The sequence below is a fragment of the Populus nigra genome, chromosome 6 (assembly GCF_951802175.1).
Source record: "Populus nigra chromosome 6, ddPopNigr1.1, whole genome shotgun sequence".
NCBI classification, from domain to species: domain Eukaryota; kingdom Viridiplantae; phylum Streptophyta; class Magnoliopsida; order Malpighiales; family Salicaceae; genus Populus; species Populus nigra.
Genome location: NC_084857.1, coordinates 15,363,437 through 15,435,525, shown reverse-complemented (window position 1 = coordinate 15,435,525; position 72,089 = coordinate 15,363,437). Strand labels below are relative to the sequence as shown.

The following is a 72,089-nucleotide window of genomic DNA, read 5'->3' as shown; positions in this document are numbered from 1 at the left end:
TCTGATGTTATAGCAACACTTTCCTTTTAAAGTCAGTATAACTATTAATGAAACAGTATGTTTGTTAATGAAAGAGTTACACTTTAAATTAAACTAAATAACTACTATTCAGTTTTACCTCAACAGTCACAAATATCATAATTAATTATGAAAATTAATTCAATGATGAATTAATCTCACTAACATATTAAGTTCAAAGTGCCTAAGTGCCAAGTGTCATCTTTTGATATTATAAATATCCATAAAATAGCATTAGGAAGCCCACTAAGAGAATCCTTCCACCATAACTTAATTTACTATGTATTAGAAGCCCACACTTATAATTATTAAGAATGAGTGTTTCTTTTCAATATGAGATAAACATCTTTTCTTTCTTTATCCATTCATAAACTACACCAACAATTCTCCACTAGTTTGTAATTATTGTTTTTTCACTTGATAAAATTATGCTTACAATAAGGTATTTTGCAATTTAAACCTTCATTTAGTGTTAGAACTTGAATCCTACTAAAGTTATTGGTGTCCACAGATTAAACCAAAACTTTTGTTGAAGAATAAAAAATACTACACACATAATACTATCCAAACTCTTAAAGAGGTTTACAACTGTTTAACATTATTATGACCATATGCTGAAATTTTATTTTCATGAATATTTACAAGAAAAAACCCTAACTCTTGTTAAAAGCAATACCACTTCTATATTCATATATGTGAAATTATACATGTCTTTATTACATTAAACATGAACTTTAAATTTCATTAAGACCCTACATTCATCCTTTTTTACGTAAAAAAACACACTGAATACTATCATAATAAGGTCTAAAATTAATTATCAGTGTCCAACAAAAACTAAATTGTAACTTGTTATTACCCATTAAACTTAGAGATAAGTTTCTTGCTGATCTGAAGTTAGGTTCCTATTACCGGTATCTTTAATAATAAGTTTCAACCTCATTCCATTAGTTGTTTTTTGTACTATGTCTCTAGATAGTCGTTTTGTGAGCAGATCCACTAAATTATTCATAAACTTTACATAGACAATGGTGATTACCCTATTTGTAATGAACTCTCGAATATATTCATGTCAAATGCTTATATGTCTTGACTTACCATTGTAAATATTACTATAAGCTCAAGACATAGTTGCTTCACTATTGCAGTATAAAAAAAATAACTAACATAGGTTTTGGCCACAACTTAATATCAGACAACATATTTTTTAGCAATTCTACTTTTTTATCTATAGTAGCCATAGCAATAAATTTTGATTCTATGGTAGAATAAGAGATGCACGTTTGTTTCTTAGATGCCCAAGATATTACACCTCCTCCAAGTGAGAAAATACATCCTAATGTGGATTTATTATCACTTGAACTAGTCATCCAACTTGCATCACTATATCCTTCCATCACAGCTGGAAAATCAGAATAAAACAAGCCCAAATTGGTTGTTCTTTTTAGGTAACCAAAGACTCTTGCAATAGCCTTCCAATTATCTGTATTCAGCTTGCTTGTATATCTTGATAACTTGTATATAACAAAAGCTATATCTGGTCTTGTACAATGCATATAATACATAAAACTTCCAATGACACTAGCATATTCTAGTTGTTCTACCGCTTTATCACAATAATTATTTAACTTTATGTTATAGTCAAATAAGATATTAGCTTCCTTTATATTGAGATGCTTAAACTTATCAAGCATTTTTTTAATATAATGTGACTGATTAAATGCATAACCACTATTATGTTTCTTTACTTTGATACCTAAAATTATATATATTTCACCAAGATCTTTCATTTTAAATTTAGAAGTGAGATACCTTTGCTAAATATTAACATGTCATCTACGTAAAAACAATCAATCACACCAAAATCTTTTGTAAATTTGGAATACATACACTTATTAGCATCATTATGATGAAAACCATTCAACAAAATTACTTTATCAAACTTTTCATGTCATTGTTTCGGAGCTTGTTTTAAACCATATAAAGACTTTACCAATTTATAGAGTTTTTCTTCATTTCCAGGAAGTATAAAACCCTTAGGTTGCTCCATATACACTTTCTCCTTTAAATCTCCATTTAGAAAAGTCATCATTACATCCATTTGATGAACATACAATTTATAAATTGATGCTAACGCAAATAAAATTCTATATGATGTAATTCTTGCCACCAGATAATAAGTGTCAAAATAACCAACACCCTCCTTTTAAGTAAAATCTTTGACAACTAATCTTGCCTTGAAGGTTTGTATAAAACCATCAATATTGTATTTTCTTCTAAAAACCTACTTACATCATATTGGCTTAGAATCTGGAGGTAAATCTACTAAGACCTGTATTGTTAGATAATATTAAATACATTTCATCATTTACCGCTTCTTAAAAAAAAAAGCAACATCCCTAGACGACATAGCTTAATGGAATGTCTTTGGATTATCTTCAATAGTTAAAATCATAGGTAGGGGTGTTCACGCTTCGCTTTAGACTCAAAAAACCAATTGAACCGAGTTATATTAATTTTGTGAAATATTAACCGAACCGAACCGAAATCCAGTTCAAACTGAACTTAAATCTGGTTTTTTTAGCACAAAACCAGGAAACTGAATCCCTTCACAGATCAAACACTAATTTTTCCTTGTTTGGAATTTTATATTTCCTGCTATTACAATCTTGAGCTGACAAACAAGGAACAATGCAATTTAGCTAACCATTCAGAGGATTTTGTAATAGATCCATCTTTGTTGCAATAAACAACAAAAGCTATAAATTCATCTTTGGTCATTAATCATTGTTTCCTGTTGATATGCCTTGGATCCCTGGACAAACACCAAGTACTGGGTCAAAAATTACCTTGTTGTCTTTTCTCTAAAGGAGTCGTCTCCGCAGAAGTAAAGAAGGCTTGTGCAAAAGTAAAGTGAGGAGAAGTCAGGGAGATGAAGAGGTAGGTGTGTGTTTGGCTAGAATCTAGATAATGTGAGACTTTTGAGATGGAGACAAACGCAAAGGCACAACAATTGAAATTTGAAAGGGAAAGGAAGATTGAGATAAATATTCTCAGGCGTCAAAACCGAACCGGACCTATTAGAATTTCTGGTTTTGAAAATCGGTTTTTTATTTCGGTTCAGTTTTTTCGGTTAATTTTTCTTCGATTTTCTTGGTTTTCTAGGTTGATTGATTTTTTAAAACACCCCTAATCATAGCTGTATTTCTATCACTTTCCATAATTAATTACAAAAATTAATTCAATGAATTAATTTTATTGACATATTAAGTGTCAATTAGAAGAGTCCTGGTTAATTTACTACATAATAAAAATTCACACTTATAAACATTAAAAAAAAAGTATTTCTTTTCAATATAAGATAGATTTTTTATTTATTTACAAACTACATCAACAATACTTTGAGATTACTTAAATAATCGTTGAGGCAACGACAAAGGTTTTTGTTCCCTAGCCGTCCCCATCCAAAATTGATCCAAGCATCCATGTATTGGCCTTTGCGCAACATTTCAGAGTTGTAGCAACACTTTCTTTTTAAGGAGAAATTGCTGGATTGATTCTTGAAATGAAAGAGAAGTGGAACTAAATAACACATATATGAAATGAAAAGATACTCTTCATGTTATAAGATTAAATCAACAAATAGCTGCAGCCATCACCAGGTTTTTTCTGCGAATTGATAGAACTTATTTTGAAAAAGGATCAAGAAATTGTGGGACACTGTCAAAAGTTCTTGCCTGGAGAGTCCGTTCGGTCTTCGGTCCAAGCTGCAGGCTAGCAGCAACTTTTGAAACACAGAATTCGAAGTTTGAAACTGGGATATGCGACACATCTGGCACTGTATTCTCCCATTCACACGCACATGATGGATCGCACTCTGTCGATTGTCATCTTTATTCGTTTCTTTTAGAAAAAAGGATTCTGAAGCCTGATCTTCTTTTCTATGATTGGAGCAATGATATAATTTAGGGAAATGATGCCCTGATACGCACTTCTGACAGATTCATGTGGCACAAACGCATAAGTACACTTTGATCCTAAGCTCTTATAATTATGCAAACAAATCCTTTAATTAGAGAAGAAGTCTTACAATTTTCTTAGTAGGTTTTTGCCTATGCAACCTTCAAAGAATTTGAATAGGTTAATTATGAAACTTATCAGTAGACAATTTGAATTATTTATAAAGAAAAATTTAAAATCTAAATATTTTTTTCAAACCATTTCTATGAATTGGATCAATATTTTTGTTAAGAAATTTGTATTATTTTGTAAAAAAAACATAATTTTAGAAGAATTTCAAAATCTAGGACCAATTTTAAGTATTATTTGTGGTAGAAGAACAGGTGTGAGAAAACATTTGGCATGTGGGGACTAAAGTGAAATTATTTATGAGGAATGAAAAGCCTCCATCACATCGGGGGCCTATTTTTCGTAAACGTTGATCATGGAGTGGTTAAAATAAGAAAAAAAACATTTTTTTTTTATTAATAAGGTCTTTTAATAAAAGCTAAAGATAATTAAAATAAATATTTAAAAAAACTTATAATGATTTGAATTACGGATAAAAATATGTTTATTTAATCAAAACTTTATTTTTATTAATGCATTTTTTTTTGACAAAAAAGAATTCCTATAAAAATCATTGTTTTTAAAATAAAAACATAACATGATATGGAAACCAAGTTTTAATAACAAAACAAAAAAAAAATACCATCACTCATGAGAAGAGGTTTTTAAAAAAATCTACATGATAGGTTTATATATAATTATTCATAAAGTAATTATTAATATTATCATAAAGAGTTCTAATCTTATTTATTTGAATATTTTGGTGCAATCAAATGATATTTTTAAATATTATTTTAATAATTATATTTAGAGTGAGTTTTATTTCAAAAAAATAAAAATAAAAGGCTATTAAAAAAACTCTAGGCATACCTAGGCTTAAAAAAAACAAGCCAACACACCTTGCCTAAAAAAAACCACATAGTTTTTTAATGAACAAACAAGGTGGCATACATTGTGTTATTAACTAGATTAACTTTTTGTTATTTTTAGTGACTGAAAAACCAAGGTTAAAGTTTATAAATTTTTAATTCTAATTTTCAATATATTTTCATCCAAAGACACTACAATATATAATAATCTTATTTATAAATCCAAAATATTTTTTTAATCAGACTAAAAACTCTAAATCAATATGAATAAAAAAAACTTTTTGAATTCTAATCTTTTTTTTTTGTCATGGTTAAAGATCAAAACTACATTTATCAAACTCATATCTCCAAGATAAATTCATTAACATAAAAATCAGTTTTTTTTGTGGTTGAAATGTGACCAACCCAAAGTTTTTTCTTTGTTTTTTCTTTTTTGTTAACTTTTTCACCCCTTTCTAAGTTAACAATGATTGAAATACGAGGAAAATAAAGTTTAGGATCGAATCATAAACACTTAATACTACATAAACCAAATAAATGAAAAAAAAAAATATATAGCACAGTGAAATATACAAGCTCCTATAATTTATTTTGTAACTGCAATACTTTATTACCAGTTGATCACTCTATCCTAAGGAACCTGCCTGTCTTTTGTGGAAATCTTTGAGCACATCTAATCAAGCATCAAGCACATCTAGTCAAGCATCATCCAAGAATTGAAAAATTTTAACTTTAAACTCAACATTCATATATTCTATAAATCAACATTCTCTTGGTTCAATATTTTTGTTTAAGAAAGGGTTGGAGCGGGCTCATAAAGGGAGGATACATGGAAAAGTGGCTATCTCCTCGATTTGTTTCAACGTAACAAATTAAAATCCTCTGCAACTTTATAAAATGGGAATGGTCCTTCGAGATCAACCATTCTTTACCTTTCTTCTCTCTAAATATGGGCTTAATAATGTATCTGAAGTATCTCCTTCGGAAGTGATCACATATCTAAAACCAGGGGGCATGGCTGCATTAGTTAAGCCATTATATTTCCCCTTTCTTTCACAATTGTTCCTGCCATGTCAAAAGAAATTTTAAGGAATCGAGGCAATCTGAGGGATTGCTTGCCTTTTGGCTTGCTGGGCTTCGTTCTATTTTATGTTCATCCTCTTTTTTGGTAGATTCTCCTTCTCGTTGCTTGTTGTAATTTCCCTTTGGTGTGGTTCCATGTTAGGCTGTTATGTGTATGGTTTCTCGGTCTGTATGGGTTGCTGTTTTGGGAGCAGTTTATCCTTATATTGGAGCCTTATAATTACTATCTCCTACTCATTTAAAAAAAAACCTTTTAATATAATTATTAAAACAAATATCCATGCAATAATATGTCTACCGTCCAGTTATAAAGAATATATGATTAACATATTGATAACTACAAGGAGCTTCGTACGTATTTAAAGGTTTAGTTGTTTGATTTTTTACCAAAGAGCTAATTGAAGAATATAATTATAAATGTTATAGTGAAAGAGTCCTCGACAATATCATGTTTCTAAATGTGATAAAATTGATTTTTATTTTCCATGCTAAACTTTGAGTTTGATTTTTCTTGCCTTTTCATGCCAATTAGGTCATGAGCACATCTTTGTTGCATCTCTTCCCTTTTTTGCCTTTTGGTTTGGTATAATTAGCATTAATATTGTTAAAATTATGAGTTGACTCATGAAATTATATGATTTTACAAGTTAATATATGTTTATCATGTTAAATCAGTTTAAAAACTTAAAAAGTGAGAAAATCAAATTAAATCATTGAAATTGTGTAAAATCATGATTTTGAACCTGGTTTTACGAGTTTATAAGGAATATATATACTGCACAAAAAAGTCAAAAACCTAGCCTCTCTTTCTCAAAGTCCTCCTAGTGTTCCAAAACAAACCATCATTACAATTTGCCCTTCTTTCATCTTTAGCCCTCTCTCTCTTTTTTTTCACTTACTGACGGGTGACGACATTCTCTTCATTCTTCAAATCTCTACTGACTCATACTCCTAGAAGCAAATCAATCAATTTAGGTGGAAACAAATTATATATGTAAATTGCAACCTACCAGTGAGTGATCTGCAACCTTGAAGTTTTTTTTATATATATATGGAGCTTCTGAATTAATTTTCTTAATTGATCACTACTAGGGAATCTAATTAATTACCGAGGAGCATCAAATTAATTAAGTGATCTTGATTTCTTATAACACGTACGACAGTTTAAAAGTGGTTGACTTGAGATAAAGTTTTGGTATGAAAATGTTGGTCTTAAACCCCCTTACTGTTCTTTCCACTCCGTCTAAAGAAACAAAAAGGGATTTTTTGATTTCCTCAATTTCTTCCCTTGGTCATTTTAATGGCAAACAAACCCCTCTCCTCCTCAAGTGAGAACTTTTTCTCTATTCAGTTCAATTCTGGGTTTTGACTTATAGATGATTTAAGAACAACAATTGAGCTTCCAAAGTAAAACTTTGCTAATAAAGAATAAAAAAATAAATTTGTTAGCAGCAATTGGGAACTTAGGATCTTTGACCCAAGAGCTGGCAGAAGAAATTAAACCATACATTCAAAGAGATGATAGAACTATGGCTTTATAACTTGTAATTAGATTTGTTTAAATGATTTTCTTATGAAAATTTAATCTTCATTTTCACATCAGTATGCTAGTATGGACGATATCATTGATTGCATTCACTAAGTTAAGATGGATATCCATCAGGTTTGATCATCAGGCCCCTTTAAACATTTAAACATAGAAGATATAGTAAATTGTTTTATTTAGTCCCCGTGCTCTTATACATGTTATTCTTGTACATTTGACATGCAAATATATCTTAACAACAAAATCTACTATGTCTGATTTTAGAACTCAAGGTCAATTATTGGAGTCACAATCTGCTAACTTTGGAGATGGAGAAATAGTAGATGCTTTACAAGAACAATAGAGTTCTAAATTTATAAAGAAGTTTGTTGTTCTTGTAAGAGATATGAGTTATAAGAAATTAAAATAGAACAAAATCAAGGAGTCATGAATTTTGAATTTACCAACTGTTTCCATTTTTGAGTAATTTTATCACTACAAGATTTAACAGTTTTACTGACAGACAGATTCTGTCGGTATATACCGACTAAATTACAGACGAAAAAGATTCCGTCGGTAATTATGACAGCAAATTACCGACAAAATTATTCTGTCGGTAATGCTGTTGATATTAAACGAATTTCTAGTAGTGTGTGGTCTATCTAATCAACAAAACCAGCACTTTTGCAACACAATATGTATGCATATTTTACTTTCTTTCTTCTAGATTATATGCACTCCTATCTATTATATAATATTATCATCTTATTGCTTTAGTTTTACAAGTTCTTTATGTATGCTTCTAGATTATATGAATTGTTATGTATAACACAAAAAACTATCTGAAAAATATATCCCCCGTATAGTCTTTTCTCATTTTAGCATACCTATAGTTTTAGCTTAAATGAAAAAAACGTGTCTGGATTTAGATTTTTTTTTTGTTAGGAGCGAAGAAATTATTAACAAACCAGCACTTCTACTCTAAAATCCCAAGCAACTGACAGTAGAAATGATACTCAAATCCACTTGCATTTGTTTAGTATAGAAAAAGCCAAGCTACATGCCAATTTATTTATGTCAATATCTCATTTTGTTATATTTTCTTAGACCTATTCATTCATTTAGTCACATGTATTATGGTAATTTTTTTTAACTAAAATTTAATTAGAATCATATAATGGTTGGATTGATTACAGGATTGATTTGAGTTAATTCTTGAATTATTGAACATATGACATCTAGAAAAAATTCTTCTAGTAATAGGCTTGATGTGGGATGGCAACATGATATAAATATTGATAAAAATTCTAGAAAAGTTCAGTGCAAGTATTGTCAAAAATTTATCAGTACAGGTATTTTTCATTTCAAATATCATTTGGCTTGCACTCGTAAGGATGATAAGTTGTGCCAACAAGTATCAAAAAATGTTAAGTAGATGATTTTGGGTGTTTTGGTGAAAAATCTAGAAGCAACTGAAAAGAAAAGAAAGGCTTATCAATATATTGGAAAAGATGATGAAATAAAAAAAATTAGCTCCAAAGACAAAGGAAAGAGAGCAACTAGTGGGAGTGAAAGTATGTAAACAACCCTGAATCAATTACTAAAAAAGAACATTAGAGAAGAAGCATGTAGACAAATTGCAAGTTTTTTCTACATTATTGCAATTCCATTTAACTATGTAAAAAACCTTGAGTTTCTTAAGGCACTTGAATTAGTTGTAAAGCATGGGTCAAGTTTCAAGCCTCCATCTTACCATGATATTAAAGAGAAGTATTTGAAGCAAGAAATGAATCAAACAATGAACTTGCTTGGGGAGTACAAGCTAGAATGAAAGAAAAAAAAACAGGTTGTTCAATAATGTCTAATTGATGGACAAATAAAAAATGATGTTGTATTTGTAACTTTTTGGTTAATAGTCCTAAAGGGACAATTTTATTTTATTTTTTATCATTGGTGGATACTTATAATATGTCCAAGACTGCTGATAAGATATTTAAGATGTTGTATGCCATTGTTGAGAGGATTGAGGAGGAAAATATTGTGCAAATAATCATCGATAATGCTGCAAATTATAAGGTAGCGGGACAATTATTGATGGAAAAAAAGAGAGAGGTTGTTTTGGACATCATATGTTGCCCATTGTATTGACTTGATATTGAAAGATTTTGAGAAGAAGCTAGAGGTTCATCAAGTAATTATTGTTAAGGGGAAGAGAATCACCTCATATATTTATTCAAGAATTATTTTTATTTCCATGCTAAGGCACTTTATAAAAGGAAATTAGGATTTGATTAGGCACGCTACCACTCGGTTTGTTCTTGTATATTTGACTCTATGATGTTTGAATGATCATAAAATACAGCTGATGACTATATTTACTTCCAAACAGTGGAGGTCATGTAGGTTTTCAGGAATAGAAGAAAGGAAATGAATTCAAAATGGTGTTTTGCACAAAGGTTTTGGTATGATGCCACTATATGTATTAAGACAGTATATTCTCTAATTAAAGCTCTTCGATTAGTTGATTCAAATGAGAAACCAGCTATGAGTTTTATATATAAAGCAATAGACCAAGCAAAAGAGAAGATACAAGTGAACTTTGGTTCTATGAAAAAAAGGTATTTATCTCGTTAATTGTTTATTTCACATGTTGTCCTCTATTAATATGAATGTCTTTAGAGAGATACTTTCAATTGAGATTTTTCTAGATTGTAATGTTATTTTTATTTTTATTTTTTACAGTTATATATCTATATGGAATATTGTTGATGTAAGATAGGAACTTCAACTCCATATAGCTTTACATGCAACAGCTTATTATTTGAGTCCTTATTATCATTATAATCCTAATTTTAAGGTTAATGTCAATATTAAAAATGAATCATATCAATGCTTAGAAAAAATGGTGTCTGATGCAATTGAAATGTGCATAATTGACTTACAACTTGAATCATTTAAGGATGCAAAAGGGTTGTTTGGCATTGAGACTGCCATAACAATAAGAGATCAAAAAAAAAAAACTATAGCTCAATGGTGGGATTCTTATGGAGATGAATGTCCAGAATTACAAAAGTTTGCAATTTGAGTTCTAAGCTTGCCTTGTACTTCATCTGGATATAAGCATAACTTGAGTGCATTTGAAATGGTTAGTTTTTTTATCTTATTATTTGAAATGTTGAAATATTTGATAAGAATCTTATAAATTTGAATTGTTTATTTAGGTTCATACAAAACAAAGAAATTGTTTGCACCAGAAAAAAATGAATGACTTGGTATTTGTAATGTGCAATCTAAAATTAAATGATAACCAACCAAAAGCAAGCTGATGATTTTGGTGTAGTTTTATATAATTTTTCATCTGATGATGATTTGATAACTAATGGAGAAAAATAGGATGATTCATCAAACTTTGATTTGCTTAGTGCCTTAACATCAACATGAAGAAAAAATTGTAAAGAAGATGAAAATGATGAAGAAAAAATTCATAATGATGTTGAAATGGAGAGTTATAGTACTGGGGATGATTTGGAGATTCAAATTGATGACAATCTAGAGAATTCAAGGAGTTTTGAGTTAAATAACATTGACAAAATTTGTGTTGATACTAGTAGTGACACTAACAATTCTCTTGATGGTAATGAAATTGATGAATGTTTGAAGAATAATGAGGAAGATGAAGGCAATGAAGCTAGTTTTAGTTTACATGACACACCAACATATTGTTTGTTTTAAGTTTATTAATTGTTAGTTAATAAAAAATTACTTAAATTATGTATGAATTTTTATTTGAACCATATATTTTAAGATACATGAACTATGTATGAAATTTTATTTGAACCATATATTTTAAGATACTTGAACTATGATTGAAAAAAAAAAGTTTCCTTACTACTTTACGATCCAAGTTTATTTTATAATTTTCATACCATGTCAAAAATATGTATTTTTGCTCAGTTCGTTGTTTTCAACGTTCAATTATCTTTACTTCAATTTTAAGGGACTAAAAAATGCATTAGGCACAACTAAAAAATGCATATGCTCTGTACTCGAGGCAAACTTTTTCTTAAAAAGAAAATTGTTACTACAATAGTGGTTTGCAATTTTTGCTTGGGATTATTTTTAGGTTTTTCTAGCACTTATCTAATATTTTTCCTCAAGTCTTTAATTGCATGGATAAGGATTGCACCTCTAGGGTTAACCCTATGCTCTAGATTGTTAATGTTGAGACTTTTAAAAGCTTTTATCATATATCACTTGTTATGGTTACCTCTTGTCCCATATATGATTTTTAATTTTATTTTAGATCTTTCAAATGTGGTAACTCAATCAGAAAAAAGCATTGAACCAGAAGAACAACCTTGGATTAATTAAGAGCTGAAGAAATATGGAAATATATGCAGAGATCCTATGCAAGATGCAAGTGCAGACATCCTGCACAGATCTTCTGCATATATCACTCTACTGAGAGATCCTCTGTTATAATTATTTATTCCATTTACTTCATGATTTCCATAATTCCTACATCAAATCATGTATATATATAAGTGCTGAAATCCTGCACAGATCTTCTACATATATCACTCTACTAAGAGATCCTCTGTTATAATTATTCATTCCATTTACTTCATGATTTCCATAATTCCTACATCAAATCATGTGTGTGTGTGTGTGTGTAGATACCAGATAAAGTAACAGAGATAAATAGTAAACAGTACGTGGCGTTGTTATACCTGAGAATGATCTTAAAAGATTGAATCACAAGTTTCCAGCCTATATACTGATTTGTAGAACAAGAACAAAGAAAAGAACAATATAAACAGATTTCTGATGCGAATGAACAAGGCAAGACCAACAATGTCAGGATCCTTGATCAAACACAGAGCATACTTAAATGTAGCAAGAATAAAAAGAACAAGAATAGATATAACAAAAAACGTAGATAAGATTTTCTTACTTAAATTTGTAACAAAGTTAAGACAGGAGATATTGGTTACAGAGGAGAATGGAGATGGGTTACAGATTTGAGTTTTTGGGAGAGTAAAATTTTTTAGGGAAAAGATTAGTCTGCCCCTTGAGGGTTTTGAAGTGATCTTTTATAGACGAATTGGCATGGAAGGGGCCAAATTGTCCTGTTGAAAAAGCTCTTCAGCACCCATGTGAACCCATGTGGTATTGTCTGCCTTGATTGGATGGTGACAAAATGAAAATTGTCCATGTTTTTGGTGAAGCTTCCTTTTTTGTTGTTTTTCCACCGACAGTTAATTTGTTGGTTTGGAATAGCAGGTAACATTTGTAGAAAAAGGCCTAAAACAGATGGGCCGAAAGACAAAAAGGACTCAAAACATATGAGTCTAAAAGAAGTGGGCTCCAAACAGATGAGCCTAAAAAAGCCTGAAATACTTTTTTTTTTATCTTCCCGTGATGGATGACAGGATACCAAAACAGTCATCTTCATTATCATTGCCAAGGGAAATGGCAGGAGATGTCGAGCCAGATGAGCTGGATTGGGACAAGACCGTTTATGGGTCTTGGCTTTGTATAAGTCCTTGTACTATTTATAGGTATTCTTCCTCAGTTCTAGCAGAGGCAAGGAGAGCTGCCGTTTGAGCTTTCCGGGCTTTGATTGAGGATGGGGATCAATGATGGGGGATGTTTGATATTTTTGTAACCATTCCGTAACAGCTGATTTTGAACTCTTGGACTCAGCTGCAAAGGAATCCCACCACTTGATTTTGAATTTGCGAACCAGTACTGGATGTCCGTTTTATAGATTATAATCATAGAACCATGAACATACCCACGGAACAAAAAATTTTGTACAGAAGATAAGGAGGGAAGAAAACTTTCTTTCAGAAGGAGCGGGTTAGAAATTATTTTTGAAATGTAGATAACCATTTTCAACTAAAGGATGTTCTTTAAGGTAGTCAACATGGCAACCATAAAAATCCCACCATTGAAGGAACCAGAGGGGGAGATTTGCAGTATTCATGGTACTGTGGATGTAGAAAAGCCAAGAATGGCTATGATTTTGATTTTGTATGAGGAAGGCATTAAATCATACATGTTGGTAATCCCAATATGTGTATATGGTATTGAAGTCTTGGGAGCTTGTTCGGTATTGTAAGGGGAAGGAGAGAGGTTGATGCAGGGGTTGCCCCCAATCTTTAGGGTGGATGACTTTGTGAATAATGCATGTAGAGTATGCTGGTTCAGTGTGATCAGAATGTAGTTTGAAGTGTTTGAATTTGACAGAATCGGTAATTTCAAGGATAGTTGCATAATAAGATTGTGGTTGAGCTAGATTCCAAGGTTTGTAGTGCCATTTTGGAGGGAATATATTGGAAGCAGCAATGGAAGGGTTTTCATGGTAAAATCCTTCTTCCATAGTTAAAATATTTTGGAAAGCATTTTTGAAAATATATTTGGATTTAATTTTTGGAAAACTGGTTTGTTGTAAAGAAAGGAGGGGTTTTGAAGATGAAATGCCTCCTTGGGGTTTTGAAAGTGATTTGGAAATACTACCTGTTTGAGAGACGGAGTCACTGGAGGTTTGTTGGGACACTTTTTGCAATGCCAAGAGTAATTCTAGCGATTTGGATATGGTGTCAACCCAATGTTGTACTGCGTCTGTTTGTACCTGTGGTGGTTTTGTAGTTTCTTCGTCTTCAATAACTGCCTTATACCAAGATTTGATAGGCTTGGCAGCTAGGATGGCTGAAGACATGAGTTTTGTAGAAGGCTTGGGGTTCTCTTGTTTTGTGGGCTGTGTTTAAGGGGCTTTGCCCTTGTCTTTGGTTTTTGCTTTAGGAGGCATCAGGACCTGTTTTGAAGGAATTCTCGGGTTAGGAAATCAGGGATAAAATTTGATTCTCCTTTAATGTAAACAATATCGAAATCAAAAGTACTTAAAATGGCTTGCCATCTGGCAAAGATTTGTTTGGAAGCAAGATTTTGGACATCTTTTTGGAGAACTTCTTTTGCGGATTTGCAGTCAACATGTAAGAGAAATTTTTGATTTAATAAATGACTTTGAAATTTTGTAATACAAAGAACAATTGAAAGGATCTCCTTTTTTATAGTAGAGTAATTTTTCTAGCAGTCATTCCAGTGGGCAGATGTGTACTGGAGTATTTGTTCTTTGTTATCCTGTAACTGTTTAAGAATTCCACCATACCCTAGGTCCGAGGCGTTAGTCTCTACAAGCTTTGGGGCTAAAGGGTTAGCTAAATAGAGAAGAGGAATAGTTTGGACTTGTTTCTTAATCTGTTTGACCAGATCGGTATGGAGGTCAGACCAAGGAATGGGGTTGGTTTTTAACCTGTCATGTAAAGGTTTGGATAGATGACTAATATTGGGATAATAGTCCAAAACATAATTAAGACTGCCTAAAAATCTTTGCAATTGGGTTTTATCAGTGATTTTGTCAGGAAACTTATTTGTAAAAGTTAAAGATCTCTCTATTGATGTGACGGTGCTTTGGGAGATGTAATGACCTAGGAAACGGACACGGGTTTGAAAAAGAAAAATTTTTGTTTTAGAAACAACTAAACCATTTTGTTTGGCAGTATGAAAGAAGGTATGTAGATGCTTGAAATGTTGTTCTATGGAATGTGAAAAAATGAGCACATCATCAATGTAAACAGTGCAGAATTTTGAATGTGCATTGAATGTGTCATTCATGATACGTTGAAATTCGGAGGGTGCATTTTTTAAGCCAAAGGGCATTACATTCCATTCGTATTGGCCAAAAGGAACTGTAAAAGCAGTTTTGTATCTATCTTGGGGATCAATCTGGATTTGCCAAAATCCAAATTTCATGTCAAACTTAGAAAATATGAATGCGGAGTGCAATTTTTGTAACAAATCTTTTTTGTTGGGGATTGGATACCTAATCCATTTTAAAGCAGAGTTTAGAGGTTTATAGTTGATCACCAGTCTTGGTGTGCCTCTTTCGATCTCAGAATTTTTATTGACATAAAAGGCCGCACACGACCAGGGTAATCGAGACTTTTGGATAAGACCTTTAGACTCGAGATCGCGGATTTCAAGTCTGCAATGCTGTTCTAAATCAGCATTCATTTGGATAGGTCTTGCTTTTGTAGGTATGAGTTTTTCTGAAAATGTATCTTCATAAGGAAGATCAACGATGTGTTGCTTTCGTTTCCAGAAAGCATTAGGTAAGTCTGAACATATCTGTTGTTCAATCTTATTTTGGAAATCAATTATTTTCTTTTGTAAATCAGAACTTTGTAATTGTTTGTTGATGCGACAAAAAGAAACATGTTTTTGTAAATCATGTAGATGGGATTGTTTCCCGTGAATCAGTGCATTGATATGGTAGGTATGTATGGAACATGCTTTAATCAAATTTAAATTCCTAGTCTTAGATTTTTCTAAGAATGGGAAAACAAGTTTGGTGTTATTAATTTTGAAAGTAATATAATTATGATGTGCTTGATATGGAGTAATCATGTCAATAAATGGAGTGCCAAGAATGATGGTATGATTGATGTCTTTTGTAACAACAAAAAATGTTTTAAGAGAAATGCCTTTGTTGAAAACGGAGGCTTGGGTTTTTCCTGCAATATGTAGTTTGGAATTATTAGCAGCACAGAGTTTTTCAGAGGTATTTTGTAAGAATCTTTTTAGAACCACGCCTTCTTTGATGCAGTTTAAATCTGCACCTGTGTCGAATAAGGCAATAGTGTCAAGTTGAAAATCTTCTGAGAAAACAAGAGTCAGTCTAATTAAATATTTCTTGGAAGATTTTGGGTTAGTAAGTTTAAGAAATCATCTGGAATATGCTCAATATTTGTAAGTGCATGTGGTAATGCATGAGACTCAATGGTTTGATCTTCTATATCAGACTCAGTATCGGATTGGCTTTCAATTTTGGACAGAAGGTGTTGTAGTATGGCAAAGTCTTTCTGTTGGGCCTGTTTGAGGGTTTGCAATTCGATCTTGAGGGTTTCTCTGGCAGCCAATGCTTACAAAACCCAGACAGGAACCCCAGATAAAGCTATTGCTGAGCTCCTTATTGCTGGTTTCTCTGGCCAGTTAAAAGGATGGTAGGATTATCATCTCACTGAAACCGATCATCTACATATCCTAAACTCCTTCCAAACATATGAGGACCAAACACCCATCCTTGACCCATCCGGAAACACTATCCAAGACGCTGTGTCAACCTTTATTCTCACAATTTCCTTACATTTTGTTGGAGACCCTTCCCATTTAAAAGATAAAAATACTGAACTCCTTTCCAACCTTCGATGCAAAAAACTAAGTGACTTTCAATGGTACAAAAACACCTTCCTTACCCGTGTCATGCTTAGGGAGGATTCAAACCAACCCTTTTGAAAAGAAAAATTTCTTGCAGGACTACCTATTCTATTAGAAGAAAAGGTTAGAAACAAAATCAAAGATACCTTTACAACAAAAACCATCTCATATGACCAGCTCACATATGATGAACTTGTAAGCTTTACTCAAAAAGAAGGTCTGAAGATCTGTCAAGATCTTAAACTCCAGAAGCACCTAAAGTGGGAAATGAAACGTACCAGACAAGAACTTGGTAGTTTTTGTCACCAGTTCGACCTTTCTTCCAAAAAACCCTCTTGCAGTGGAAACTGTTCACAACCCAAAAAATACTCAAGCCAGAAACCTCCTTATAGACGACCAGTACATAAAAACCGACAACAATTCTATTCTAAACCAGATCAACCTTACTACAAAAAGGCAATAGTTAATTACTACTCTATATATAGAGAACATCCTGTACAAAGTAATACAAGTGCTCACGTTTGTATTCTTGACTGTAATTGCAGTAAATCCATATTCTTCATCTACTGCGTTCCCCTGTTCAGTGTTTCTTCTCTACCTCCAGTGACTCCGTCTCTCAAACAGGTAGTATTTCCAAATCACTTTCAAAACCCCAAGAAGGCATTTCATCTTCAAAACCCCTTCTTTCTTTACAACAAACCAGTTTTCCAAAAATCAAATCCAAATATATTTTCAAAAATGCTTTCCAAAATATTTTAACTATGGAAGAAGGATTTTACCATGAAAACCCTTCCATTGCTGCTTCCAAAATATTCTCTCCAAAATGGCACTACAAACCTTGGAATCTAGCTCAACCAGAATCCTATTATGCAACTATCCTTGAAATTACTGATTCTGTCAAATTCAAACACTTCAAACTACATTCTGATCACACTGAACCAGCATACTCTACATGCATTATTCACAAAGTCATCCACTCTAAAGATTGGGGGCAACCCCTGCATCAACCTCTCTCCTTCCCCTTACAATACCGAACAAGCCCCCAAGACTTCAATACCACCTACATATATTGGGATTACCAACAGGCATGGTTTAATGCCTTCCTCATACAAAATCAAATTCATAGCCATTCTTGGCTTTTCTACTTCCACAGTACCATGAATACTGCAAATCTCCCCCTCTGGTTCCTTCAATGGTGGGATTTTTATGGTTGCCATGTTGACTACCTTACAGAACATCCTTTAGTTGAAAATGGTTATCTACATTTCAAAAATAATTTCCAACCTGCTCCTTCTGAAAGAAAGTTTTCTTCCCTCCTTATCTTCTGTACAAAATTTTTTGTTCCGTGGGTATGTTCATGGTTCTATGATTATAATCTACAAAACGGACATCCAGTACTGGTTCGCAAATTCAAAATCAAGTGGTGGGATTCCTTTGCAGCTGAGTCCAAGAGTTCAAAATCAGCTGTTACGGAATGGTTACAAAAATATCAAACAGCCCCCATCATTGATCCCCATCCTCAATCAAAGTTTTTAGCCTGAAAAGCTCAAACGGCAGCTCTCCTTGCCTCTGATACCAGATAAAGTATCTGGTAAAGATAGTAAACAGGTAAATAGTAAACAGAGATAAATAGTAAATAGGTAAATAGTAAACAGTACGTGGCGTTGTTATACCTGAGAATGATCTTAAAAGATCGGGTCACAGGTTTCTAGCCTATATACTTATTTGTAGAACAAGAACAAAGAAATTGTGACTATTAAAAAATATCTTAGTGTCAATGAATTTGTTTTTCTATTAAGAGTTCAATGGAGATGGTGTTGCCTTTACTTTTATTAAAAAAAAGTAGATAGAGGTCCATCAAGTTTCTTTATTCGTTCAATTCTTTTTAGATGGATTAGAGGTGCTTTGAGGTTGAAATTGAGTTTATTAAAGTTCTTAATATGTTATTTTAGGTGCTTCAAGTGAAAACAAGTCGAAAAATTATTTTTTGGATTCTAAAACTTGAACTTTATGGTAACTAAAAAGATTCTCCAACACACGACAAATCATTTGTCACAACAAACAATGTGTTGTTCGATAAAAGCTAGATCGTCTACCTTTTCATAAAAATTAATAAACCACATATGCAAGCTTGGTCTTCCAAACTGAGGCGCATACCTGGGCTTTTTAATTCTTGGCCAAGTGTATATGCCAAGCTTGCGAAGCTCTACAGTGCTTGGTTTTTCTATTTTTACTTTTCATTAATATTTTTTATTTAAATTATAATTAATACCCCTTTTTATTTTTTAAATAATTTAGTTTAAATTTTTTAAATAATAAGTATTCTTTTTAATTTTATAATGCTTCAAAAAGATTATTTTAATTTATCTTTAACTTTTTTTCTATTATATTTTATATTAAAACAATTGTATTTACATGATGCATTTATAAAAACGAGGAATCATTTGTTCTTGGAAACTATAATTTACCTCTTAGATAAAATAAATAAAAAATGTGAAAAATAAAAAGGATAGAGAATGCAAACTATTTGCATGTGTATTTTTATTTTACTTTTACTAGGAAGATCAACTTCTTGTTTTAGTATATAATTATTATTAACAATTCTATTTTATATATCAATTCATATATTTTTCAATTTATTTTATTAAGTATAAATACTACAATTTTTGTTTCTAAGATAAAAAATTCATAATATCAAAAAACACATCCATAACACCAATATATTTTTCTCTTGTGTTAAAAATTAACTTAAAATCATACCCGCAACGTGGATAAATATGACTAGTCTATACCAAAACCAACACTTCAAAAGAATTAAGTAATTGTCCTCATAATTAAAAAACAAAAACAAAAAGCATCTGGTTTTCATTATAGCCTATAAAGGAATGCACTATGGATTTCATAATGTTTTTTTCTTTTACTTTTTTGGTCCTTTATTTTTATTTTTCAATGTGATCCTTTAATATTTATTTCATTTAGAATTAGGGTTGGTAATTACTTTGGTTAACTTCATAAGAGTTTCTCACAACATTAAAAAAAAAGATATCGATATTAAATTGATTTGGCAAAATCAAATTTAATTTCCTTGATTAAATATAATTAAAATTATAAGGATCAAAATTGACACTGAAACAAGATTCCAACCTCTTTTTTCTTCTTTTTTTCTTCTATTGTAGTTGAGGCATGTTTTTAGTTTTTTTAGCTCCCAAAGTTTTTTATTTTTTATTTTTAATTCCTATTTTCTAAGGATTTTGTATTTTTATCGAAAACTTTATTTTATTCACCTTCTCCTTAAATTAGAGAGTTGAGAGAGAAAAAAATCATCATTCAACAAGGGAGGAGAGAAAAAGTTATCGATTGGTTATGTTCTGGCGACCAAAAGAGTCATTATTGATGTTAATGAGTTTAATTTCATGAGAGAAATTCCAATGATGTGTTTTTTGCCTCTCATCTTATTAGAAAAGATAGATCATGATTGAGAAATAAAATCATTTCAGCTTAGTTTTGCTAAGGGTGGTTTTGGTTAAGAACTGGGTGTGTTAAGATTTTAAGAGTGATTTTTTAGATTTTTTTAGGTTAAAATAGATTGAAAATGATTTTTTAAAATGAAAAAACATTGCTTGATTTTCCAATAGCCTCTCTAATTGTTAAAATCTTGAAATGCAAACACTATGTTATCTGGTATTTAAAAAAAATTAAGGTAGATAACACTTCTTAACATAAGAGAGAGAGAGAGGCCTCGTGCCTCTTTCTTCATGGACCAGGTATGTTGGCCCACTCAAGCCCATATTCTTGATTGTTTTGTTTTTTATTCTTTTTTCTTGGAATTTTGATTCAAGTACATTAAAATTGACTAATTAGAATTTATTTGAAGTTTTTTTTATTAAATATCATTCATTTTTACTCTTTTTTACTAAGAGCATATCTTTTTTTTTTATTATTATATTAGCAAGTATCATTTTGTATAACCATTCATAATGTTTTTTTTTAAGAAAAAAATTATTATATCGTATTATATGTATACTTATTTTTATTATCATATAATTAAATGAAGAAATGGTTTTAAAAATAAAATTGTTAAACTTAACTAGATCATGCATTTGACGAGTTAATCTAAATTGATTCAAGACCTCATCATCTTAATATTTTAAAAATAATGTTTAAATCTCGTTCTTTTGATGTTTTTAAGTTAAATTAAGTTTTTTTTAGATCGATAAAGTTGTATGTTGATGTACTCGATTAATTAGATCATATAAAAATTAATTTTAACTTGATTTAATTTAAAATTCAGGTTAGAGCTAACTGGTGAAATTTATTAAAGCATTAGTGCAAAGACCTTTTTACAATCAAAATTAATTTTTGTTCTGATCCGCGATGAAACAAGTAAGTTAGCCATGAATTGTAATAGTAATTCTCAATTTTGTCTTATCCTTTAATTTTTTTCTACCGCGTTATTTATTTTGTTTTGTTTTATATATAAAAAAATTATTAGTAAAACACGTGTTAACAAACAGGTGAGTGGCGCGCTAAAGATAATGACATCCGGCGTCGCCTTAGGGAAGCCCACCCTAGCTGGATTTCTGGCAAACAGAAATGAGTAGTTCATGCCACGACGACATAGAACGAAGCTTCGTGCCGCTAGTCCTCGAACAAATTAAAACGTTGTTAGGTAGCGCATAAGAAACGAGAGAAAAAACGGGACAATTGTTGGTAATATCTTAAAGTTTCAAGCGGATGGAAATCAGACATCCTTGGATGTGGAGGAGATTACTGGATTGAGTGTTCGAATGGTTGGTGAAATGTCTCAATTTTCTTAGTGAAAATGTAAGAAACGTAGTTCTATTTATATAATTGCAGTTAAAAACTAATATATTAATGTTGACTATTTGTTTTTTACTCCTCTTGGATCTTGCCATTCTATCACGTGTTGCTGTTTGCTAACCCTACAAATAGGAAAGGATATGCAGCAGCTAGTCAATTTTCTACTGCTGCCTCTGCTGCAAGTTCTTGATCTCTCCATTTCATTCTTAATCAATTACTATAGTCTTATAGATAGACAGATAGGTCCTGTCTTTAACTTTAAGTGAAACCTTTCTGCTCTAACCTTAGTTAGTTTCAAATAGTAGTAGTAGTATTAAGTTCATTCTCGGCAGTCCTTTTCTATTCTCAAAATTCTAGTAATTAAAAAGAAAAAAAAAGGTGGGATTTCATTCTTTTGCTTTGTTTATCTTTCAATGATGATATACTAACTGGGTTTTGTAATATGAGTTCTAAATGGTAATTTGATTGTATTTTTCTTGTTCTGTCTGCCATGGGATTCAAGAGAACGCATTCTTTGAATTCAGGCTAATGGGTGAAGCAGAAGTGAGAAGAGCTAGCATAGGAATTCCCAAGAGCAAGTGCAATGGAACCCACAAAGCTTTTGATCCATCATTTCTTGTGCAGCTCCCAAACAAGCTTCAAGATTGTATTAAGGTTAGTCTTTTTTCCATCCATGTTGGATAAATTAGCATTGTGATAGCTTAATGAAAGAAAATTCTACTGTAATCTTGCAATAGTCACGACTCAAGAACTTATTAAAAGATGGCAAGGGCGAAAACTCGGTGAGAAAAGAGAAAGGGTCATTTGCTTCTACCGCTGCTCCTGCCTTGGGGATTGATTTGGAGAGGCAATTGCAAGCCTGGAGAGAAAATCCTGCTTGGACTGATCAACCTCCACAAATAAAGGTGAACAACTTTTAAAGAAACTGCATGTCGTATTGGCCAGTTAGTTGCCTTTCAATGCTAAGGAGTAGCAGGGTTGATTGAGTCATAAAAAATTAATGTGCTTGGAATCTCATGTTATTCTTGGCAGGTCAGTGTACCAAGAGGTTCTCTCTGCAACCTCAATGCCAAAGTGGATATCGGGTTGCCCCCGGATGCAGTGTATGATATTGTGACGGACCCAGATAATAGGAGAGTTTTCAAAAATATCAAGGTAAGTTGAGTCTTTTTCATCATCTGCTGCTTCATTTCAACCGAAGTATAACTATTTGTTAAAACGCTGGTTAGATCATCAAAGTTTGGCATTCTCCTTAGTTGTGGGAATTAGTCTTCAATTTAAAATTAAAAAAGAAAAGAAAAGACGTCCATTTGATTTGTTCTTGTAACTATTATTTGCTTGATTAAATAGTATTAAGCATCCAATTGAAATTCCATTTTGATGTGAGAAAAAACTGTTTTATGTCTAGGAAGTGGTATCCAGGAGAGTTTTGCTTGATGAAGGTCACAGGCAGGTGGTTGATGTAGAGCAAGCTGCTATTTGGAAATTTCTTTGGTGGTCAGGGACTATATCAGTTCATGTTTTGGTTGATCAGAACAGACAAGATCACTCAGTAAGGATCAACATTTTTCTTTCCACTGTTTCTATTGCTGCCATAAGTAATCAGAAGCTTGTTTTCAACCCATCTGGTGAAGATCTGTTTGTTCTCTTCATGGCATGTTATCTGTGAGTCAGAATTCTTGAATAAATCCTTAATGTGGAAATGCAAGTGGGAATGCATTTCACAACGTATATGGATGGTTTTTCACTTTGGGGAGTGGTAGTTGTGGGAATGCATTTCACAACGTTTATGGATGGTTTTTCACTTTGGGGAGTGGTAGTTGTGGGAATGCATTTCACAACGTTTATGGATGGTTTTTCACTTTGGGGAGTGGTAGTTGTGGGAATGCATGTAGATTGGGTGAATTTGGTGAGATATCATTGGATAACTTTGCTCCTTAGGAAACTCAAATTCCACAAGACCAAAATTTCTCTGTTCACCTCAGAAAACGGATGTTTTAGAGAACTTTTGGCAGTAACAATAACAAAAACCTACTTGATACAAAAACTGATTCATCTAATTATGTTGGCTAACCACCATCTAATTCCTGATTTACCTTGTAGTCTTAGTTTTAGTTCTACCATAATAGGGCACCATCATTACCATAAACTTGTCTAATCCACTGGCAATTCTCTTATGTCTGGTACTTGCTTGACAGATGAACTTCACGCAAGTGAAAACTGGGTTCATGAAAAGATTCGAAGGTTGCTGGAAAGTGGAACCTATATTTGTTGATGAAGCAATCTGCTATCCATTTAAACCTAAAACATTGGCGGACTATTGTTCATGTACAAGGGGGAAAGGAAGGATAGGGTCAAAGGTGAGCTTGGAGCAGTTAATCCAACCAGCAATTGTTCCACCGCCACCAATTTCCTGGTACCTAAGAGGAATCACCACCAGGACTACTGAAATGATTGTGAATGATCTGGTTGCTGAAGCAGGCAGAATCAGGGTAGGTTTTGATGCTGAAAAATGTGAAGATTGGAGCTTGTATGATGAAAAACAACCTATCAAGTCATCTAATATTAAAGAAAGATGGGCTCTACATAGAAGAAATGCAAAGAAGCGTCCTAGAAAATTGTTGACTGCTGAAAGATCATCTTTTGGTTCAAGAAACAGTTAAACTACAATTTGTATTCCAATTGTATTTGTATCAGTTCAACAGAGATAAACAGCAATTCTTATTTGTATTATGATCTGTCTAAAGAATGAGATTGTTGTGACTGCTCTTTAAAATGCTCAGTTGTATCACCTCCGATAACCCTAATTCGAAATATGCAGAGCGCAATTTACCTGCTAGAGGAGGGGAGAGCTTTCATCAACCTTCTTGATGCCTGTGCTTACTGGTTATGGAAAGAGGATCTAGTGAGCTGCAGCTCCTGGGCGAAGTACCATTCTCATGAATCCCGGTGGTCACCGCATCATGGCTGCTTTATTTTTTACCGGGCAATGAGAGTCTTGGGCAAAACCCAAGGTTGTTTAACGTAATGAGATTTCTGTAATTTTAAAAACACGGGAATATATGAGCTACAATTTGCATTAGGTTTCCCCAGAAAGTTAAAAATCAAAATGGAATTCTAATCAGTTCTAGTATAATGTAATATGTCGAAGTAAAAGCCCGCAAGATCAAATTCAATCCTTGGATAGCATGTGGATTTTCATGGAATACCAGGTGCGCAAACTTTCCCGCAACAGACAAGGTGGAGCCTTGTCAGTTCAAGGGTTGCACGACCAGGTATGATAGGACAACTTGTTCAAAGTAGTGGAGAACTAGTTGGGGTGATTCCAAGGAATCCTCAAATACCCCAACGCTTGAAAATATCAACTAAAAGAAAATTAGTTTAAGTAAAAGTTCACATGTTAAACGAATCTGCAATTGATTTTATTGAAGGATGAAGTTACAGAATGTAGTATTGCAAATTACAACGGGGCCTATAGATTACATAAATAATCAGGCAAAGTAACATGTATTACTTTGACATCTCTCTCTCTCTGAACTTTTTCACTGTTACTTTTATGCTACAGGTGCTAAAATCTTTCTATAAAAATTGTTGGTCCTGGGATGTTTTAACTATGTTACACTAGCTATGGACTTCTTCGACCTGTAAGTCTGCCCAGTGGTACCAACAAATTTCCTTCAAACACCGAAGTACAAAGAAGGGAAGTTTCAGCTAATTCTAAGCTTGATAGACACTACACTGCACGCTCTCAGTCTCATTCAAATCCCGCTCTAGTGGATTATAATTTGTATCTGTACTAGAGGATGCATCCACTGGGATCTGCACTGATTGATTAACCATCAAGTCATTGAGGCTGTGCCGTTCATAGCTCATGAATGCACCTAGAGCTCCAAGAAATCCTTCATGCCGCAAAAACATTGCTTTTGCCTCACCTTTAGACCTGCCAAATAAAATAAAATAAAATGATTAGAGTGTAAGGAGAAAATATGAACTGGGAGAAGGATAATATCACCAAACAATGATGAACTTGTTTCACTTTTATCAGAACAAAATGAATTTCTAATTAGTTGAGTGCATGGAATCTCTGGTAATGTTTTAATTGCATTTAACTTTTCATTAAACATTATTGATGATTTTTTTTCACTTTTAATTACCAGGACTGGTAGTTTTTTATTATGTAAGAATATCTCTATGACAAGTTTCCCTTCCTTGCTTGCTGGCAAATCTCAACTGTACAGGCTGGATGGTATTCATTATCAAAATATGAAGATCCACCCCAGAACTTCTCGACAGTCACAAATGCCCTCCAAATAGGGGAAGTGATTTTTTTGTTCAAATAGAAAAATTATTTTGTTGTTGACATGTGAAACCCCAGATAATTACCAGAAATGAACTGCAACAGAAATGGTGTCCATAGTATAGGAATGACCCCGGGTGAAAAATCCTCCAAAAAATATGCGCTTGAGCCCAAATCGAAGTGCATTCAAGTAAGAGATCTGGGAGCAGAGAAATAAGAGGCAATGGGAGAATAAAAGTGTGCACTAATTAAAAATAACTCAGAGTATCTCTGTTAATTTAAGTGATCAATACTCCAGATATAAAACAATAAAATTTAAAATGGCGAGTCATGGAACAAATGAGACGATATAGAAGAAAAAAGCAGAGTGCAGACAATAATCAATTATGTCAAGCAAAGTTTTCTATATGTGCCACATAAGGTCTTGTAAATTTAATTTTCTATGGCAGTGAATAGCATATGAAACTCAGTCAAGTTGAATTTTGGATACAACTTCCAGCTCTCAGGTATTCTATGCCCTTCTTAATCGTGACTTGTTAACAGCACTGTAGGTGATGGGAACCATCTCTAAGTATTAAATATCCAAAGGTAAGATGAATCCAGCTACAAAAGCCTTGGCTAATGGTTTTAATCTCCAAGCCAACGTGGTAAAAGGATGGCAAAGCACTAAATCTGTAACAACCAGTTGAGGTGTATGGTTGTCAGAATGACTCCGTTCAATGACTAAGGCAATACAAACAAAAAATTCCTACAAGAAAATCTTACAAATAGAAATAGCATTTAATGCAAGGATGCCATCCTGTGAAATCATTACTTGGCAAGTTCATCATACATCACTTGCCATGTTAGTTTGTGAGATTTTTTGTATGTAAATACTTTTCCTTTATCAAATTTTAATACCATATAAATCTTATAGCGTCCTTCTTGACAACATACAACAGATGTGCCTACTGAAAGTTACCTGTCCAATATTATTTGAAATCATTCTTAGAAGAGACCGGGAGACATCTTCAGGTTTATAATCATGAAGTTCATTACTGTTAGAAATTGCCCTCCCAAAGCTGGAAGCAATGGCTGTGGATGAGAGACCAATCTGTCATCATACGAAATGAACTGTGCAGTTAAATTTTAAAGATTGAAAATCAAGGTGAATCATGAAGCTGTTAGGAACCTGAATGGGCACTTCAACATGACAAATGAAAATATGTGAACTGGCAAAAAACAATCTTATAAATTAAAGAAAGGACTTGAATATACCTTTGAATATTCCATCCCACCATAGATATCCCCAACAAGCATGTCTAGAACTCTGTTATTTCCCCGTTGACTTAACTCCAGCAACTCATCAAAACTGAGAAAGAAAATGCATCGGTATCCACTAATATGAAACTAAATACAAGAGAATTTGTAATGGCCAAAGATGAGGAAACAAACCAAACTACCTCTGGCATTTTGTTAATAACTTTCCCAAACCCCAAAAAGTGCCACCACCAACACTTGTTCCACTGACTCGCTCAAACTTTCCATCTCCATCCACCTGTATTGGCACAAAACTGAATATCATTTAACATATAAAAACATTTTAAATACATAAAACAAATCATAAACAATGAAGGTAAACTGATCTGATACTGATATGAGTACCTTGATCATGCTAACTCCAGATCCAATATTAACGAGTAGATATGGATACAAATCATTATGGTCAATCTGCACAAATTCCTTCTGACCATTCAAGTATGTAAAAGCTTCATGATTGACAGCCTACTCAAAATAACAATCAGCATGCAGCTAGGACATTAGTAAAGTGAACAAGAAACAGAATGGGCAATTACTAATTATTATCAAGCAAGGGAGGAAAACAAATATGGCATGGTAGGTAAAAGTTTCCCTCCTGAACAAACACACATGAACAAAGGAAGTTTTCCTTTTGTTGAAGAGGGAAGAGAGGCACAGTTATACAATGACATTTTGCAACTGCAAACAAATCCGAACAGGAGGAGAAATTTGAACCTCTTTCTTTTCTAGGATGTAGATGCTCATTTCAATAGTGGCATCAGAATACCACTTGCAATACCCTCTACCAAGAATCAGGACCTAGGGCTAGATCTATTGCCATATTCTCAAACCTCAAGCATACATTTCCTTGGGATGGGGTTTATATTATGGCAACTTACTAATGCATGACAGAGTCAGCAAATGCCCTCTGCAGCATGAAGTCTATTCTTTTGAAGATTCAACACTTTCTAGAACTCCCAATATCAGGGCCACACCATACAAAAACATCTCCAAGTTATTGCATTGTTCAATTTTCTAAGAGGTTGAATTCATGAGCACATCCTCCCAGGGCCCATAGCAGCTAATACGTGGAACTTATCATGATGCATTTATAACTTTCATCAAAAAGAAAAAAGATCAATATAAATTGAGATGAGACATTTGTCTACAGAGTGTGACCAACTGAAACAATATTTTGTACAGACCAAATACTTGAGAGAATTACATGCAAGCTAAGTGTTTTTTGCATGTATACACACGAGTAATCAGAAACAGTAAGGTTCTACATAGACAAAGGGCAGGAGATTGTTTTGCATATGAAGCTTTCTTAATGTTTGAATGAAAGACAACAACTTGCTGATATTAAATGTACGTGACTATGTGGTGCTAGAATCCCACCTTAAGCAAAAAATTTGCTCCCGTCACAAGACAATCCATTTCATCTTCCTTTTCGAGACTAATGCCAAGCTTTTCTTTGAAAAGATCAGAGAACTTGTATGCCCCACCACCTGTGGCCTTCAAATGGATTGTAACTAGTTAATAATGTAGCATATTTAGTACCTATTCCAAACCCAAAACTACCTTGCGACATAAAAATGAACTAAACAATTCATCAGATTAAAAACAAGTTTTTCCACCATGGGAATCAAACACCAGAAGCTAACTTTAAAATAATTGTTCAGCTTAGTGGGAAGCTATGTATGACAGACAATCTGTGATCACAGAGAAGGAAATCTGGATTTAAGACAGAAAACATTGAATAGTTGTTTTCTAAAAAAACTTGCATTTTCTCTCAATAAATTTATGTTTATAATTATAATAATGAATATTATTATAATTATATAACAGAGCTTTAGAGATTTAGCTTCTTCAAAATCAAAAGTTTGGCAACAAACAACAATTACATCTTACCTTAATAAAGCTCCTGTCATTGGTAGGGTTTTCTTGATGCTGGAAACCTGAGTTCACCTTCATTTTGTAAGCAAGAAACAAAACCGGCCAAAAAACAATCACATAAATGAGGAAGTTATCAACATGAAGCAACTCCAAGAAAGACAACTCTGCTAAGTAATATAATCACAGAATGAGTTATCATAGCCTGTTTGAGTTAATGTACACGACCAGCAAGAGTTCGGAGCATAACGAAATAAGCGCAAGCCAAGCCGAGTATGAAACTATCAGTTCAGCTTAAATCAAACTCAGCCCTAAAGTTTGCAAGGAAGAAAACCACACCATACTGTTGATAACATCTAGAGTTTCAAGAAATGAGAAAGACAAAAGGATAAAAAGAAAAAGGCAACAAGGATGGTCATGGTCACGATAGTGAACATACCACCAAAGAAAAGTTTGTTGGCACTAATAAACTGCAAGCAATCATTGATATTGGTCGTCTCAAACTTGGCAAAATGAAGCCTTCCATTAACACCATTGGAAATCCCAACACTATCATTCAATGGGTCCTCATGATCACCAGAATCTCTCGAGAAATATACCAATTTGATTAAAGACCCTGCAAAGCAAGATTAGCATTTCTTTTTGTTTGCTTATTATTGATTGAAAAGACAAAAAGAAAGGAAATTTAACAGATACATACCTCCAATATCGAGGGCCAAACGAGATATTTGAATTGGATTTGAATTCCCATCAGTTTCAATCTCTCTGAGACAATCCATCAAAGTAGTTCGTCTGCCCTTTATCTCTCTATCTATCTTTATCAGTGATGAATGGATTGAGCTGCTCTGGGTGTTTGTTGTTTCTTTTCTTGGTTTCTAAAACGGATTCTTTGAACCTAAGGAACTGCCACTCATATTATATAGAAAGAACATGACAGAGAATAACTGAAGTAGTTTGGTTTTTGTGCAGGTCTGATAACACTTTGAAGAGAGTAATAATTTTGATTCTTTTTCTTCCTATTATGTTAGACTTTCCCCTGTCTGCAGATGAGATGAGATGAGATGATGGTACAGTGAATACGCGTCACGACAAATAATCGGGGCCGCCAGCCTGCATAATTATAAAAGTTAAAACACAACTTAGAGCTTGTTTAGTTTCGTACTTGTGGATATTTTTTAAATAATATTTTTTATTAAAATATATATTAATAATATTTTTTTATTTTTTAAAAATTATTTTTAATATTATCACATCAAAAAATTTTAAAATATATAAATTATATTAAATTTTAATAAAAAAAATTAATTTTTAAAAAACGAGGGTTACACATTTCTATACGTTACTTTAAGAAGGCTCGAATACAGAGTTCTAATTTATTTTAAAATAATAAAAATAATTCTATCTTGATAAAAAAAAAAAAGTCAACTAATTAATTTGTTTGTTGGATTAATTAGCTCACAAGTTCTTGTAATTTCATGAGTTTCTTAACCAGGTCCTCGATCAATTAATTTTCTTTATCAAACACAAAAGGGTTACAGTTTAGTTAATTTCCTCTTATTAATCTGGCCTATCAACATGAAACATGAATTCAAGTTTCCAATTACTCTCAATTTTTTATTTATTGTCTCTTGAAAAACTTGTTGACTATGCACATTCGATTAAAAAGTGTATGTAAGTGTAGTAGTGATTGTTTTTTAAAATATTTTTTAAAAAATTATTTTTAATATCAACATATTTAACTAATTTAAAAACATTAAAAATTAATTATAAATAAAAAAAATCAAATTTTATCATAACCCTTTAGAAGAAATGCAATACTTAGAAAGTGTTTGTTTTAACTTTTATGGTTAAAGTTGTAATTAGGTACAATTCAATTATACATTAAACTCAACCACAAAAATTAATTTTTTTTTTTTAGTTTAACATAGATGTTCGGGCCAGCTTACGCGCACCTTAACTAATCTCACGGGTCCTGAAGTTAACGACCATGTAAGTCTCTAGTAGTCATTATATAAATAACTATAGAGTTTAAACTTGAAACCATAAAAAAAAAAAAAACAAACCTTTTTATTCTAAACTTTTATCATAAACCACCTAAATAGCTAAACAATCAAGAAGGTGCACCGTTGGATGGTAGTATTTTGCTGACTTTTGAAATATGGGCTATTGCAAGCCAAGTTTGACCGGCACTATCCTCGACTCGAGCACACTTGGACGGCATCTTTTACTAGTGAAGAGGAAATGATTAGTTTAAAGAGCAATAAGAATATGATTATTCGAGTCAAATTATGAGAATGGGAGAGAATATTCCCATGAATTGTTAGCCTCTATCCTACGCCTCTATCCTACCCTAATAATGAAGCGAGTCCTCAAACTTTGAGGGAACATATCAAGATACAGGTAGGGAAAATATTATTATTTGAAAAAAAAACTCAGATCGGATCATATTTATTTTATTTTATTTTATTTTATTTTTATTAAAATCCAGCTCAACGTAAAGTTTAAGTTAATTGGTTCGTGGATAGTTTTTAAACAATGATGCCACCCCGATCCATGTTTATCATGTTTGTCTATAGAATCAATCACCGTGACATTTCATAGTCTCGCCAGCTCTACCTTTAGCATGTTTCACATGAGATAGTTTATAATTATTAATATTTAATATATTTATTAATTTTTCATAAATTAATTACATAATTTATAATTCTGTCTAGTTTTGTCTACAAGTGCAGGTGGTGGGTTCGTGACGGCCCTCTAGTCCCCACGGCGTTTTATCTAAAGGTGTAAAATAGGTTGTGGAGGATAGGTGGTTTCTTGCCAACCTACCTCCATGTTTAGAATTACAAAACCTAAATTACATAGTAAAGTTACTGTATATATGCCGTGATTTAGTGTAGATTATAACAGTAAAATTACAGTTTTATTCTTAAAAAAAAGATGAATTGAACTTTAGAGGTAAAAATATCTTTGAGGCAACATTGTTTTTTTTTTGTTTTTTATAATAGTTAAATTACTGTGTGCCCTTAAAATTAAAAAAACCATTGACCTCAAATCTAAGGGTTTTATAGGAGTTTCACTTTACTCTAAACAATACAATGACTCAATTGACCTTGCCATAAAGATTTTTAACATTGGCTTCAGTAGCTTATTAGTAGTTTCATAATTTTTTATTATTATTATTTAGTTTTAGGGGCATTTTCATCTTTGTAAAAAAAAAATTGTTAGCACACATCAACGAATCAGTTATTTTGTCAGCTTCGAGTGGTGTTCGTTGTTATCTCTGGTGGTCATAACCATGTTTATACCGTATCATGGTATTTTCATCTTATTTGACATAAATTCACTTTTTTTTCTCTATTCTCTACCTTGATTTGCATGTTGCCCCTTCAAAAAATCACATTAACCCTTTAATTTATGTTTTCCTTCAAAATTAGTCATTGTTCTCTTAATTGTAGATTGATTCTTTTTTTTTATCCTTTAACATTAAATTGGTTGGGAATTAGTCTTGTTGGTTAAACTTAGATCTGAGATTTCACAAGTTATCATTTTGAAATATTAACCCAAGTTTAGGAGATTTACCCGAATTTGCTTCATTTTTAATGTTATTAAATCAGGGTTTTTTTATATATAATTAAATTCACCAAACTGATATCCTCCTTCTTTAAAAATCCCAATGTTACCTTAACATTTTTCTTCATACATCCATAAAAACTTGCCCCGGCCTACATTATTGCGCCCATCAACGATATAAATTTACTTGAGTCACTCATTTTGTTTTTTTTTCAATTATATGTTTTTTTTTTCTTCAATATTTATCTCATTATAATTGGGCTTTTAAATTTGTTTTGATATGAATTTCATGATTTTATTATGATCTTATGTCCCAGATCACGAGTTTCGCGGGTTAACCATGGTTAGCCCGAGTTAATCCAATGTGTTGTCATCTCAATATATTTTTATAAAAAAATATGTCATTCAATATATCACTATTTAAGTATTTTAAAAGTATTTCGACTAGCATCCATCAGTTTTTTTACTTATTAAAATCTTTAATTTTTCAAGTTAAAAAAATATCTAACCCGCTATTTAGGGTGGGTAAAAAAACTAGTGACATCTAATTTATAAAATCTGCCATAAGTGTCATTTCATATTTTCTTAAATTAAATTGATTAAAAAATCGCTTAATTATGTAATAATCCATTAACAAATTATATTTTCATTTGTGTTGTTAATAAAATGTTTTTGCTTTAAAGTCTTAAGAAATTTGAGTTAATTAAAAATAAGAAAACAAATAAATGATATCTTTCATGTTTTTCTTTTAAAGTTTATCAAAATAAGCAAAATCAATTTTTGAGATGATATTCTGAGTTATTTGGATCATGTTGTCTACTCAAGCGTCGACACAAGCTGATCATGTCGCGTCCCATGTTAGGTTGCCGCGTCCCATGTTAGATCATGCATTATAATACCTTGACAATGGACCATATAATGGCTTGCTTATGCTCTCTATATGTTGCATATAGGAGTGTTCATAGATATTATTTGATTGGATTTAAATTTATAATTGTATCCTAACTCAATTTTTGATATTTTATAAATTATGAAATTGATCAATTTAAATTTTTTTTGTATCCGAGTGAGTTTAATATATCAGGTTGGACTAATTTTTTTATGGATATTATAAATATCCATGGGTTAAGCTTATATTGTTAATTTTCATGAGTCGGCATTCAGAAGCGGACTTAGAGAATTGACTATGAATGTCATGAAACTCTTAATATAAGGTCTAATTTTTATATTCTCCACCACCATTAAATTCCAAATTATCTCTCATCTCAGGTAAAGAGACAAGCTCTTTTTTGTTAAGTTAAAAAAATAATAATAGAAAGTCTACTAGGAAAAATTTCTAAATAAAATAAAAATAAATTTCAATCCACAAACTATCAAATATAAAAACAAAAGGAGTATAAGATATATGGGTTGGGTCAGGTTGATCGATTTTCAAAAATCTTGACCCATCACCTGACCTGTAATATCCATTCCTTAGATTTTTTAACCAATTATCATATGTAATATCCAAAATATTTAATTTTGACTGGCCGAGTCAGGTCAAATAATGTAAATATTAAAGATGAGCTGGTTTTTTAACACCTTTGATTGTTATGTTGTCCATTATAACAAATTTTAAAAGAGATTAGTATTTTCACTATGCAAATAGTAAAACTATGATTTTACCCTTGATTGACAAAACCAATTAACTTTGTTTTAGGGCGGCGAGTTCTTTTTCATGAGACTCATTTGTCATTACAAAAAAAGGAAGGGTTAGATTGTTTTTTTTTTGTATTTTATTGCACAATGTAATTACCTTATTACCCTTGAAAATAAAAAAAAAAACATTAAGCATTGGTCAAGGGGCACTTTAGTCTTTGACTTAATTTTCAAACAATTAAATTACATCATTTCCCTTAAAATGTAAAAACCTTTGCCTTTGATGGAGGAGTTCTTTTTCCTTTTACATTTGATTATTAGGTAGTTATTAGGTGTCATTAGAGGCAGAAGGATAATTTCATAAATAAACCATAAAAAAGATATAGAAGCGCATGGATAGTTTCCAACAGATTTGGAAGGTGCATGCGACATTGTCCGATTGTCAAAACCTTGCTTCCTGGATGGCAGCTGAAGTGTATCAACGTCCTCTCCACATCCAAAAAGTGTGTGTGGCATAATTATTGTTGGTGTGGCGCGAGTGGCCTTTTTTTTTTCTTTTTCCCTCTCTTCTACTTGATTTTTGAGATTGCCTTAAAAAAAATTCAAATCAACCCCTGAGGTTTGTTGCACCTCAAGATTTTGTCTTTATTCTATTTGTTACAATTTTTTTTATTAAGAATAATTTTTGAAATTAAAGATTTTTCTCAATTTCATTCCTACTCTCTTTATTACAATTTTGTTTATTTAAAATAATTTATGAAGTTAAGGATTTTTTTTCAGTTTCAATCCCAACAAATATTTTTATTTGTCAGATTTTGTTGTCATTCTTTTTATTACTATTTATTTTATTCTATATGGTTTTTGCAATTGTTTGTTTTTTAAATCACATCATTCTTGAGTTTTTTTTCCTATCAAATCTAATCCTTTTCTTATTATTGTATTTGTTTTCCTTGCAAGACTTTTTTTAATTTTTTTATTATTATTTCATCCTCCAACAAAAAATCTTTGAATTTAGCTTCTTTAAAAGGAATTTTATTTTTTAATTAAATTAAATTCATTGATTTCATCCTTTAACATTTAATTTCATAGGTATTGAGCTTCTTAGTTAGGTCAGGTCTATAATTTAACAGATCATGGGTGTGAGGGATTAATCTGGGTTTACAAAGTTCATCTAGACTTGCCTTTTTTTTAATTCTTTTTTTTCCCAGTTTCATCCACTAAAATTTTCTTATTTTTGTTTAATCGCTTTTTATAAGATTTTAAAAATAACAAGGGTTAAATCGGATTTTGCTTTCCAACCTTAGCTTTTTTAAAAAGAATTTTATTTTTTAATTAAATTAAATTAATTGTATAAGAGTAAGTATGAGATGCTTGATTGATGATTTTTTATTATTATTTTTGTTTGCTTTTTGGGTCACTACTTTGATAACCCTTGCAACTTTTTTCAGTTACCAAAATCTTATATTTTTCTTACTGCTTTTAAAACATTGATATCACACAAATATTTTTTTATGTTGACAAAAAATTAACTTAACCCAAACATAGTGCAAAGTATTTATCTAGTGCAATACTAGTACCAGGAGAGGACATCTCTCTTGTCACACTCAATTCTCGCTTGACTGGTTAATTGAAAGTTAATTCAAGTTAAGTTTTTAATTGAATAAAATAAAATAAAATAAAATATTAACATAGTCAAACTATCATGTTTTAATTATTCAATTGGTTTGGTGAAATTTAATTTTTTACTTCAAACAACTCACAATCTTGATGGAGCTTTGTTGTCCATATTTACGATAAAGATCATCTTTCTTATCTCTTTTTTTCTTTTCAATTTAACCTCTTTTTTATTTTTTTTTGTTTTCCATTCTTTTAATTTTTTCTCAATTTCTTTATTTTTAGATTATTTATATACCAAAACAATTGACAATCTTGATATAGATTCAACTCCTCTTTCTTCTTCCTTTCAATTCACCCCCTTTCTTTTTAATTGCATCCTTGTTTTCATTAATTTCATTCTCAAACTTTAGAAAAATTGATAAAACAAATCACGAAAAAAATATTGAAAAAACCAATTAAAGAATCGAAAAAAAAAGACATTCATTTTGGTTTCAGTTTAAGGTTTCTGAAACTGATTGAACCAAATTGAACTAGACCTTAAAAATGAATATAAAATATGTTGCTTATAATATGATTTCATAAGATTGAATATAAAAGATGTTTAATTTTTTTTAAAGCATGTTGTTCATAGTGACATTATTTTTTTTTGTTCCAAACCCTTAAGATTTGCATCTTTTTATCAAAACATGAAGTTTCATATTGTTTCTAATGTATAAAAGAGAATAAGTTCAGTGTTTGGATATGTTTTACTTGCAACAAACTTTTATGATTACATTTATATATGTGTTGTTTGAATAAATTCATTTCTTCTTCAACTTTTTTTTCTTCTATTTTTATGATTATATTTATATATGTTGTTGAGTATCTATAATTATCTGATCTATTTTATGATTTTTTTTGTTTTGCCCCTTATTCTATAAAAATCAACTAGATTTGGTTATAAAAAGCCCAAACAAATCCCATTAAAAGACCAACAGGTTTTGTAAACCATCAAATAAAGACCATATATTAAAATTAAAGACTAAAATGGAAAGGAGAAAGAGAAAAATTAAAGTGGTAAAGATGGTTAGAGAAATTATTTTTGATTAAAATGAAATAGACTTGTGGTTGGAAATTTTCAAAATTATTATATATTAAGAGTGTAAGTAATGACTAGAAGGGCTAAATTGAACAAATTAATTGAATCAAAAGTGAGTTTATTTAATGAGATAGATGAAATTAAAAAACAAAACAAAAAAAAGAGAGTTTATGAGACGAATGTATAAATAAGAGAAAATGTTGGGCCAATGTATTAAGAAAAGAAATGATGGGGTTAATGTAAAAATAAGAGAAAGTGTGAGGGGTTAATATAGAAATTAAAAAAACATGAGGGCCTAATATGTATATAAAGAAAGTAAAAGGGGGTAAGATACAAATAAAGAGTTAGAAATCTTCCAAAAATCACACTAAAAACATAAAAGAAAGTTAGATTAGAGAATACAAGGGAGTTAGGTAGAGATTTTTATAAGAAAAATTGAAGGAATTCCAAGGGGTTCAAACTTGAAAAGGGCAACAAAAAAGAGAGAAAAAGAGGGTGGAAGAAACTTGATTCATCTTGGGATTTCTCTTTTAATTTCTTGCTTTTAGGAGGTAGGAAATTCTCTTAAGAAGTTGTTTTAACTTGGTTTGTGTTTTTCTTGAATGGTTGAGTTGCTAGAATGTTTGGTGGAGATTTATGATTTATAAAGTCATGAAATAGTGTTTTGGTGATGGAATGATGGTAATTGATATTGGTGATGATTGAAAAATAGGTTAGTAGAGAAAAAGAGAGCTTTCATTTTTTAGAATGGATTTGATGAGGTTAATAGGTTTAAGAATTATGTTAAATGATGATATATAAAGGTATTATATGATATGCTTGCTAAAAATGATAGAAAAATGCTTGGGAAACACTTAAATACTTGTTAAAGTTAGAAATAAAAAACCGGATAGCTTGTTTCTCAGTTTCTCCACTAAGATTAGGACCCTAAGAAAGAACTTGAGGTAATTTCATTCATGAAAGTTATAGACATAGATATTACCTTTCAAATGCAACTGACCTTGCTTAAATTGGAGTGATGAAATGCTAGATATGAGATAAAAACTCAATAAGGGTCTAAACCGAAATTAACAGGATAATTTTTTGTGCTATTGTAATTTGTGAATTTAGTCATGTAGATGGCAAAACTGGGTTTAATCATCTTCATCAAATTTGGAGACCTATGTGTTAGATTTCTAGAGAATGAAACCGCATATAAAACCGAATTCTATAACTCCAATTATAATCAAATATTGAACAATATTCTGAGTTAATTATGTCAAACCACATAAAATTGGTGAATTGTTAACTCTTATTTGGAGTTGTTCTTGATTAAAAATGTTGAAATTGTTGAGGGAATGGACATGGAAAATGTGTGTGGTTGTAAAAAGCCGGTTATAATCTAACCCGACCAAAATAAAAATCAAATAATAATAATAATAATAATAGATAAGTAAGTAAGTAAGCATTGGGAGGGGAAATTAAACAAAAGAAAAGTAATAAGGCATTAATTGATCGAGAAGGAAAGGATGGGGACAAATTTGAAAAAGACTAAACAAAAAGGGTCAGTGTGCAAAATTTAAAAGATAAGACTATATAAATGCCCAATTTTTCTTCTCTTGGTTGCTGGCTAGAAACCTTAAGAGAGGGAGAGAATTTGTGTGATTTTATATTTATTTTCTTGCTAAGTATATAAAAAAAGAAGAAGTGTAATTAGAGTGATTAGAACTTAGTTAAACAATTGAGAGGGGTGATTTAGTGCTTTGAAATCTATAGCTAGGGTTTAGAAAGGGAGAAGAAGGAAACTTGAATTTTTCTTACATTCATTCCATGAATCATTATCCAAGTACGTTAAAGAACATGTTTAAAATGATTAATTGTTATAATTTTGTGTTTTGGTGAAGAAATTAAATTGCTATGATTATGTGAAATTGAGGATTTAAGGTGTTAATTATTGAAATAATGCAATTTATGATTGAACCATATTAGAAAGTGTGAATTATGATTGGGTAAGTGTTTAATTTAGAAAGGAAAGAAGCAAAACTCCCCCCTCCCATAATTATTGGTCTCAGCCAAAGGAGAAGATTTAGGAGATTGAGGAATTTAATGCAATTGTTTAGGAATTATGGGAATTTATAGGCTTATAAATGTTAATAAATGGAATGGATAAGGATTTTACAAGAGAGAGAGAGAGAGAGAGAGAGAGAGTTTTCACCCTTTTCTTGTAGGGATTTCCCATGACATTTAGAAAGGAGAAAAAGGATTTCGACTTGGATTTTGTTAATATAAGAAAGTGATTTTAGACGAATCGGTTGGATTGTTGGAGAATTAGTAATTTAAAATGAAATGAAAATTTTATCATTTGGTTATGAATAATAAATGACATGTTGATTTTTGTGTTAGTTCCTAACGCGCTTGCTTATTTAGCATGGTCGGTCAATCAGGGGATACCCTAAAGGCTGTCTCCAAAGACCATTTCTCTCTATTGAGATCCAAAACTACCCCGAGAAATGCTCTAGATCAAAAGAAAAGGAGACCAGATAAGGAATCCCACATAAGGATGTTTTCAAATGCAATGGGCGATCGAAATTACTTAAAAAGGTTGTAGGATCTAATCAGCAATAAAGGACTACTTCACATCCACAAATGCCAAGTAAGTGTTATATACCTTGTAATAAATTAATTGTTTAATTTAGTATTTTATAAGAATTTTCCTTTGATTTTAATTTAGCATAAAAATTGTGAAATGAAAAGAATGGAAATAAAGCCCTATTAAATGGACGGGACAAAAAATTATTTCCTGGTTAATGAAAATAATGCCTTGTTAAATGGACGCGTTGAAAGATTATTTTCTGGTTAATGAAAATAATACCCTATTGACATTGGCACATTGGATGAACTATTTCTTTTCTTTCTTTCCTGAACTTTGAAAATAACATACTAATTAATAGATGACTTGAGAAAATTATATCCTGATTAATGTAAAAGATATCTAGTTAAGGATTGAAAAAATGATAACTAAATTAAATTAAGGTATTGATGATAAGTACTATATTTAATGAGCTAGTGCATATAATATTATATGCTTCAAATAATCCTTATTTTAATTGTATATTATTAAGTGTAAATTCTATTTTTACCTAATATTCACACATTATATAAATATGTTGTTAAGTATCTCGCACTCTCGAGCTGAAAAGTAGATACATAAATGAAAATCTTTGTTTAAATTAATTTTGTATTGGAAGTATTAATATTTTGTTATTATATCGCTTATATGTTAAGAAATTTTAAATTTTTAAATTATCTTTTTGTCTAATTAAGGACAACGTCCTTACTTTAGCTAGTAATATAGTTTTGTTGTATTTATATTTGATTGTGTTTGTGTTCTAAAAAATTAATATTTATTGTGAATAAATTAGTTTTAAATCTTGTATATGAAATCATATAATGTTAACTCTTCAAAAAAAAAAAAAAAACTAAGGGGACATGGAAATGGATGTTTTTAGTGGAGTTGTGAAGTTTAATTATATTGGGATGAGTTTGTGGTTATTACTTACAGGTTTTGATTTTGAGTCGATAACTTGGTATTGAAAATATAAAGAAGACTCTGCTGAGATTTTTAAAAAACATTTACTCCAAGAGAACAATCAACTCTTTTAAATAACTATATTTTTGGATCTTCATAGTAGTTATAGACAAAGCTTGAAATTAATATAGTGTACCTGTTGGTACAAGTGAGATTGTGGATACTAAACAACAGTAAAAGACGACCAACAGAGTACCGAGTTCAAGTAAGTGCTTAAAATCTTAAACAATTATATTAAAGTTAATTATGGTTTTTTAAAAATACATGTTAGAAGTTTTACTATGCGTGTTTATTATAAGAATATTGTTTGAACCAGTTCCTTGGTTTGGGAATGGTGTCTTATGAATAGGTTATTGATTGAACTAGTTTTTTATTGTGGGAATTGATGTCATCTGAATGTGTTATTTTTTAACCAGTTTTCTAATTAGGATTAGTGCCCTGTAAATGAGGTATGAGTTTGACCAATTTCTTGGTGTCAGGACTAGAGCTCTGGGAATAGGCAGTTAGGAGAACCAATTTTCTGGTTTGAGACTAGTACCTTGTTAAATGAGTAAATGTTGAAATTTATTATAAGAATTAGAACCCTAGGCTATTTTCTTTAAAATAAAATTTGATGGTGTGTTGTCTAATTTCTTAAATTGTTTAATTAATCATATTTTTTTACTAGTCGACCAAGTTGTTTTTAAACCAACCAAGTCATCTGGGTCATGACAGGGCAACTACCTTTAATTTAATTTTAGACTTGGGCTAAGGAAGAAATTGGGTCGAAAAGTTTTTTTAAATGTAAATTTTATAATTTTTTTCTCGATTACATTCTTGGATTTTTTTTTTACCAATAGACTAAGATGTTTTTGGATCAGTTAAGTCAATTAAATCACATTAGGATAACTCTTACATGATTTGATTTTAAACCTGAGTTAGATAAAAAGTCAAATCAAGAGATTTCAAAGTTAACCTATTAGGTCAGAATTAATAAAAATATCAAATAATTTTTTATTATATTGAAAATTATTTTAATCTGACCTATAATATAAATCTTTTTAACTAGTTCAATCTAAACTTACATGAGTCAATGTTTTTTAATTAATTTATTAACTTATAAATTTATTTTTTCCCAATTAGTTCCAAGGTTTGATCTAATAATTGTGCGTTTAAAAAAGAAAAAATATTGTTCTCTTTTTGTTGCAATCACATAATAAAGGAGGCTGTTATTTTATTTTATATTATATTATACTTTAAAATGTGTGAAAACATCAGTGTTATGATATTATATATAAAGAATATTTGTATTGTAGACTACACTATAAACATAGAGTATTTATATTATAGATCATATTGTAGATGTTCAGAGTACTATGAAGGGTGCTGTTTTGTTTTTTAATTTTTACTCTAAAAACTGCTAGTGCGTGTTAGATCAAGATATGACCACCTAATCCAAGGTTATTGGATCTAATATGGTCGCGAGGCACAAGGCTAACATGATCGTTAGACCCAAGATTATTGGGCAATTTAAATGTTTTTTTTTTAGAAAATAAAAAAATAATTAGGATTTTTATTTAGGATAGTTTAATTTTTTTTATAAAAAAAAATAATTAGCATTTCGGTTTAGAATAATTCAAGGTTAGTTTAAAAGTTTTTTATAATAACTAAAAAAATTATATAAAAATTAATTATGATTTCTGTTTAAGATACTTCAAAAATAGTTTAATTTTTTTTATAAAAATAAAACAATTATAAAAAAATTAATTAGCATTTATGTTTATGATATTTTAAGGATAATTTTATTTTTTTATATAAAAATAAAAAAAATTATAAAACAATTAATTAGGCATGGTGCTAGATCCAATGTTCTTCGAAGGTAATTTAAATGTTTTTTTAATAATAATAAAATAATTTATAAAAAAAATAATTAGCATTTCTGTTTAGGATATTTAAGAATAATTTCAATGTTTTTTTTAGAAAAAATAAAATTATTTTTATAAAAAAACATTAGTTAACATTTCTATTTAGTATACTTTAAGGGTAATTTAAATATTTTTTTATAAAAAATAAAAAAAATTAATTAGCATTTCTATTTAGGATACTTCAAGGGTAGTTTAAAAGTTTTTTTTTTATATGAAATAAAAAACATTTATAAAACAATTATTTAGGATGCTTCAAGGATAATTTTAATGTTTTTTTTATAAAAAATAAAATAAAATAAAATAAAAATTAATTAGTATTTTTGTTTATGATACTTTAAGAATAGTTTATTTTTTTTTATTATATAAAATAAAACAATTTATAAGACATAACTGCTAGAATTAAGTCTATTGAATTTAATATTGCTACCAAACTCAATACATTTAAAATATTCTATATATTTTTAATATTTTTTTATTTTAAAAAATTTATTGTTAATTCTTTATGGAGTGCAAGCCAATATGATAGAATATTTTAAATTGTATTCGCTGTATTTTAAAAATATATTTCATATAAAAAATAATATTTTTTAATAAATTTAATGTGTATATAAAGTATTTTTGAAAAGAAACAGCAAACATACACAGAGCAGCAGCGCGGGAGTTCCTCTTCATAATTCATCTATCTATTTCGCTGCTCCCAAAAAATCCAATGGAAATTTCTTCCACTTCGAATCTTTGCTTACACGTAATGTTGCTTGCTTTCCATTATATTCTATTCGATTCCATACTCGTTGTTTATCCGTTCCGTAATCGATGGATGGAAACCGAACTTGTTGCAGTTAATTTCTTGTGCATTTCAAAGATGCCGTCTATCTCAACAACTCTGCCGGCTCTCTGCCGTTCTCAAATCACCATCTCCTTCCATCCTTCAAATTTCCAGTAATTATTTCTTTCCTTTTCATTTTTTTTTAAATTTCAACTCATATCCATCGATCGATGATTACAATATAAAAGAAGTTAAATCAGTGCTGCGATTAAAATCTTCAATGCAGTTTCTGATACTGGAATCGGTAGCTGCTTGGAAGAATTCCAGGATCTTAACTGCAGCAGCATTATTTCTGCTGAATTCTGGGGTAAACCACGCCAGTTTTATTTCAATTTAGTAATTAATCTTGGATGACATTCATAGCTTTGTTGTGCAGATGGAATTCTCTCTGTCAAAACTACTGGTAGTTTCTCATTCTAATGATTCTGTCTCTCTCTTTCGTTTTACCTTTTACTACGGAGAAGTTTATACCGCAGTTTGATTTAATTAATGATCCTTGTTCGGCTTTTCTTTGTGGAGACGGCAGCAATTTGTGATGATGAGATATATCATTATCACTTCAATTTAAGGGAAAACATTTCCAGCAGCAGAACCCTTACCCGTCTACCTTCGAATCCTAAGAACGGTCTGAAATTCAGGCATGGAGGATGATGCTTAAGCTGTTATGTTTTAATGTTACTGTTTTTTCCCTTATTATTTCTTATGAATTTATTGGCATTTTTTTTCCTTCTCCAGTGGGACTGAAACATGTCTGTCCATTTCAGAGAGCATTGATGTTTTAGTTTCTGAGATCAATCACTTCTTTCAAAAGGTTTGTTCGACTGCACTCTGAAGACTCTGTGTCTTGTTCCATTGCTAGCAGTACAAGATAATTGATAGAGCAAAATGGAAATGGTGTGTCAAGCTTAATAACGAATACTGAGATAGCAATGATTTAATTCTTCTGCCACGCAGCCTCAACTTGGCTAGCTATCGCCACTGTCTTTTTACTGCAGACTGCGGTAATAATAGGCCTGGTGGCTGATTGTTACGCCTTTAGTGCTGTATTGTGCAGGGACACTGTTTTAGATACCAATGGATTGAGTCTATCATAATGGAGGATGTAATCTGTATTACCACTAGTTTGGGAATTGTGACTAACTGTACATGCTGTACGCTGTTTAAAAAAATGGCTTGAGAAGGTTTTTCATGCCTTTCTATGAATCTTCCTTTTAGTTAGTTTAAGTAAGGTTTCACCACAACATTCTCTCATGGATGCTGACAAGCAGGGGGCTTTCGGTTACTGAAAATGAGGGTTGTTGTGGTATATCTGCAGGATTTGATCTGTAAACCCAGCTTTTATGGGAAAGCTGGCTGCCCGGTTTAGAGAGAACAATTAACCCTCTTATATACTTTGTGGAGTTCTATTCTGCAAGGGCATTTATTGCTCCTTCAACTATGCATTGAAACTGTCAGCAAGCAATATAATACTGTAATTTAATGCTTTCAGCTCTAATGGGCAGTATTTTATACATATCCAGAATGATCCTTCCAATTTTTATTTACAGTTTGAAGTTCCTATAATACTCTATAGAGCAAGTGGTTGCCGGAACTTTTATCAATTGTTTCCACTATTTATTATGTTTTGTTGTCTACTTATTTTGCAGATGATGATCTTGAATATCCCAGTAAGTTTAGCCTCCATTCCTCATTGTTGATCTTTTTTGTTGCACATATGGAAGGCATGCCTCCATTTGGATAGAGAAGAATGAGAGGAGGCAATGAGAAGGGTTAAAATGGTCAAACAGCTAATATTGCAACCATTTTAACCATTCTCTTGCCTTTCTTTTCTGTTTCCATGATCAAAGTTAGCCTTAAGGTATTGATGGTAGCAGCAGCAATCCAGCAGCTATTATGACATGTTGATGAGCTTAAAGATACCAGTATTGCTACTTTTATGCAAACTTTTTTTTTACCTGGTTTGTTCTTTTAATTGGTCTAAATATCACATATCACTAGGAGACAAGAAACATGCACTATAAACTTCAGCTTGTAGATTACAGTGGCATATACTTTAAAACTAATAAACTAATGATGAACAGTCTCTCCAAAAGAAAGAAGAGCTTCCTTGAATTTGTTATCCATAGATTCTGTAACAGATGATAAATATTAGCTTAGGTGCATGAAAAATTTTGCCTAGGGAAACTTTTGTCCTGACTAGTAGCCAGCTCTTCGTCTTTTTTTTTTTTTCAGAATATTGCAATTGAACTGTTGATTGAACGTGAAGATATTCCTGGATCAAGATGTGAAAATGTCTTTCTAGCAAATAGAAGCAATCCTGGACCTCTTTCAACCTCAAATGTTGAATTTCTTAAGTCAGGCCTTGAAGATTATGTTTTAAAGCATGGGAATTCTCTAACCCAAAAGTGCAGTACATGCTTTGCAACTTCGTAAGTTTGTACCGCATTTGTCCCTGCTTCCGTTCCAGAGTCTGCTGCATTCATTGAAGATCCTTACATTTTCAATTTTCTAACTTAGAGTTACAAGTTTTCTTATTCACATTTGCATGCAAGTCAACCAACTCTTTAACCAACAGAGCAACTTGAGGTTGGTCATATGAATTTAATTTGCACATCCCTGCTATGTCTTGGTTTTATTTGACATGGAATTATTGATGTTTATATAAACATTGAATCCTCCCCTATTCCCCCCCCCCCTGCAATATACTTCATCAATATAACTTTTTTTTATCGAATACCATCTAATTAATTAGATCCTCAAGATCACAAATTACAAGAAGAAGATGGTGGTTTGGAACATGGCTAATTTTACTCCACATGACCAAACTGCATGATAAAGAGCCTCATCATAACCAATTGAAGTTATTAATTCTTGTATATACACACTCACTTACTCACACACACGCGCACGCATTGTTTTCCACAAAGCCAACTTTAAGTTTCAGGAATTTGTGAAACTTGCTACATAGCTGATCTCTTGGAAATGACTAATATCCTTTCTCTGTGTCTCATTAGTGAGTGTCTTAAGGTTGGGAGTGGAATAGCATGCAGCACAGAAAGCCATAAGAGTTCTGGACTCATGATGGAAGTGGTGATTATAATAAGTGAGATAGAGTCAACCTGTCCTTGCTTCAGGGAATGCAGCTCTAAAACAGAGGTTCGCATCATTTCCTTCTCTGTTCACTTTACAGACCTTTTTATTAATCAAGTTTGTCAGACATATTCTGGCAAGATTGGCTTGCAAGAAAGAGGTATAAGTTTTATGAAGAGAGATTGGCAACATTGAAGTGCAGAAAGTTAAATATGATAATCATTTCTTACTGTTGTTTTTCAGGACCTCAAATTATTAATGGGAAGATTCTAGACTGTTCTTTGTTTATTTATTTATTTATTCATATAAAAAAAAGAGCTGAGACATGAAATTCATGTGGTTTATCCACTCAAAAAGGGTTAAGAGCTGTTAGTACAAGTTTGGTCAAATTGTTAGAATTGTGCAAGTATCGGAGTCAAAATTGTTATAGCATATCATGATATTGTAGAAGTTAATTTTGATCTGGGCTTTACATATATTATTGCAATTTTCCCAGTCATTGAATTCTTCTTGTTGTTCTTATGTTTTCCATTTTTTAGTATTTGATTTGGTTGACCTGATGTGCGTTTCCAGGTATTGTATTTCAAGGATTTCACACCCTGTTCAATTTCCCATTCAACGCTGAATGTATTGTCTACCATTGACTGGAAAAGTTATGGACTGACTCTGGAGAACGTTGTGGATCAAGGTGTCTGTGTACTAGAGTGGGAAGACTCACCATCTCATTCTCAAATTGATATGGTCCTCCACTGCTACCATAAGCAATATCCAATGTCAGCTCATATGCAATTCATTTCACTTGCTTAATCGTTATGCTTAATATGTTGCTGTGCCTTGTGTTTTTATTTTCCTTAACTTGATATCAAGTTCACGTTACCATTGGGCAGACATAAAACTCAACTTGAACGGCATCTCATAAAAAAAGCAGTTAAAGCTGCATTGAATAATTTGAAGGAGAAACATCCAGGAATTCTTCTAAGTGCACATGCCCTCAAGGTAAAATCCACCGCTTCACCCTGAAATTATTATGCGAATTCAAGTTTCTATACAATTTAATTTGTTTCTTCATTCGAAAACCAAAGAGCTGATGAACTTCATAATCCTTAATGGTGAAGTTTTTTTCCTCAACCAGTAATTGAAGACTTCTCATTTAGTTAGTTGGCTGTAGGCAGCTTTAAGTATTACTAATTAGGCATCTTAACGATGGAAGTTACATTCATCTATTTAATCTATGTCTCCATTCTGATCATGTAGTTTGGAATTGTCTGTATCCTCAGATTTGCAGTCATGCCCCTGACCTTGCAAGATCTATTGCTGGCCTCATCTTGTCATCTAATGATCCAGACTTTCAAGGAGAATGCTTCTCTCTACTTGGTTTGCAGTCAAGAGAAATTGGATCGGATGTTGTTGAAGATTGTATCCAGGAGAAGATCGTTTCAGTTATAGAGATGAATGACAGGAAGTCCAGGCAACGCAAAGTGGTGGCGCCTTTTCTTTTTGAAGACGACTGCGACCAGGATTCGAACTATCAAGACAAAGAATATGAAGAAGGTGAGGATGAATTTAGTTACGTGGATTAGTAAATGTATCTATGTGTCAAGTTCTTATCAACTCCTGAGATTGCTGTAAAGCTTTGTTAGCCCACATGTAGGCTATAGTTGTAAATTGAGGATGGTTACGGGATTAGTTTGGGAAGGTCTGTTTTCAAGCTGCATGCAGTTTACTCGTTATCAGAGCAGCGTCAGTACCTGAAATGTTGAAAGACATGCTCCATTAGCTTCAGCATAGTATTAACCATATCACCTACCAAACACAAACCAAACCCCCCACCCTCCCCCTCCCTCTTATTCTTTTTTTTTTTTTTATCATATCAAATGCATTTCATGTGTATACTATTTGGTAGGGTCCTTTCAAGTTCCTTTTACCTTTTTAGACTTCTTATTTGAAGAGATTTTTGTTTATTGTTGGACTTTCTTTTGAGCATTTCTTGTGCACTAAAGCTATATATATATATATATAGTCTTTTTAGAATATCTTCTTACCTTTTTTAGGAAGTCTAATTTTAATTTTTAATAAATTACACTATATATAAGATTAAAACCCTATGCAGTATTCTGTTTCAGTGAGGTTGTAGTTTGAATGCACCAATAACATGATTGAATATGAAGAAATTGCTTTAGAGCTTACAGTTGCAAAACTTGCTTTAGAAATTGTATCATCGGTTTATAAATTGCTTTAGAGCTGAAAGTTGAAAAACTTGGTGTTTACAATAAATGGTAATTATATCTACCAAGTGAAAGGGGAATGTCAAACTAAGAATGAGAAATTGAGGCCATACTGAGATTATCTCTCGAAGTTGGCTAGTGAGTTCGATGAGATAAAATTCTTATATGAGTAGAGACAATAATCAATTTGTTGATGCTTTGGTCACCTAAACCTTGATGACGCTGATCAATATTAAGGGCAGGATTCAACTAATAAACATTAAAGTTAGAAATCTCCAAGCTCATTACTGCTCACTCGAAGAGATATCAAATGAAAAACCATGTTACAATGATATCAAGAGGTTTATCCAACATCAGGAACATCCTTTAGGAGCCTCTAAAATGGATGAAAAACTTTAAGAAGGATGGTGATGGATTATTATTTGGATGGTGAAATCCTGTATAAAAGGTCATTGGGACTTTGCTAAGGTGTTTGAATGAGAAAGAGGCTAAACAAGCATTACAAGAAGTTCACGAGGGAATCTACACAACTTATGTTAATAGGGATACATTGGCAATACAAATGCAGCGATCCAAATACTTCTGGTTGACTATAAAAATGGATTGTGTTGATTATTTCAGGAAATGTCATAAATGTCAAGTATATAATGATAAGATAAGTGCACCTTTGACACCTCTGTTTAATATGACCTCACATTGACCTTTTGATATGTGGGGATTAGATGTTATAAGACCAATCAATCCAAAGACCAATAACAAGCTTAAAGTCATCTTGTTGGCTATCGAATACTTCGCTAAATGAGTAGAAGTTAACTTTATACACACGTTACACAGAAAGTGGTCAAGAGGTTCAGCGAAAATGATTTGATTTGTCGCTACGGCTTGTTGGCAAAATTGATAACTAATAATGCTTAGAATTTTAATAGGTTGGACTCTACACTAAGTGGAAGATTAAATGCTTTAAGTTTTCTTCTTACAAACCCAAGATGAATGGTGATATCGAGACAACTAATAAGAATCTCAAGAAGATAATCTAAAATATGTTAGTCACTTATAAACATTAACATAAGGTGCTTTCGTACGTATTTCATACATACCGCACTACAATTAAAACTTTTATGGGTGCAACCCTTTACTTTTTAGTATATGAGATGGAAGTGATGATGCCTTTCAAAGTAGAGATTCCATTATTAAAGGTTTTGATGGATGCAGAACTTGAAGAATCAGAATGGGAAAAACTAAAGTTTTAATATTTGAATCTAATTAGTGAGAAGAGACAGACAACAATTCGTCACCGCCAGTTATGCTAGAGTAGAATGGCTAAGGCATACAACAAAGGGATTAGACCAAGAGTATTCAAAGAAAGAGACCTTGTATTAAAGAAGATCTTGTTAGTATCAGAGTAAACAAGCATCAAACTATGAAGAACCATATTTAGTAAAGAAAGTTTTTTTTAACCAAGATGGTCGAAGATGATTTACCTAAACCTGTAAACTCTGATGTTGTAAGGAAGTATCATGTATAATGTATTGTGTCGATAAATCAATAAAGATCAAAGTTTGGCCAGAAATTCTTTGGTGTATTTTCCTCTTTATAAACTCTAAAAAAACTCTACATATCTTTTTCACAAAAAATCAAAAGTTTTTGGAAAATCAAAGGTATCAGTACAAATTCAAAGGTCAAATTGGTATTTGTTTTTAATAATCGAGTTTTAGGAATTCAAGTGATTTTTTTAATGAGGTGACCAAACGCTTAGAAACCTGAGAAATGAACCAAGAACCATTCAAACTAACTTTCAAGTTGAGTTTTAATTGACTGAATAATGATCCATAATTTAATTATGATGGAAACTATTTTGCATGTCCAACTAATCATAATGGATGAGAGCATAACTTATTGATCCTAAACGCATGCGTTTGAAATGATGAAAGATCATCTTTGATAATTCGTTCACAATACTTGAAAAATATCCTTTGCATGCCTTTGTTAAGCTTAGTAAAATCTTTCTTGCAAACAAACCCTAATTTGAATCACCCCATACTAGAGGTAAGTTTAACGATTAGAAAAGCAATTTGATCTTAGATTTATACAAAATAATCCTCAATGGTCAATGAAAAAACCAAAGGTACCCATATAAAAGTTAGGTGCACAAAGAAATTTAATGATTCAAAAAGGTTGAGCATGTCATACAAAAATTAAAATAATAAGTATGATGAGGATAATCCAAACCCAATATTATGGGCATGACAAAACCATTTTACAAATTCAGTCTTAATCTAGAAGGTTATCAACCAAAATGAGTGCTAGTGATTCTTAGTTTTGAGATTTTTTAATCACCTCTTGAGCTTATAAATATCATTTCCTTTCATAACTAAGATCTAAAGCCCACATTACATGCTTAATAAAGTCCTTTCTAATTAAAGGCAAGCAAGCTTAATTAGTAAGCAATGCTTTCCCATGTGAAATGAGATCTTTAAAATATTACAATTATGCTTTATTATTCATATAAGTAAAATGAATGCTTTAAAAATTTTCTTTCCTCTAAAACTCTCAAGTTGAAACTCGAGCCTTTTTTACCAATAAATCATGAAAACAGAAGGTCACTTTATATTTTCACTAAGAGAAAAAGATGCAAAAACCTAACATTAATGAAACCCTGTCCATAAGAATCGCTTGAATTTTTCAAAATAAAATTGCTTTAAAACTTGCATCGAAATGATTTTTGTGTTTGGAAATAGCTTTTAAATTCCAAAGATTTTTCTATGAAAGCGATCTTTTATATAAAAACAACCAAACATCTTCTGCATAACATCATCATTAAGAAAACCCAAGCAAACAAAACAAGATAAAAAAACTTGGGGGCATGATCAGGCTGGGGGAAATTTAAGTAAACCAACAGGGTTAGCTATATAATTCATATAATAGGAAAATAAAAAATGGGAAGCAATTTGTTCAAGTCCTTTAATGTCTTTTGAGGAAAGCCATCATGAAACAGGTATAATGAATACTGAGTTGTGGTCATAATATCCTAAAAGTCGTACTCATATAATTACAATGATAAATATGGGAAACTTGACAGGTCATAATCAATTAGATAAAAACACCTAGATAATAAGATATGTAAAGAACATCTTAGCTCATTAAATAAGCATCCATTTTCCAGAGATTAAGTCCACAAGTTATAGCTCAAGTAGACCAAAGCGAGGGAGTTATGAAAACTTGTTATAGAGATTGAAGCTTTGAGAGACATAGTCCATTAAGAAAAGAGACCTATATTTTTCAGGTAAAAATACATGTATATTAACCCCAAAACATTGCGTATTGATCTTTGCAGGGAATCCAAGGATAGCATTTTTTATAGATTTGAATATTTTCTAGCAAAGGAAAACTATTAAAGGCTTAATTCCTATCAATACAAAGGAAGCTCAATTTTCAAGATATGAGATTGTGATATATCTTTAAAGTTATGTGAATGCAACTTTGAAGCATGTCATTTCGAGTGCACTTTAAATTACTAACTTTTGGACAATATCTTTGAAACTATCACCTTTTAAGTGCACTTTTGAGCCCTTGTTTTCAGATAGTGTGTTGTTTAGCCCTATCTGCTTTACATAATGCTTTTGACACCATTTTTTTTCGAGCGCACCTTTGAGCCCTCACCTTCTAGATAGCGCATTGTTTAGCCTTATCTCTTTTACATACTGTTTTTGGTTCTTCTAAGTGCGCCTTTGAGCCATTGCTTTTCAGATAACATGTTGTTTAGTCCTATCTATTTTACATGGTGTTTTTGATATTTTTTTTCTCAATGCGCCTTTGAGCCCTTGCCTTTCAGGTAGTGCGTTTCTTAATCCTATCTCTTTCAAATAATGCTTTTGGACATTATTTTCTTATGAGCACGCTTTTGAACCCTTGCCTTCTAGGTAGTGCTTTATTTAACCCTATCTCTTTTAGATAGAACTTTTGGGTGCTATTTTCTTTTAAGTGTGTCTTTAAGCCCTTACATTTTAGGTACTGCGATGTTTAGCCATATCTTTTTTATATATTGCTTTTGGCATTATTTTCTTTTGAAAATGCTTTTGAGCCTTTGTTTTTGACATTTTTGTTAAATCTATCATTCTTGGAGATATCTAAAATCTCTTATAAGATTTTTATCGTAAGTATTGTAAAAAGAGGGCAACTTTTATAACATAAATTTGGGTTCCCTAAAGTTTTTTTTAAAAAAGAAAAGAAAAGAAAAGAAAGATAAGCGATTTGATTGGCAAGAACAGGTTGGAGAGAGATTTAAATGCCTAAGTTGAATCTTTGAAAAAATCAGGAACTCAATTACACCCCATAAAATACTTGAAAATGAAGGACAATGTAAATTCAATGTTAAATTAAAAGAATATCAGACAAATTTGCGTAAATATTAAGTTTAAAGACTTAATTAGACTTTTAATAGGCCAATTTAATTTAATTTAATTATGAGCCTAATAATTTAGGCCAAAATTAAAAAAATTCATTAAGTACAAGGACCTAAATAGACATCTAATGGGTCAAATTAATTTTATTAAGGATTTGATTGGTGACAAGTTAAATTTGAAAGCCTAATTTGGGATTAATTGAGAAAATTAGAATTTTGGGGACCAAATTCAATCTTTACAAGCTTAATTAGATGAAATCAAGGGTGAAATTGTAAGAAAATCAAAATTTATGGGTCAATTGAAGGCCAAATTAAAGAAATTCAAGACCAAGAATCAAGATGCAAAAAACATAGAAATACAAGGACTAAAATTGAATACCATAAAGGCCAAATTAAAAGAATTAAAAGTTTAAAGAGTTAATTAAGGATGAAATTGAAAATATCCAAGACTAAGGACCAAGTTGAAAAAAAAGCTAAAATCAGATGGTCCTTTTGAAACATTACATGGGTGAAATTGAATTGATTCCCTAAAATCAGATCCAATTAAATGTACAATTAAAAAATTCAGAGATTGAGGACTAAAATTAAAAGGGGGTGATTTATGACCTAATTTAATCAATGGTTAGCAAAATAATGTTGTTTCATTTATTGAAATGGTGCATTTTGATCAAAATAGTTTGTTTTGGTTCAAAACGACGTTGTTTTGTTTAATATTAAGACAAAAAAATAAAGGTAAGATGGCATGTTGTCTGACAATGTTCATTTTCTTCCTTGTTTCACCCGTGAAAAAACTGATTGGGATCCCTCTTTATAGAGCCATCTTAACGCTCTCTCACACCTCAGGTAAGAAAAAGAATATGCTCTTTTGGTAGCCCTAACAATGTACTACAACCCAACATAGTTCCTGCCGAGTAACCACCCCTGTAACCGCTGTAATGTCAATCTAAAGACAATGACCCGACCAACCTTTAACAACCTAGTTTGACAGTACTAGGTTGTTGATTTGTTACTAATGGTTGAGATACTCCGTAGAAGGATCAATGACCAAGATTTGAATATGGAAGGGAGCCCATATACCTTCCCCACCTCCTATAAATAGGAGCAAGCCATTCCAGCCAAAAAAGGAAGAAAGAAAAGGAAAGAAAAAGAAAAAAAAAGAGAAAAAAAGATTGTCATTGTCTTTCCCTATAAAAGAAAAAACAACTTCCTCTATTCCAACCAATATAACCAGCCCGAAACGCAATTTTTCATCCCATATTCTAGCTAGATATCACTATTCTTCCACACTAGTAGCAACAGTTGAAGAAGAACCATCAGCAACAATACACACCAACTCCAGTAGCAAGTAACACCTTTTCTATGCAGCCATAAACCTCCAATAACATCTCCAACATAGGTACACCCCCCCCTTTTCATTTAGCCCTTAAATCCATTCTTTGATTGACTTTTGAGTACTTGGTGTTAATTTAGAAACAATAGAGATTTATGTTTAAGATATCTCATTAAGCCATGATTTAACATGTATCTATATGTTCATGTTTTGTTAATGCATAAGGTTGATGTGTTATGTGTGTTAAACATGATGATAAAAGTTAGTTTAGAAAGTGTTTTATCAAATTTTATGATTGTTTTGATTAGTTTTTTTTGTTGTTGTTATGGGATCATTTTGAAAGTTTATTTTTCGGTTTGCATTTTGTTTGTTCTGATATGTTTCTGGGCTATAACAAGCATGAGTTCATGTAATTGTAGCTTGGATTATATGGCAGATTAATGCAACCAACTTGTTAGATTTCTAAATGTGTTTGCTAGAAGACTTGAGTAAGGTACTATTGCATTGATTTTCTGGGTTTTGTTGATGTTTTTTTATGTTTGTAAAAGTGTACATAAGTATGTTTAAATCAAGGCTACTAGATTTAGACCTTGTTTTCAGGTTTTTATGCTTTTTCTATGTTTAAGCTTATTGTTTCTCTTTCTGGGTTTAGGGATGAATTTTTGGGTTCTATGCTTTGAATGCCTTGAGCCAAGATTTGGGTTTTCTCATGTCTTGATATTTTGGCCTCCATTTTGAGATTTGATCGATGCTATAACACATACATGATCATTTTACAAGTTTATTTGGTTCTCTTAAACCTTATTTTAGATTAATTGATCCCTATAACTTTTGAATGCTGGGTTTATAGTTTCTTTATTGTTAGAGTTGATTTGTCCATATCAGAGCTCATTGTTGTTGTTTAATGCATGATTGTGTCTTAGTTTTTTATGTTGCATCTTTCTGTGCCTTTAATTTAATGTAATTTGGTCTAAATTGCAGCCTTAATTTCAAGGTTTCTTTGGGTGTTCTTCATGTTCTTGAATGGATTCAAATGAAAATCTCTTTTTGATCTTTATTTTTTTCTTTCCTGAGTGTAGATCTTGTTTTTGGGCCTTTAGGCTTATGTTGGTAAGCCCAACCCTCGTGTATGGGTCAAGCCCTCTTTAAACATAAAAACATGTTTGGCATATCCGATTTTTATTTAAGAAAAAATAGTTTTTTAATTCTTAAAGTGTTTTTGCCAAACTCAATCTTAAGGCATTTTTTATGCCTTTAATTTTTGGATAAAGGCGTGTTTGGAAAACACACTATACTCTTTTATTTTAGCATTGATTTTTTTCTTGTTTTGTCAAACAAACCCTAAATTACTTCCAAAAACTTTGTGAAAGTTTAGGGACCATTTTAAAATTATTTATGGGTCCCTTGCATATTTTTCCAACAATTTCACTTAATATCAGGGCTATAGCCTTACACTGTAAGATACTGACCTTGTATTAAAAATACCATTTTTTCATCAATTGTTTTTTAAAAAATACAAAAAAATAAAAAAATATTCCTTATTTAAAAATAAAAAATATGTTTTTATTTGTTTTCATACAACCAAATTCTAAAAATTTTCATGCATATTTTATAAAAAAAAAATTGTTTTTATTTTATTTGTTTTTATATGGCCATATTCATCACCATTAAAGGTTGCTGGGGGGTGATACATCTGGGGTGTGTACCAATTATTATCGAAAGTTTTAAGGCACCCTTTATTGGTACCTCTAACTCTTCAATCCCAATCAAGAGAGTCTTTACTAGGGTCATCTTTGAAGGATATATCTCATTTGGGACATAACACTCCCGAAAAGGATGTTGATAGAGATGTCATCGTCCATTAATACCCCACAGTAAGGGTGATAAAAAAAAACCAAAAAATCAATTTAACCGAGAAAACCAAAAAAAAATTAACCGTGAAAACTGAACCGTGAAAAAAAAAACTGATTAAACCGATTAGAATATTTAGAAAAATATCTGGTTCGGTTCGGTTTCTGATTTTGTAATGCTTAAACCGGACAACCCGAACCGAACCGAACCAGTTTGGTTTAGAAATAAAAAAACGCTTTCTACCCATTAACCCTAGCAGACTAATATCATTAACACTTTATAGTTCACATAGCCGCCCCCTCGCTCTAAAACAAGTATAAATAACATATTTTCTTCTAACCCTAAATTTCAACATTCCCAACCACCCCTCTCCCTGCTCTCTGTCTCTCACTTTTAAATCTGTCTTCTTCTCCTTAGATAGCAAAAATCTCTCTTTCAAAAACCTATTATCTTGTGCATCTTTGCAATCAGCCAATCTCCCTAGCTTCAAATCAATTAGTGATGAATCCTGACTATTAGATTCCATGAGAGAATTCGAATGATTGGACCTAGATTCCATTGACGAATTGGAGGCAATCATACAATAAAGAGACCCTACTACTAGTTTACTTGAATCAATACCAACACAACTACCACTAAACATCCTCGCACCCGTTTTGCTTACCATGAAAGGGTTTTCTTGGGATTTTAGAGAAACCAAGATCTAAAAACTCTGCACTCTCAACAATTTCTGTATCAACGCTATCGATGCTTTTCTTGTCTCTCATCTTTCAAATCTGTATTCTTCTCCTCCATGCTTTTTGATGACTTTACATTTCAATAACTTTTGATTTTCTCTTTGTTTTTTTGCAGTCAAATCCTTTTGTTTTGTGTATTTTTTTGCTTGGTTTAACTTCTGGACAAAGAGAACAAAATGAAAATTGGATTTGATTTTTGGAAAATGAAAGCAAGTATAAAAATTTTAGTTTGAACCGGTTTGGAAAGGGGAAAAACTGAATCGAACCGAAATTAATCGGTTTGAACCGGTTTTCGATTCGGTTTGGTTCCAAAACCAAAAAAAAATCGGTTTGGTTGTTTATTTTGGTCCAAAACCGGACCGGACTGAAAATGCTCAGCCCTACCCCATGGACCCTATGGTTAGCTAGGATCATAGAGATGACCAGGGAATTTTTATAGGGATAAGTCACCCCTTCTCCATTTTCTAGAGTGAAAATAATAGGCTCGCACTATGGACTTTATTGTTGAGATAATATGAGAACCTGCCTCTTATATTTCCTTTTACCATTGATGGTGTCTCCACCTGCTGAGATCCCTCATAAGATCATATTGATCTCTAAAAGAGTCTGGTTAGGTTGACTAGGCTCTTTCTAATTTGGTTTAATTGGGTATTCCTTTTGACAAACTACTTTTAAGTATCCATTGACAATCAACCTTTTAATCTCTTTTCTCAGGGTGAAGTAATTTTTAGTATCGTGCCCTTTGTCTTTGTAGAAAAGAAAAACTTTTCTAGAGGTGTAGGAATATAAAGGTGACACTATAAAGGGTGGGTACTTAACGTAATCCTTCCCTTTAATAGTCATGAACACTTCAGTGAGAGTAGCATTTAAGATAAAGGAACGCTTCCTTTCAGGGAGATGAACATGTTCCCTCGCCAGCCTCTTTTGATTTCACTTTGAGTTATTCTCTTTACTAGGAGAGGAACGACTCCACCTAGAGGGATTTTCCTCCTAAGCCTCTTAGTAAAATAGGGAAGTCTATGCCATAAAATATTGGTTTTCTCTACCCAGATGTGGTTTTCCATTACCTATTTTACCCTCATTAGGCTTCTTTCGGGTAGGGCGTAAAAGTCTCTCCATATAAAACATTCTTTTACTCCACTTATCATGGCCTCCGAGACTATTATCTTAATCAATTCTTCTACCTTGAGCATCTCTTTGTTATACATTTTCAAATATGCTCGAGTGAATTCTCCTCCTATTTGGGTTATGCTAAAGAGTTTTATGAAGCTTTTCTTGGCTAGCATGCTGGTTCTAAATTATGACATAAGTTTCATATAGAGATCCTTGAAACCCGTGATTTAGCTTGGCTCTAAATTGTTGCACCACGCCTTAGCTGGCCCTCTAAAAGTCATTGGCAGTATCTTGCATATGGAATCACTGTTTTGGATGACTATTTCAAAGTTATTGCGTATGTTTTGGATTTGATCTCATGGATCTGCCAGACCGTCATAGTTGTCCAGGGTCATCTTTATATGGAGATATACTTTTTGGGGACATGAGTGCACAAAACCTGTATGGATAAAAGGGAACTATTTATCCCCTAGGGGCAATGTGCCTCATCATGGATATATCTCTCAGTCATGCTTTTTCCTGAAATTTTACCTTAGCTTGGGGGAGCTAAAGACTTTTATATGGAATAGTAAGATTAATCACTAAGTTCTTTCTTATAATAGTCAGAGGGATCATGTTTAGAATGACAGTTTTTTGGGAACGTCTCATGTCGATGAGAGTGGTCCTTTAGAGGGCTAATGAGTCATTCAATCAAGGAGTTCTCCACATCTTTTTGCCCCACTTCCTCGAGGTAAGACAATTGTCTTCTAACAAGGGGGCATCTTGTGATTGTGAGGTTGGACAGAAAAAGATGCCCTAGGGGAGGTACCTCTTTTGTTGGGGTTTATTGGGGTGGTGTGGTTTGGTGTTGCTTTTAAGATTTCAGAATGACTTAAGTGAGGGTTATACTTGATAATGAGTTGTTGAAAATCTAAGAAAGTCATTATGGAAAATATGCCAACTATCATGAAGAGGTATATAACATACCCTAACCTAGGATTTTCTTGATTATCGGCCATTTATGGCAACTAGAGGTGTCTAAAAGTCATTCTAGAAGAACATTTGATGGATTTTTGAATAGTTTTTCCACAAACGACGTCAATTAATGATGCTTCAAAATCCAATATGCTAGGGAACTTGAGTTTTTGGATAATGGATGATCACACGTTCGTGTTAATCTTCTATTCTCCATAACTGAGGGCCCAAAAGGCTGGTGACAAAGGCTTGGATTCCTACAAAATAGTCTTTATTTGTGGGATTATGGGACCCTATGATGATTAAGTCAGTGATTTTATAATGAGGAGTTGTAGTAAATGAGCATGAAATTCTAAGAACAAAAATGTTTGTTCTTAGTTTATGTATGATAAATGCTGACAATATATTGTAAGAAAGTGAAAATTATTAACTTTTTACCTTGTTCGTTCTGAAAGTATTTATAACATTTATACCTTGAACTTTTTTCTTTTGTTAGAAGGGTTAAAAGTTTTTTTTTTCCTTTTTCACACTGGAGAGGGAGTCCTTTACATCAACATTAAATTAATGTAAATGCCTTCTTACATAGCATTAATGTTGACAAGAGTACCATGTGCCTAAAAAAATGATCCTATATAATTTCGTATATAACATTAATGTTGTTAGGATCAATCGTTATAATCAATATTAATGTTGATTGATATGTGACCAGCTTTTAAAGGACTTTTACATAGCTAATGTATAGAGAGGTGAAAACCCTAGGTTCCTTTATTGTACATTAGGGTACATTAATCTTGCCAAACCCACAAGTATTTAGGCCTAATGTGTAGCTGAGTCCAAGAAAATTGAGTTTGGTATATTATCAAACCCACAAGCGTTTGAGCCTAGCACGTAGCTTAGGCATAGAGAATTGAGTTTGACATCTTGCCAAACCCACATACATTTAGGTCTAACATATGACTGGGCCTAAGAAAGTTGAGTTTCACCTTTGTTAAACTTGTATGATAGTAGTTTTTCTCTCGGCTTTTCTATCCATAAGCCTTATGAATAAATGAATTTTAGTGTAAAATGCACTAATCATGTGGTATTTTTAATCTTATTTTTAAAAATAGATAGTTTACCCAAATCATTATTTTTTAACATTCTTAGTCTAAGTAAGATAAAAATTAAAAAACGAAAAGAAATGTGTAATTATTTTCAACGTCTACTCCTGCCTTATAGTCTTCCTTCTTGGTCTTTTTCAAAACTCCAAAGCTTTGTATCTATTTTCGTAATAAAAAAAAAGGCATCCTTTTTAATCGTGAATGTATGATAATAATTTCTTAAAGCAATAACCAAGAAATGTATGTGGGGCTTAATCGTTCATGCTTTTAGATTTTATGTATTAATTGATCAAGAACAAAATCTGGGAGGATCCTCGATAAACCTCTAAAGTAAAACAGGATAGATAATATATTTTCTCGGGACTCCTTGCTTTGCCTGTGAGTCTGCTGTACTATTTGCTTTTTTTCTGAACTGAGGATATAGGTGAATCTATAAAGTAAACCTATCATAAAATACCACGTGTCCTTCATTTTTTGGATTTAAGGGCAATTTGAACTGATTTTGGTCTGAGGGACTAACGCTGCTGCAAAATTAAAATATCAAAGACGCAATTGATATTTTGATATTATGATATTTTGGAACCTGATGCTGCTGTTTTTATATATTAAAAATAAATATCATCATCACCTCTAGCGTCACTGTTGATATCCATACATGGCTAAAACAAAAAATACTATAGAATCATTACTTTAGCACAAGTGTGCTTCAAAGCCGACAACATTTACTAAATTTTAAGACTTGATTGATGGAGCATGGAGGGCTACTTTTGTATAACTAAAGATTAAGATTAGATAGACTTCGCTGTTTATCAAAAGAGAGAAAAAAAAATTAGAAATTAAGAAAAGAAAATACAGATTAGGTTCTTAATTAAGACTTGAAGCTTATAACCTTAAAAGGCTAATTACTAGCTAGATTAAAGAGGAGGAGGGATCGAAGTTTCCCTTAAAAGATTAATTTCGACATTCTTTTAGTTTACCAATAGAGAGATTCGTATGAATATTAGTTCAAATACAAGAATACCTTATATAACACCACACATGTAAAGTCACAGGACAAGAAAATAATTAGCACAAGCAGCCTGAAAAAGAGTTTATGATGAAAGACAAAATTAAAGGAAGGATGGGATTACACCAGTTTTTAAACTATCTTAATCAAGAAGTTTAAGCAGCAGATGGCGCAGAGATGTAGGAAATGGCAGGCTCAGGCTTGGAAGACAAGATGGATGACCTCGACATTAATGTTTCTTCTTCTGAAACTGAGTTCTCAGCCTTGAAATCGAGGGACTCGTTATTATATATGTCCCACCATCTTGCCACTAGCATCTTGATGTCCTCTCTATCCATGTTAGCTTCCTTGCCAGTATATCTCCAAGGTTTTGAACCCTATATTTTTGTTTTTCCAAAAATAGAAGAGATCAAAACGAGTCCAAATCAAGAATATACATAATGAATGTAATTTATTTGATGGGATTTAAAACTGAAGATAGTATTTGATGTTATTCAGAGAAGAAGATCACTACTTACAGCAGCACAGTAGTGAACCACTTTAACCTTTTCGACCTCCACATTCTCAGGATGTCGCCATAACATCGCTAAAACCAGGTTGTACATTAGAGGGATTGGCTTGTATGTTTTTTGGAAAAACATATTTAAGAAATCCTGCCATATCCACAAGGAAATCAGAAAATTAGAAATTAACAAGCTGTTCTTTGTTATTAAATATTAATTTGGCTAATAATCTCCTACTTCGCCAGCCTGAATGTCACTCTACTAATCCCTAACTACAATTATTTTCTTGTGCCTCACACATTTAACTTTCAATCTATCACAACCCACTTTTACTTTGTAATTTTGATTTAAGATCCCCTGCTTGTTCTCCCATCCATTTAGGGTTTATGTACTTTAATTTCATACATAAATGTTGTGACTTACTTGCTCGGCAAATGGGGTTGGTGGCGTAATCTGGAGAGTTTCAAGAAGGCTCTCATAAGTCAAACGACTAGGCTCAAAGACAAACATCCCAGCGTTGAAGTACAAGGGAGGAGGAGAGCCCATCTCAGCAGGCCATGTCACCTTTTCCGGGCACTGCTGGCAGTAACCGATAGAGTATTGTGGTGAGTGGCTCCAGGTTTTCTCACAGAAGCAGTCCATCACGGCATAGAAGTAGCCATCTTGGGTGTCAAATAGATGGTCTATATTCTCGAACACTTGGATATCAGCATCCAAATACATCATCTTGCTGTACTCCTCAAACTGTGCATACAAGAAAATCAAGCAAACATGTACTTTTATATGACCATTTGCTACATAAACAACCAACTTTTGGCGACCAACTTGTGTCGCAAGCTGAGGTAGAGACCTTCTTTTTTACGAGAGACAGAATAAACACTAAGGTATCTTAATCCTATGCATGAATAGAGACCTTTTTATTCCTATACAGTATCTGTACATCTCATCTAGTTAAGTCTAATTAATTACACAAATTAGGATTGATTTTATAAATTAATGTTGGGTTTTGGAATTCAAGTGGTGGTAAACTTCATTTGATTATACACAGAAGCATATATTACTTGAGATACAAGTTAAAATAACCTCATTACGAACACGACGGCTTTGAAAATTAATAATAGCTTGTTAAAAAAAAATACAGAAAAGTCACATCAGTTTGAATATATAAACTCCACATTTTTGTCGCTAAAAGTGTCTGTGTGTACCGTATTACTTAATATATTATACCATAAAAGGAGAGTAATTAATCAAAAAATTTGTACTATAAGTTTAATTATAAGATTATGTTAATGCACATACATTCCAAATGCGGAGCTTGGAGTAGTTGATCACGTAGTAGGCCATGGCAAACTGAATCTGGTTCTCAGGTGGATAAATAGGCTCAATCTCACGAACAATGCAACCTTGAGACCTCAAAATGTCACGGTGTTCCTCAGGCACATCTGGCAACATTGCTACCACCAGAGGGTATACACTCTTCACCTTGCGCAAACCCTTCGCCAACCCAACTACCCCTTTAACATAATCCCCATTTCCGGCTAAAAATGTTACAAAGGCCCTTTTAGAGTAGCCAGTGCTAGCCGTGGAAACCTTGCCGGTGTAGGAAATCACATCCATGGGCACTCCTGGAGCCATAGTACTTGAGATTGTTTAAGCTTAATATATACTATGAATATAGTACAAGGTTATTTGGAATGTATTAGAGAGGCAAAGAAGATTGGTGTACTTGAGGTTTCTTAGGAAAGTAAACCAGCAACGCTAAGAATAAATGGTCCTGGCGCTAAGAATGCCCCTGGCCTCCTTAAATAGAACTAAAATGCGGTCTAAATTCATGCCAAATGAACTCTAAATGCAACTCCATAATGTCCTTTTCACGCTTATCATGAACTAGTATTGTTTTGTAAAAGTAATAGGGGGGTGGTATGATGTTATTAGACACACCAAGTTTAACGGTTCACTGTAGTGATTAATTTACTTGTCTTCTAGCTTAGACAAGTTCATAATTGGCCCATCCTCAAGCCAGATTATTTTGTTTAAATATAAAAAAAATATTAAAAATAAAAAGAATATTTTTACAGCGTTATTAAATCTAGTTAATTTGGTCAATCTTAAAACCTCCCGACTTGACTTTTTATCTAACTCGAGTTTTCAATTAAACCACGTAGGATTTAATCCAACTTAAATTGATTGATTTCATGGGTCCAAATACAACCTTGATAACTGGTAAAAATATGACTTAATTTTTTTAAAAAAACTTCAAAATGACAACTTTTTTTAAAATATTGAGACAATGACAAATTAGATCTACCTCGGTTCCCTAGCTATTTGAGTCATGAACTATATTAGGTTTAATAATATTTTTTAAAAATTATTTTTATTTAATTATATAATAAAAATAGATACTAACCAAAATTGATTATCAACCTAAAAAATAGACACTTATTTGAGACAATGATAATTCTATTGAAAACAAACAAAAATACATCATGCATTATATTTCCCAACCAATATTATATTGAAGGATGAAATGAAAAAAATTAAAAATTAAAAACAATTAAAGGATAAAAAAACATATTTGATCTATATGTAAACTCGTCAAACCTATGAATCGGATAACCAAAGCTAGCACTATGTTTTTGTTTTTTCAAAACTATGTTTTATTTAACTATTTGATAATAAAATTAGACGATCACAAAATCACACATCAACTTAATATCGAGATTTTTTAGATCATGATAATCTCATAGAAAGCGAAATGAAATCAATTACAAAACTGAATTCCTAATTAACCCAACATTAAAGGATAAAATTAAAAAAAAAATTAATGATAAAAAGACAAAAAAAAGTTGAACTTGCTACACTTGTGAACCATGCATGTCAAATAGTCAAACTTGTAAACAAGTTCGTGAACTTTATAAAATTTAATAACATTGTTTTTCTCTGAAGCTATTTTTTAAAAAATATATGAGATAAACATAGAGGATAAAAAAAAAACACTCCATCAAACTCGTAAACCAGGACAACCTAGATTACTTTGACAAACCCGCAAACCAGGTCAACCCTATAGAAAGACAAAATAAAAAGAAATAAATTACGAAACCAAATTCTCAACTGCACCAATATTAAAAAATGAAATCAACAAAAACAAATTTGAAAAAAAAATCATAACAAAAATTTAATAATAAAAAAATATTATAGATTAATATTGTAATCCACAATACAATGGATATAGGTGAAGAGTGGTTTCCCCATATATCTTATTATCTTAATGGGTTAAAACCGTATTTTTCTGATCAAATCAAAATTATCAAGGTCAAACTCGCTATTTTTTTTTTATCAAAATTGACCTTCTTATTAAAATTGGCCAAGACCATATTTTTCCAGTCAAACAAAGGTTGTCAAGGCCAAGCCCCTTTTTTCTCTAATTAAAACTGATATTTTAGTCAAAATTATATATAAAAAAGTTATTTTTCCAATAAAACTAAGGTTACCATGATCAAAATCATTATTTTTCTGTTAAATTCATAACTTGATAAAATTAATAAAAAATAATTTTACTAATATTTTTTCTTTCATTATCAAAACACAATTTACCATATACCATGATGAAATTAGTAAAAGATAATTTTATTGGGGGTCAAATTCATAACTTCATGGTCAAAATATTTTTGGTGGGAATTGTTTTTTTTTTTTAATACAGGTTTTTTATACTGATTCTAGCATTTTACCCATATATCTACTAAAAAAGATGTCACATTAGTTTTTCAATGCCAAGCATATAAATACCAGGTCACTTGACACTGTAGAATTTTTCTTAGAAGCCAAACCATCTCATCTTTGCCTGCATCCTAAAAAATGCAAAACGAGAATAGCAAAACCCTACATGTTTTAGCTTTGTAGTAAATGGAGTTTTAAAAATAGTTAATTCAGAGTTAATCTAATCAACTTTACGGTTAAATTTTCAAAACAAAATAGTTTTAATATTTTTTAATATTAAAATAATATTATTTTAAATAAAATAAAATAAATTCATGGAACCAATGACACGAGTGTCAGACCAGTGTTTTGGGTGGTGTACAATTTTTCAGGAATAGAAAAACGAAGGCCTCATCAACAAAATAGACCACTGAGATTTCACAGAAGATATTAGATTGAGGAGGTCATCATCATGATCAATTGGGTGATCGACATGCCATTAAAGTACATTATCTTCCACCAATTCACATATAAGTGGGAGTCAATTCTCCACATGAAAAATTTAAGCACCGAAGGTAGACGTGGGCCTCTTGAAGGAGAAGTTCAGCACGCAATGCCAAATTTCGGATGATTCTCCTACGTAATATCAAAAAAACAGAAACTCGAAATGTATAGGTTTTAAATTTATTTTTTAAAGATTATCAATTTAATTTTTTTAAATTTTAGAATCACAAGAGATTTAAATATTTATTAACTTTAGGGTCTATCAGATTAATCAAGATACGCATAAACTGAACCGAATACCCATATTTATCTAAAAAAACAAAAACCTATGTTAAGTCCATGCTAATATACTTAAATTGGCTCAAATTAAGTCCTTGTGGCTTCATTAACTGCATGCAATTCCAAGAAATTATATATATATATATATATATATATATATATATATATATATAGAGAGAGAGAGAGAGAGAGAGAGAGAGAGAGAGAGAGAGAGAGAGAGAGTTGTAGGCTAACTTACCAGTTTAAGATATGTTTACATTGTATCTATATATCTAGACATAAACTAATAATAAAGGTGTTTTTAGAAAGAAGAAAATTAAAGCATACTATATGTCGTCCATTTACCCAGTTTTTGACAGCCAAAATTGTTTCTTTACCTAGTTTCTAGTAGCCCCTATAGTCAGAAATAGGGCAAGAAGATATCTTTAAATTTTTTTACCTATCAACTCATCATTTAATTAAATTTTATTTTTAATTTCATCCCTGAACATTTAATTTTAATTTATTTTTATGTCAAATTTAATTAATTTTCTAATTATTATATTTTTTTTGTTTTAGATTTTTTTTATTGCTCTTTTTTTTCAAGCAGTCTCTATAGTCAGAAACAGGGTAAAAAGGTATCTTTGAATTTTTTTTTACCAATCAACTCATCATTTAATCAATTTTTGTCTTCAATTTCATCCCTGAACATTTTATTTTAATTTATTTTTATGTCAAATTTAGTTAATTTTCTAATTATTACATTTTTTTGTTTTAGATCTTTTTTTATTGCTCTTTTTTTTTTTCAATTTCATCCCTCATTATTTTGTGATTGAATTTTACTTTGTTATTTTTTAGAATTTGCTTTCTATAAAATTAATCTCGGGCTCATGACCAGAATCACAAGTTTTGAATAGTAAGACGGGTTGACTTCAGTCTTTTTGATGTTATTAAATTTAATTTTTTTCATTATTTAATGCACTACCAGAAAACCGGAGAAAACCAACGGAATTACAGATGAAATTTTTCCGTCGGTAATATATACCGACAGAAATAATTCTGTCTCAAAATCTGTCGGTATATATCGACAGAATAAACCCGTCGGCGACACCGTCGGTATATACCGACGAAATATTTCCGTCGATATATACCGACGGGGTATACAGTTTGTCTGGAAATATGCAACGGCATGGTGACGTCAGGCGATTTTACCGATGGAATTACCGAGGGATTCAAACTGAGATAGCCGTACAGTGACATGACACTTTCACCGACGGCATCATCGACGGAATCACCAACGGATTACTGTCGTCGGTGATGCCGTCGGAAAAAACCATTATATACCTTCAATCTGCCGACACTCTCTTCCTCTGCTTCTCCTTCTTCTTCTTTCTCATCCCACCTCTCCCCTCTCAAACTGCAGCTCCCCTCCCAAACTGCAACCAAACACCCATCCCAACTCTCCACTATTCTCAACACGAGCACTCAAGTTTCTTATATCTTGTACGTGGTCACAATATCTGTTTCTTGTAGATTTTATCATTTTTTTGTAAGTAAATCTATCTTTTTTAGTTTTAATATTTAATTGTGAATTTTATTGTTTTAGTATATGTATTTTGTTAACGTTTGTGCTTGTTTAATTGTTATTTGTCAAAGAAACTTGTAGTATGAATGTATAATTTTGTAGTTGTTATAGTTTGTTTTAGATTTTATCAAATTATATTTGTTTGTAAATTGTTGAAATTTTGTTTGAATTACACCGAATTAAATGTGTCGTTGTGATGAAATAAATTATTAATAGCTTGTTTAATGAATCTTGTTTAATTGTTATCAATTCTATTTTGAAGTTGTGATTTCTGTAAATTTATATATGTATAAATTTGCATGTATGAACGTTGATAGTTGATAATTGATAATGAATATTTAACATAAGTGTTGTTTTAGTATGTTGGATAATGTCGGGGAAAACCAATATTTTTGTTATGTTTTATAGAGGTTCAATAGAAGTCATGGATGATCGTTCATGGATGTATCGGGACTCACCCCAAGGATTGCGAAGGATGGATTATTGTAACGGTGTCTAGGGTTTCATTAATTTTGCAACATCTATTCCGAGGAATTTTACTGATGGTGGTATTAGGTGTCCATGCAAGAAGTGTACAAATTTAAAGTTTCTGCATCAAGATGTTGTAACGATGCATCTTCTAACCAAAGGTTTCATGGAAGATTACCTGTGTTGGTATGCTCACGGAGAACTATTTGTTCCTGATAAGAGCATGGAAGAACATGTGGTTGGGTCAACTTCTAGTGCTAGCAACATGCATGAAGTTGGAGATTTTTGGTATGACACCCAAAAAATATCAAAAAGACATACGAGGGATAACGGTCTTGAAGGATGGAATGAGGTGGCGGTTTGGCAGGAATTCAAACCGCCATTCCTCTCGGGGGAAATATGGACGGCATATATTGAGCACGTGACCTTAGAGCGGTTCTCACGGCGCTCACAGTCCGGCGCCGACAATCAGAACCAGTAAATTCATGGTTCGGTGACCACGCACACTAGCGGATCCGTCCCATTCAGCGCACATGCAAAGCGGATGGTAAGATTAATTTTAATGAAATATATCGTTAATTAATTTGTCGTTCCTTATAATATATTTAACTTTCAACCTATTTTTTCCTTATAGGCTGCGTCTCTTGGACGTGAACCGAGTCCAATGGAGCTGTTTGTAGAGACGCATGTGCGGAGTCAAGACCGCCAAAAGGGGGTGCAGCAGTTCGTGGACAACCGTGCTCAGCACTTCGTGGTATGTTCGTTCATTCATTTTATTTTGTAAGTTATTATTTTCTTGAATTGCATTTGATGATTTTTTTACCGACGGAATTTTCAGGAGACCTATAATAGCTGGTTGAGGGAGACATATGGGGACAATCCGTCGACCCATCCAGATTTCGATCTAGATTTGTGGATGGAGGCGAGATCGTCTAGTGGACCCGATAAAAATAGGGTCTACGGGCTCTCCAACACTACGGCTGAAAACTTGCGTGCGACTCGTAGTGTCTCAACTGTTGGAAGCTTTCCATCAGTATCGAACACCCAGTCTAAGGAGTTCATTGCATTGAAACAACAATATCAACAACTCTCGACGAATTATGATGAGCTCCGTCAAATAGTCATGGAGATGAGATCAAAGATGGGTGACGATACTTGTGCAGCTTCTTTTTGGCCGTATGGTCCCGGGAACAACCAGCCTCCTCCTCCTCCTCCTCCTCCTCCTCCTCCTCTAGCTCTGCCGTTATTCTAGTTTAATTTTGTTTTTTAAACACATTAAATTTGTAATGAATATTATTTAACATTACTTTTATATTTTTAATGTTTAATCCATTTTTATTTGTTTATTAAGGTTTTTTACAATTAATAAATTATTTTTTTATATATATGTTAAATACTAATATCCGTCGGTATTACACAGAGAGTTGTCAAACAATTACCAGCCATGTCATCATTACTGACGGACTCACCGACGGATATAATCCGTCGGTGATTAAATTCAGATGGCTTTACCAACGGATAATATCCGTCGGTATTTCACAGAGAGTTGCAACACAATTACCAGCCATGCCATAATTACCGACGGAAATTCCATCGGTAAAGCCGTCGATACTTACCGATGAAATGTCAGACGGATTTATTCCGTCTGTAATATGTTCCCACGGGAAACTTTTTTTTGGCGCGCGCATATCCGTCTGTAAGACCGTCGGTGTTCCGTCGGTGGGTGTTTTTTTTATTTGCGACAGACTTAGCGATGAAAATGGGGTTTACTGACGACTGATATACCGACGAACGTGTTTCGTCGGTGATGTCGTCGATAAGTATTTCACCGACGGATTTCATTGCTTTCACCGACGGAATTGGTCCGTCGGTGAAACTGGATAATGTTGTAGTGATGATTGATTTATTGGGAATTATTCTTCATATTTTTTTTTAATTTTTTCTATGGGGTTATTTCAATCTTATAGCCATGGTTGCAAGGTCAACAGGTTAACTCGAGTTGACTTCAATCTTTTTTTCCCGTTATATATATATATATATATATATATATATATATATATTATTTTCACCCTTCAACATTGGGTTGTTTGGTAATTAAGTTTCATTGGTTTATTCAATTTGCTTTTGATAGGGCTACCCTGATATCACAACCAAGTCACAAATTTGACATGTTATCCCAGATGGGCTCGATTTTTTTTTTTTACATTTTATTCTTTACTAGTATTTTTTTATTTATATTATCAAAATTATACAAGTTTATTAAACTCATTCAATTAAATAACTTGAGTCTCATTTTTATTTTATTTTTTTAAGAACATTTACATTGTCTTAGTATCTTTCGCAATGAAAAAAAATTGAACTGACCCATAGAATATACAGCACGAGTCACCAACTAGTTTTCACTGTATTTATGTCTAAAAACTATGGACACAGTGCTAACCAATATTAACCTTTTCAAAGAGTGGTTAGGTTAGCAAATCACGCAAAATCCCCTTTATTTTTTTTTTACAATAAAATATTCTCTTTTCTTTTCTTTCTTTCCTTCTTTCTAGACAGAGAGTACTGGAAGTCTGGATAGAAGAAGAGAGGTTAGAAAAAGTGAAGAACCCTCAGAGCAATTTGAGGGAGGCATTGTGCCGTTGGGTAATTTGGAGCTTTATAATGGAAGACAACAATGTTGATGAGATTCTCAGCATCCTCTCTCTGTATTTTTTTTTCTCAGCATCTTTGGCGCGGATCATATCGTAAAAGTGGTAATCTTTTTATAGTATTTGCCTGCACTTGTTTTTCTTTCGTGTGTGTGTGTGTGTGTATGTACGTGGGTATACATATTCATAAAATCATTTGAATATTTCACAATAAAACAGAAAGAATTTTTTTCTTTGAATTTTCATAAATAGAAAAATTGATTTGGTTTAACCATATTCTGATTGCTAAATAATCTATATAAACTATAGATTAAATCAATCCTTCTAGGCCCTTTCGTAGGTGTTATGTTAATATTATTTTATATAAAAATAAATCAATTATTCAATACCACGTTAATCCATCACTATATACAAATTCAAACACCCTTTATAAACTTTTAACGATTTAAATAATCATTACCGTTTTAGAAACTCCTGCTTTTACCCATCCCGGAAAATGGAGTTCTCATAGATAATGGGATCGCATCTTATGATGATCACCAAGGTTTTAGAAGATTTCATGTGGTAATTGTTTTTATTTTTTATGCACAAATCCAATGTGATCACCTTTTCAAGTCCCCATGGAGGGGTCCAAAACTTCTTGTGAAAACTTTGCAACAATTATTTATGAATAATACAATAGAACAGACTAGAAATAACACAATATTTAATATGATTTGATAATATATCTATATCCATATGAATAAAGAGTTTTTATTTTTACTATTTCAAAATAGAATTATATGATATGTATTTATAATAGATTTTAATTCGTCAAAAAAATCATAGTCATTCAAGGAATATTAATAATTCTACATGAATAAAGAATTTTTATTTTTACTATTTCAAAATAGAGTTACATGATATGTATTTATAGTAGATCTTAATTGGCTAAAAAAATTCATAGTCGTCCAAAGAATATTAATAATCCTATTCTGCTTTGCTGAGTACACTTCACTTTAGCACTTGTTTATAGCATTTGTTTATGACTCACAAACTAAAATAAAACTTTATTTATCTTATATATATAAAAAAAGTTTAAGTATAATTTAACCTCTCGATTGGTTTTGGTATATGAACTTTACTTCGTATTTAAATTTTTACTTGATATATTTTTAGTATAAGATTCAAAATACATGAGCATAATATACAAAAAAAAAAAAAACATAAAATGTTTGTTTGTGTTTGATAGCTTAAGTATGATTTTTTTTATTTTATATTTTTATAAATCAGGACAATATTATT

At 31.8% G+C, this 72,089-nt stretch overlaps 4 protein-coding genes across 8 annotated transcripts; 2 read left to right on the top strand and 2 right to left on the bottom strand.

Annotated features, from left to right (window-relative positions):
* The first annotated feature begins 21,368 nt into the window (after positions 1 to 21,368).
* LOC133696022 (uncharacterized) lies at positions 21,369 to 24,442 on the top strand. 4 transcript variants are annotated; one of them, XM_062118030.1, is made up of 6 exons: positions 21,369 to 21,669; positions 22,191 to 22,320; positions 22,404 to 22,571; positions 22,699 to 22,821; positions 23,075 to 23,218; positions 23,865 to 24,442. In XM_062118030.1, coding segments are annotated over exons 1-6 (1,032 nt in total). In that variant the 5' UTR covers positions 21,369 to 21,667; the 3' UTR covers positions 24,330 to 24,442. The 4 variants fall into 4 exon arrangements, with proteins under 4 accessions (XP_061974014.1, XP_061974015.1, XP_061974017.1 ...); XM_062118031.1 differs by having other exon boundaries at positions 22,169 to 22,320; XM_062118033.1 differs by lacking the exon at positions 21,369 to 21,669 and adding an exon at positions 21,751 to 22,044.
* A 624-nt stretch (positions 24,443 to 25,066) lies between these two features.
* Positions 25,067 to 30,223, bottom strand: LOC133697733 (pantothenate kinase 1). 2 transcript variants are annotated; one of them, XM_062120480.1, is made up of 10 exons: positions 29,835 to 30,223; positions 29,574 to 29,750; positions 29,153 to 29,199; positions 28,640 to 28,756; positions 27,608 to 27,727; positions 27,406 to 27,500; positions 27,221 to 27,314; positions 26,925 to 27,056; positions 26,050 to 26,162; positions 25,067 to 25,606 (listed from the first exon to the last, which is right to left on the bottom strand). In XM_062120480.1, exons 1-10 carry the CDS (start codon positions 29,911 to 29,913, stop codon positions 25,384 to 25,386), a joined length of 1,197 nt encoding a protein of 398 aa, XP_061976464.1. In that variant the 5' UTR covers positions 29,914 to 30,223; the 3' UTR covers positions 25,067 to 25,383. The 2 variants fall into 2 exon arrangements, with proteins under 2 accessions (XP_061976464.1, XP_061976465.1); XM_062120481.1 differs by lacking the exon at positions 29,835 to 30,223 and having other exon boundaries at positions 29,153 to 29,209; positions 29,574 to 29,713.
* Positions 30,224 to 43,164: 12,941 nt separating this feature from the next.
* Positions 43,165 to 48,408, top strand: LOC133697002 (type 2 DNA topoisomerase 6 subunit B-like). The gene is made up of 12 exons (XM_062119317.1): positions 43,165 to 43,254; positions 43,349 to 43,448; positions 43,562 to 43,642; positions 43,712 to 43,738; positions 43,862 to 43,973; positions 44,071 to 44,146; positions 44,982 to 45,002; positions 45,568 to 45,764; positions 46,350 to 46,491; positions 46,999 to 47,198; positions 47,313 to 47,421; positions 47,703 to 48,408. Exons 1-12 carry the CDS (start codon positions 43,219 to 43,221, stop codon positions 48,003 to 48,005), a joined length of 1,404 nt encoding a protein of 467 aa, XP_061975301.1. The 5' UTR covers positions 43,165 to 43,218; the 3' UTR covers positions 48,006 to 48,408.
* A 12,729-nt stretch (positions 48,409 to 61,137) lies between these two features.
* LOC133697880 (galactinol synthase 1-like) lies at positions 61,138 to 63,435 on the bottom strand. The gene is made up of 4 exons (XM_062120694.1): positions 62,946 to 63,435; positions 62,070 to 62,390; positions 61,662 to 61,796; positions 61,138 to 61,520 (listed from the first exon to the last, which is right to left on the bottom strand). The coding sequence occupies exons 1-4, from the start codon at positions 63,279 to 63,281 to the stop codon at positions 61,299 to 61,301; spliced, it is 1,014 nt and encodes a 337-aa protein (XP_061976678.1). The 5' UTR covers positions 63,282 to 63,435; the 3' UTR covers positions 61,138 to 61,298.
* Positions 63,436 to 72,089: the final 8,654 nt, after the last annotated feature.

Coding starts and splice junctions, on each gene's coding strand:
- LOC133697880 (XM_062120694.1), bottom strand. CDS start 63,281: ATGGCTCCAGGAGTGCCCATGGATGTGATTTCCTACACCGGCAAGGTT. Junction 62,391..62,945: donor CCAAGCTCCGCATTTGGAAT/GTATGTGCATTA, acceptor TTGTATGCACAG/TTTGAGGAGTACAGCAAGAT. Junction 61,797..62,069: donor CAACCCCATTTGCCGAGCAA/GTAAGTCACAAC, acceptor TGGATATGGCAG/GATTTCTTAAATATGTTTTT.
- LOC133697733 (XM_062120480.1), bottom strand. CDS start 29,913: ATGGATTGTCTCAGAGAGATTGAAACTGATGGGAATTCAAATCCAATT. Junction 29,200..29,573: donor CAACAAACTTTTCTTTGGTG/GTATGTTCACTA, acceptor AGGTGAACTCAG/GTTTCCAGCATCAAGAAAAC. Junction 27,057..27,220: donor GTGGGATGGAATATTCAAAG/GTATATTCAAGT, acceptor GTATGATGACAG/ATTGGTCTCTCATCCACAGC.
- LOC133697002 (XM_062119317.1), top strand. CDS start 43,219: ATGGAAATTTCTTCCACTTCGAATCTTTGCTTACAC. Junction 43,974..44,070: donor AAGAACGGTCTGAAATTCAG/GCATGGAGGATG, acceptor TTCCTTCTCCAG/TGGGACTGAAACATGTCTGT. Junction 45,003..45,567: donor TGATGATCTTGAATATCCCA/GTAAGTTTAGCC, acceptor TTTTTTTTTCAG/AATATTGCAATTGAACTGTT.
- LOC133696022 (XM_062118030.1), top strand. Junction 22,572..22,698: donor ATCAACCTCCACAAATAAAG/GTGAACAACTTT, acceptor TATTCTTGGCAG/GTCAGTGTACCAAGAGGTTC. Junction 23,219..23,864: donor AGAACAGACAAGATCACTCA/GTAAGGATCAAC, acceptor CTTGCTTGACAG/ATGAACTTCACGCAAGTGAA.